General features: G+C 42.8%; 1 protein-coding gene across 1 annotated transcript; it reads left to right on the forward strand.

Annotated features, from left to right (window-relative positions):
• The first annotated feature begins 22,805 nt into the window (after positions 1 to 22,805).
• On the forward strand, positions 22,806 to 49,267 carry LOC132823269 (15-hydroxyprostaglandin dehydrogenase [NAD(+)]-like). The gene is made up of 9 exons (XM_060836918.1): positions 22,806 to 22,863; positions 25,290 to 25,399; positions 26,882 to 27,013; positions 37,624 to 37,747; positions 38,990 to 39,096; positions 41,402 to 41,498; positions 44,858 to 44,934; positions 48,521 to 48,669; positions 49,075 to 49,267. Exons 3-9 carry the CDS (start codon positions 26,921 to 26,923, stop codon positions 49,214 to 49,216), a joined length of 789 nt encoding a protein of 262 aa, XP_060692901.1. The 5' UTR covers positions 22,806 to 22,863; positions 25,290 to 25,399; positions 26,882 to 26,920; the 3' UTR covers positions 49,217 to 49,267.
• The last annotated feature ends 12,089 nt before the right edge of the window (positions 49,268 to 61,356 follow it).

Consider the following 61,356-nt stretch of genomic DNA (forward strand, 5'->3'; position numbering starts at 1 on the left):
TGAAACTTGTCGTATGCACCAACATGTATTTATCTGCTAACACTGCTGCCCTTCTCACTTCCTGAACTTTCTATTCCTCCACCTGAATTCTTACCATCTCTGGACGTGAGTTTTTAAACTCCTCCAGTAGAATAATCACTCTTGGAACCTCGTAGGTCTTATCTATTTTAAGGCCCACATCCATTTATCAAAATTATTATGATTAATTCTTTCGAACCCAACATAAGGCTAACCTTGTTCATTCTTTATGCTTCTGAACCTTCAGCCCTTCAGCCCAACAAGTCCACACTGACAAGCAACTCACCCAACCCCATTCCGCTAACTAATGCACCAAACACTACTGGCAATTTAGCATGGCCAATTCATCTAATCTGCACATCCTTGGACTGTGGGAGGAAACCCAAGGGGAGAATGTGCAAACTCCACACAGATAGTTGCCCAAGGAGGGAATTGAACCCGGATCCCTGGTGCTGTGAGGCAGCAGTGCTAACCACTGAGCCACCGTACTGCCTGATTTATAGCCCTCCATTCCCTAGCTGTCCTTAACTGTCTAAATCACTCTAAAACATTGCTGTCTTTTTCAAACACTTCCCCTCGCAGCGCATTCCAGGCATTGATCACCTTCTGCATAAAATATTTGCCTCGCACACCTCCTTTAAACATTCCCCTTCGGGGGAATTCAAGATTGTGGCAAGCCAGTGGGTCTGCCCTGCTAAGATCTGCACATGAACTCAAACAAAGTGGGGCACTCACCCTCCTTTTATTAAGCAATGTGGTAGAAATAATTATTTTTTGACCAATACAATTGGCCAATGTCAGTTTAAAATTATTAGGAAAATGATCAAAAAGAAGGGAACACGAGGATTGCAGCAAGCAGGGACACCCTGCAACAATGGACATGCCCATGGCCGCAGCATCAGCCTCCAGGATCACACCAGGGACTTACCTATGGAGCAATGGGTCGCGGCCTCCAAAACTGCAACGGAATCCTTGGCGGGTCAGATGCAGGCCTTGCAATGGCGGGTAAGGGCCTTGGAGGAGCACGTCGATGACCTCAAAAATCTGGTGGGGCTTCCGGAACGGGAGGAGGAAGGTCAGCTCGTCAGCTTCTTGGAGCAATGGTTCTTGCAGTATTTGATACTGGAAGTTGAGGTAGGCCGGATGCGGGTGGAGTGGGCCCACCGGATCACAGTGCACAGGCCAGAATCAGACCAGCGCCCATGCCGGGTCCTAGTGCGACTCTAGCAATATAGAGACAAACAAATGATCCTGGAGGCCTCTAGAGCACTGCGGAAGGATAAACAGGCTCTGATATACAAAGGATCATGAATTTTGTTTTTCCAAGGCTTTTCTCCAGTCATGATTTGTAAGAGGGAGGCCTTTGATGAGATATAAAAGTGGCTGAAGGACTTAAATATCCAGTATTCCGTAAAATATCGAGCAATACTATGTTTCAGCCACGGAGGATCCATGTTCAATTTCACTCACTGGAAACAGCAAAGGACTTCTTGGATACTTTAAAATCAACTGACTGGGTTGAATAATATGGACAATTATGTTTTTTTCTCTCTGTAATTTGCCTGGTTTACCTGGCTGTAGGTGGCGGGGGTGGGGGGAGCGGTCTTGTTTTTTTAACATATGTCAGGGTCATAATTGTTTATTTTCTTTTTCTCTCTCCTTTCCCTTCTCTCTCCTTCCCATCATCCTTTGCTTCCCTGTTCTTTTCTTATTATTTCCTTTTGTTCTTTTTTTCAGGTGTGGGATGGGGGATTGCTGTTGGAGGAAGCGGGGAGAGGTTATATGTTTTTGTTCTACCAGGAGTGCCTAGGGTTACAGTATGGAGGGAGCGGGGGCTGAGCGGCCACTTTTAACTTTCTTGTTATAAGCTATGTGTATTTTTTTATTCCTTTGTGTTTCCTGGGGCGGTGTCATGGCTTCAGCTAGGACTCATGGAGGGGCTAATGGGTGGTCTGAGTACCCCCTGTGGGAAAGGGGGAAATTCTTCATTCATTTGTGTTATACGTGGGTATGTAGAAGAAGTAGCTGTGAGAAGTTTTGATTTAGTAGGTTTGGAAATTTTTAAAAAGTTTATAGGAACTGTTTATGGTTTTCACTTGGCGCGCTATGAGTGGGGTTCTTCATCCCGGGGGGTCACGAACTGTTTTGGACGATCATGGTTAGCCATTTGTTTAAATGGTGCACCAAGAATGGTAAGGGGAGTCATTCACCAATTAAAAGAGAAAAGATACTGCCATGCCTTAGAAAACAGAGGGTCAATGTAGTCTTGCTGCAAGAAACACCCTTAACGAATAAGGAGCATTTGAAGTTGCAACTGGGGCAGGTTCGGCCAGGTGTTTTTCTCATTTTTTAACTGGAAAAGTAGAGGTGTTACTATTCTGATTCAAAAGATTTCCCATTTCAAATGTTAGGCCAAATTAAGGATGAGTATGGGCGATTTATAATTCTTAAAGCTTTAATACATGGAGAGGAATATGGAATTTTGAATATATGTAGCATCCCAGCATATCCCCTTAAATTTTTAACAGATGCGCTTTCCACGTTGAATGCCCTTGGGGCACATCATACAATTACAGGGGGAGATGTCAATCATATTATTGACCCTGAAGTGGACAGGATGCCTTGAGGTCTTGGGGGTATGTCCCCACATTCCAGGCAGTTGGTGAACCTGAACTGGCATATGGACCCTTTCCTCTTGATAAATAGCAATGTTTGGGGTTTTTTTTTCACAGGGACTTAACATTTTTTGGGACATTAATCTAGATACGGCCAGTCATCCATTGGTGCTTTGGGTGACTGCCAAGGCTCATGCACGGGGTTTGATTATTTCTCATTCTGTGACCAAAAGCGACAGAGGGGAGAACAGTAATGTTTGCTCGAGGCTCGGCTGAAGGCCGAGCTAACATATATTGACAGACTGCCAAATTGCAGCGGAATACAGCCTTAGGGCTACTTTGAATGCTGCACTCAACCAGACAGCAAAGAGGGAAATCTCTTTGCGGAACAGAGGTCATTTGAGTATGGTGATAAACCGGGTAGGTATCTAGCGTACTTGGACCAGAAAGAAGAATGCCCCCAATCTATAACATCCATCAAAGAGAGTGAAATGCCAAAATGATTAATGCAGCATTTAGGAAGCTTTTTAAAAAATTTATAGGAACTGTTTATTGTTTTCACTTGGCACACTATGAGTGGGGTTCTTCCTCCCGGGGGGGTCACGGACTGTTTTGGACGATCGTGGCTAGCCATTCATTTAAATGGTGCACCTGGAACGTTAAAGGGAGTCATTCATCAATTAAAAGAGAAAAGCTGGACCAATCAGGTGGTCACAGGGAGGTTTCCTGTATTTAGGCATTTTTATCACCTGGGTCTTCGATCAATTATATGCAATTGCTAGAGAAGACAAGGCAGGACCTTCGGTACTGGATGGATCTTCCGATATCTTGGTTGGGTAAAATAGTAAAATGAATGTTCTTCCTCGCTTATTAATCCCATATGAATGCTCCCTTTGATGTTGCCCAGGAAGGTGCTATGGAAGATTTACAGTTGGCTCGGATCTTTCATTGGACGTCATAGGCAGCTTCTTATTAAGCTGGACAAATTGCAGCTTCCATAAGAGAAGGGAGGTTTAAGAAATATCAGTTGAATTCCTTACTATCCTTTGTGGCTGACTGAGCCTGCCAGAACCCGCGATCAATCTGGCTGGACATTGAGGCCTCCCAGGCAAAATGCCCCCTCATCAATTTGTTGTTTATGAACAAGAGGACGACTGTTATGGACCACTGCAGAAACCTGATTGTCCTCAACACAGTTAAAGCTTGAAGAATGGTGTGGCAAGGTGAGGGCAAGTTACAAAAATCTTCCCCTTTCACTCCTATAGCATGAATGTTAGGATTTCAGCTGGGGTCAATGGACTCTGGCTTTAAGTTAGAACATAGAACATAGAAACATACATCACAGAACTGGCCCTTTGGCCCACGATGTTGTGCTGAGATTTAATCTTAATGTAAAATATAGTAACTTAACCTACATACCCCTCAACTCACTGCTATCCATGTGCATGTCCAGCAGTCGCTTAAATATCCCCCATGACTCTGTTTCCACCATCACAGCTGGCAACACATTCCATGCATTCACAACTCTCTGCATAAAGAACCTACCTCTGACGTCTCCTTTATACCTTATTCCTAATATCTTCAAACTATGACATCTTGTACCAGTCAATGCTGCCCTGGGGAAAAGTCTCTGGCTATTGACTCTATCCATTCCTCTCATTATTTTGTACACCTCAATCAGGACTCTTCTCTTCCTCCTTCTCTCCAGAGAGAAAAGTCTGGGCTTATTCAATTTTTCTTCACAAGGCAAGCCGTCCAGTCCAGGCAGCATCCTAGTAAACCTTCTTTGCACCCTCTCCAAAGCCTCTCTGTCTTTCTTATAGTTGGGCAACCAGAACTGGACACAAAATTCCAAGTGTGGTCTCGCCAAGGACTTGTAGAGATGTAGCAAAACCTCGCAGCTCTTAAACTCGATCTCCCTGTTAATGAAAGCCAAAATGCCATATGCTTTCTTAACAACCCTATCTACTTGGGTGGCAACTTTGAGGGATCTATGTACCTGTACACCCAGATCCCTCTGTTCCTCCACACAGCCAAGACTCCTGATTTTAATCCTATATTCAGCATTCGAGTTTGACCTTCCAAAATGCATCACTTCACATTAATCTAGGTTGAACTCCATCTGCCATTTCTCAGCCCAGCTCCGCATCTTGTCTATGTCGCGCTGCAGCCTGCAGTAGCTCTCTATACTATTGACGACACCTCCAACCTTTGTGTCATCTGCAAATTTACTAACCCACCCCTCAACCTCCTCATCCAAGTCATTTATAAAAATTACAAAGAGCAGAGGCTCAAGAACTGAGCCCTGCGGGACCCCATTCAACACTGTCCTCCACCCAGAATACTTTCCATCTACAATCATACTTTGCCTTCTGTCAGCCAGCCAATTCTGAATCCAGATTGCCAAATCTCCCTGTATCCCATACTTCCTGACTTTATGAATGAGCCTACCATGGGGAACCCTATCAAATGTCTTGCTGAAGTCCATATACAACACATCCACTGCTTGAAATTCATCGACCTGTCTTGACACCTCCTCAAAGAACTCAATAAGATTTGTGAGGTATGACCTGCCCCTCACAAAGCCAAGCTGACTGCCTTTAATCACATTATGCTCTGCCAAATAGTCATAAATCCTATCCCTCAGAATTGTTTCCAAAACTTTGCTGACTGCAGACATAAGACTCTCTGGTCTGCAATTTCCAGGGATTTCTCTATTACCCTTCTTGAAAAGTGGAACAACATCCGCCTACTTCCAATCCTCCAGTATGATTCCTGTGGAGAGTGAGGAGGCAAATAACCTCATCAGCGGCTTAGCAACCTCCTTTCTCGCTTCCCAGAGCAGTCTAGGATAAATCTGGTCTGGCCCTGGGGACTTATCAATCTTAATGCTTTCTGAACTTTCTATCACATCAACGTCACTAATCTTGATCTGGACAAGACTGTATCCCAGCTCCTCTAAGTTTTCATTTACAGCAAGTTCCTTTTCCTTGTTGAAAACTGAAGCAAAAAGCTCATTTAGGACTTCCCCTATCTGCTCAGACTCCACGCACAAGTTCCCTACGCTATCCCTGATCATTCTCTTATTCCTCATGTATGAGTTCTCCCTATTCCTTCTTGCCAAGCCTTTTTCGTGCCCCCTCCTGGCTCTCCTCAATCCATTTCTGAGTTCCTTTCTAGCAAGCCTGTAATCCTCTAAAGCTGCGCTAAATCCTTGTTTCCTCCACCTTATGTAAGCTGCCGTCTTCCTTTTGACGAGAAGTTCCTCTGTTCTTGTTATCCAAGGTTCCTTAACCTTACCCCTTCTTACCTGTCTCAGAGGAACAAATTTGTGCATCACTCACAACAACTGCTCCTTAAATAGTCTCCACATGTCCTTTCTGTGGAACAATTGCACCCAGTCTGTACCTCCCAACTCCAGTCTGATAGCGTCATAATTTCCTTTTCCCCAATTAAATATCTTCTCTCCATAGCTGCTCCTTTCACCCTCCAAGGCTATGCTAAATGTGAGGCAGTTGTGATCACTTTCACCAGAGTGCTCTCCCACCACGAGATCTGATACCTGTCCTGGCTCGTTGCCATGCATCAAATCCAAAATGGCCTCTCCCCTCATCGGTCTGTCTATATACTGAGTAAGGAAACCCTCCTGAACACACCTGACAAAAACGGCTCCATCCAAACCATCTGCACTTTGGAGGTTCCAGTCAATATTGGGAAAGTTGAAATCATCCATAACAACAACTCTGCTACTTCTGCATTTTTCCAGAATCTGCCCACCTATGAGATCTTCAATCTCTCTACTGCTATTAGGTGGTCTGTAGAAAAAACCCAATGCAGTGGCTGTTCCAATGCTGTTATTAACATCCACCTATAGTTCTGAGAGAGTAGGGGAATCCCCTGTTTGGGAGATTTATTTGACAGGGAGGTCATGATGTATTTCAAGCAGCTGAGTCAGAAATATGAGCTATCTAGAAGTGACCTCTTTCATTACTTTCAAGTTAGGAACTTTATACAAAAAAAGACTACATTAATGCCTGTAAGTTGGATATGGAGAGGAGAGTGCTCCGGTCCACAGGCGCTCTCTCAGTCAGCACCCTCTGTCATTCTTAGGATGGACATTAAGCGGGTTACGCAGAATCTGGACTCGAATTGGGGGTGGAAATCTCATCAGTGATGTGTGAGGATATTTGAGAGAATGTAAGGAAGGTTTTGATTTGTAACAGGATGCAGGCTATGCAACTGAAGATACTCCTAAGGGCTCATTTGGCACCAGAACAGCTTGTGAAATTTAATACAGGAGTGTCTCCAATATGCCACAAATGTAAAATGAATGTTGGCACTCTTACTCATTGCCAGTGGTCATGCCACAAGCTTCACAGGTATTGGAATTCCCATGCGGGTGTTTTAGAAGAGGCTTTGAGAACTGAGGTTAAGTTGGATCCTGTGTCCCTCCTCTTGGGTCTTCCAAACCTCCCCTCTTTGGACATGCATGGGAAGAAATTGTTCAATATTCTTTCATTCTGTGCGAGGAAGAACATTCTAACAGCTGGGTGTCAGAAAATCCCCTGGGACTTCGGGGCTGGTGTAGATCAGTTATGGAGCACATCCCCCTGGACTTCTTTATGAGTACTTTGCACCATAAAACAGAACTGTTTTACAGAACATGGCAGCCCTTTCTGAATGATATGGATGCAGACTTGTCGGCAAGATTGGTCAGGGCCTTTGTGTAGTCATGAGGGCTGGTGAGGGGAAGAATCCTGAATAAATATGGGTTTGCTTACTAATACTCACAGTGGTGGGAAGTTTTTGTGGGATTGCACTGAATGTAGTAATTTAATCAAATATAATTTAAGTTATCTTAGTATAATTCGTTTACTTGTATTTATTTATGTTTCCTTTTTCTTTCCTTAGTTCTTTATTGAATTGTAGTTTTTTTCTCTCTCTTTTCAGTGGTTTGTGGAATAGAGTAGTAGTTTGTTTCCTGTTATTAGATTAGATTACTTACAGTGCGGAAACAGGCCCTTCGGCCCAGCAAGTCCACACCGACCCACCAAAGCGCAACCCACCCATACCCCTACATTTACCCCTTATCTAACACTATGGGCAATTTAGCATGGCCAATTCACCTGACCCGCACATCTTTGGACTGTGGGAGGAAACCGGAGCACCCGGAGGAAACCCCCGCAAACATGGGGAGAACGTGCAAACTCCACACAGTAAATGATTACTTAAGAGATTCAATTGGCCTCCAAAAGGAAAAACTACCGAACACCCTCCTCACCAATGCTTTGGTTGATAGGACTTTGGAAGGCAACAGGTTCCTACCCCTCAACTCTTCTACCTAATCAAATGGCTTCCTAATTTTTGACTTTTATTTGGTTGTGGGGGAGAGGGTGGTCATTACATTTTGCACAGTATTTGAAAGTGAGGATAGCAGATGCTGGAGACTTGATTAGGAGGAAACCCATGCAGACACGGGGAGAACGTGCAAACTCCACACAGTCAGTTGCCTGAGGCGGGAATTGAACCCGGGTCTCTGGCGCTGTGAGGCAGCAGTGCTAACCAATGTGCCACCATGTCGCCCACAATATTGTTATTGTATTATATAGTTGTCACACTATTTTGTACAGGTTTAGTGATTTTGTAAAAAACTTAAAATCTTTTTTCTTAATAAAAATATTTACAAAAACAAACATTCCTCTTCTCCTCTTAAATCTATGTCCCCTAATATTTTATATTTCCATCCTGGTAAAGAGATGCCAACCATCCACCCTATCCATGCCTCGCTAAATTTTACATATTACCAAGTTGCCTCAGTCTCCCATATTCTTGCAAAAATGATCTATGTACGTCCAACCCTTTCTTTGAACCAATAAACTACAATTCTGGCAATGTCCTGGCCAGCATTTTTTGCATCCACTCCAAAGTGTCCAGATCTTTTCTATAGAGAACTGCCCACCATACTTCAAATGTGGTCGAATGAAAGTTTCACACAGCTGCAACGTGACTTGCCAATTGTTATACACAAAGCTCCAATCAATGAAGGCCAGCATGCTGTATGCCTTCTTTACCACATTATCCACTGGTGTTGCCCCTCCAGGGAGCTGACCTCGCATAATACCTCAGCTCACACTTTTCCAGATCAAATTCAATTTGCCATTTCTGTGCCCAACTTTCCAACTGATCTGATCCTGCTGTGTCCTTTGACAACTTTCCACAACTTCACTAATTTACTAATTTACTAATCAGACTATCTGCACTTTCATTCAAATCATTAATACAAATTACAAATAACAGAGGACCCAGCACTAATCCTTGCAGAAAACCCCTTGTCACAGACCTCAGTCAGTAAAACATCCCTCAACAAGGTTTCTCATGGCAGACTGGTTAGCAAGGTTAGATCTCACGGAATACAGGATGAATTTACCATTTGGACACAGAATTGACTCGAAGGTAAAAAGACAGGTGGTAGAGGGTTGCTCTTGAGACTGGAGGCCTGTAACCAGTGGTGTGCCACAGGGATCAGTGCTGGATTCACTACTTTTCATCATTTACATAAATGATTTGGATGTGAACATAGGAAGCATAGTTAGTAAGTTTGCAGATGACACTAAAATTGGAGGTGTAGTGAACAGCAAAGAAGGTGATCTCAGATTACAATGAGATTTTGATCAGATGGGCCAATGGGCTAAGAACTGGCAGATGGAGTATATTTTAGATAAATGCGACGTGCAGCAGTTTGGAAAAGCAAATCAGAGCAAGACTTATGCACTTAATGGTAAGGTCATGGGGAGTGATGCTGAACAAAAAGACCTTGGAGTGCAGGTTCACAGTTCCTTGAAAATAGAGTCACATGTAAATAGGATAGTGAAGAAGGTGTTTGGTATACTTTCCTTTATTGGTCACAGTATTGAGTACAGGAGTTTGGAGGTCATGTTGTGGCTGTGCAGTTCTTTGGTTAGACCACTTTTAAAATATTTCATGCAATTCTGGTCTCCTTCCTACTGGAAGGATGTTGTGAAACCTGAAAGGGTTCAAAAATGATTTACAAGGATGTTGCCAGGGTTGGAAGGTTTGAGCTATCGGCACAGGCTGAATAGTCTGGGGCTGTTTTCCCTGGAGCTTCGGAGGCTGAGGGGGTGGCCTTCTCAAGGTTTATAAAATCATGAAGGGCATGGATCGGATAAATAGCCAAAGTCTTTTCCCTGGAACTAAACGGCATAGGTTTAGGGTGAGAGGGGAAAGATATAAAAGGGACTCAGGGGCAACCTTTTCACACAGAGCGTGGTATGTATATGAAGTGAGCTGTCAGAGGACTTGGTGGAGGCTGGTACAATTACAGCATTTAAAAGGCACCCGGATGAGTATATGAATAAGAAGTGTTTAGAGGGATGTGGGCCAAGTGCTGGCCAATGAGACTAGATTGGGTTAGGATATGTGGTCAGCATGGACGGGTTGGACCAAAGGGTCTGTTTCCATGCTGTACATATTGATGATTCTATAGCTCTAATATCCAAAGAGCAAGCCAGTTTTGTATCTAAAGTACCTGGGATCCCATGTGACTTAATATTCCGGATCATCCTCCCAAGAGGGAGTTTGTCAAATTTTTCAGTCAGGTCAATTCAGACAACATCTATTACCTGACTGTGATCAATCATCTTTATCACTTTGTCAAAAATTCAATGAAAGTTGTGAGACTAGACCTCACCTGCACAAAGGGTGAAAGTAAGGATTGCAGATACTGAGATCACAGTCAAGATTAGAGTGGTGCTGGCAAAGCACAGGGCAGCATCCGAGGAGCAGGAAAATCGATGTTACGGACAAAAGCTCTTCATCAGAAATGCTGCCTGACCTGCTGTGCATTTTCAGCACCAATCTAATCTTGACTCTCGCGTGCACAAAGTCATGCTGACTGTCCCTCATCAGCATTCTCTTCCAAATGTGAGTAAATAACAAAATGACATAGTGTTTACACATTAGTGCGCACAGCATATATATGAACATACAAATTAGAAACAAGAATAGTCACTTGGCTATTTAAGTTCAGTGAGGTTCAATGTGAACATCAGGAAAGCAGCACCAACTATCTCCAACACAGCGTAAATGTGTAAAGTGCATTGTCACAATACAATTTGAATGCTATAACTAAGTTTCCCCAGGGCTCCCTTCATACCAGAAGAGGCAGTGAGTATTAAATATGATTTTTTCTTGCTTATGTCATCTCAGCATTGCAACATTTCTTATCTCATGCTTATGTACTATCCTTCTGATAATTTCTAAGCTGTTTTGCAGAAACAAATTGTTACAAAATGGAAGGACGTCATTTGGCCAATTGTGTTTGTGCCATTTCTCAATGTAAGTACCTCACTTAGTGCCATTCTCATGCCTTCTTCATATAGCCTTTGGACATTATCCAATTCCGTCTGAATACCTCAATTGAACCTATCTCCATCACACTGTCAGGCAGAGCATACCAGATCTGGACCACTCAGCATAGGAAAGGCTTTCCCAAGATCACTTTTGCTTCTTTTATTAATAACTTCAAAAACACTTTCTCACAATGTGAAGGCAGAGTCCACGGATATTTTGAAGATGGTAATGGTTAAATCCTTGTTAACCAAGGTAGTGAAAGATTGTTTAGCGTAGGTGGAAGTGTGGATTTGAGGTTACAAGCAGATCAGCCTGATCTTGTTGAATAGTGAAGCAAGGTCTAGGGGTTGATAGACTTCATTCCTGCTCTGAAGTCATATGCTCATATACAATCCTGGAACCCCAACCTAATAGCTCAGTGGGCACTCCTGTATCCAACTCAGTGCAACAGTTCAAGAAGGCAACTCATCACCACCTTCTCCAGGGCAATTATAAATGGGCAATAAATAGTGGGCTTGCCAGTGATGACAATATTCTGTGAATGAATAAAAAAAATGTAAACAATGACACTATTTTTCCTACCAAACCACCTTTATAGCTGTTTACAAAAAAAGCTCACGTATTTTTAATTGTCCAGTCCGCAGGTTTTCTAATGACTGCTTGTGTGAACATTGTACTGTTTCTCGCCGTAAAACAAAATCTGCAGTTTGGCATCCTTTGCAACTTTTGACATGAAGTAACCAATTCCTAAAATTAACTCACTGTCGTAAGCAATGAACAACAATGGTGACTGTGCAGTTCCTTCTGTAACATCAATTTCTGTCTTCCTTCAACCTGGAAAGCTACTCTTCAGGCTTTCTGTTACTTCCATTTTAGCCAATTTGTTACCCACCCAGCTATCTCTGCCTTGAATCTACGTGTCCTTAACCTGCTTGGGAGATTATGTTATCAAAAGCCTTTTGAAATATGTAAGAATATGATCAGGTGTACCCTGGAACTCTGTGGGAAGCTAGGGAAGCGTTTGCTGGGCCCTTGCCGAGATACTTGTATCATCGATTGTCACAGGAGAGGTGTCGGAAGACAGGAGGTTGGCTAACATGTTGGCACTATTTAAGAAGGGTGGTAAGGAAAAGCCAGAGAACTATTATAAACCTGACATCAGTGGTGGGCAAGTTGTTGGAGGGAATCCTGGGGGACAGGATTTACATGTATTTGGAAAGGCAAGGACTGATTGGAGATAGTCAGCATTATTAATGCTTTAGAAATCATGTCTCATCAACTTGATTGAACTTTTTGAAGAAGTAACAAAGAGGATTGATGAGGGCAGAGTGGTGGTGATCTATATGGATTTCAGTAAGGCGTTCGACAAGGTTCCACATGGGACACTGGTTAACAAAGTTAGACCTCATGGAATACAAGAAGAAATAACCATTTGGATACAGAACTGGCTCGAAGGGAAAAGTCAGAGAGTGATGGTGGAACGTTGCTTTTTAGAATGGAGGCCTGTGACCAGTGGAGTGCCACGAGAATCCGAGTTGAGTCCATTACTTTTTGTCATTTAACTAAGTGATTTGGATGCAAGCATAAGAGGTATAGTTAGTAAATTTGCAGATGACACCAAAATTGGAGGTGTAGTGAACAGTGAAGAAGTTTTCCTCAGATTACAACGGGATCTTGGCCAGATGGGCCAATGGGCTGAGGAGTGGCAGATGGAGTTTAATTTAGTTAAATGCAAGGTGCTGCCTTTTGGAAAAACAAATCTTATCAGGACTTATACATTTAATGGTAAGGTCCTAGGGAGTGTTGCTGAACAGAAATGGACAGTTTCGTCATCTCTGGGTTGTTGCTGGTGCCACGTGACAGTGAGGCAAGGAATAGGGAGAGAGTGCAATTGAACACGAGGCTGCAAGGATGTGTAGGTGGGAGGGTTTCAGGTATTTGGACAATTGGACTGCATTCTGGGGAAAGTGGGACCTGTACAAGCAGAACGGGTTGCACCTGAACCAGAAGGGCACCAATATCCTGGGAGGTAGGTTTGCTAGCACTCTTCGGGGGGGTTAAACTAATTTGGCAGGGGGATGGGATCCAGATTTGTAGTCCAGCAAGTAGGTTAGCTGTTTTTCAGGATGTCCAAGAATGTCGGGAGGCTGTGGAGAAGGTAACACTGACAGGGAATACTTGCGGACACAGAGATGGGCTCAAGTGTGTATACTTCAACGCAAGGAGTATCAGAAATAAGGTGGGTAAACTGAAGGCGTGGATCGGTACTTGGGACTACGATGTTGTGGCCATCACGGGAACGTGGATAGAAGAGGGACAGGAATGCTTGTTGGAGGTTCCTGGTTACAGATGTTTCAGTAAGATTAGGGAGGGTGGTAAAAAAAGGAGGGAGGGTGGCGTTACTAATTAGAAATGGTATAACAGCCGCAGAAAGGCAGATCGAGGGTGATCTGCCTTTGGAGGTAGTATGGGCTGAAGTCAGAAATAGGAAAGGAGCAGTCACCTTGTTGGGTGTTTACTATAGGCCCCCCAATAGCAGCAGAGATGTGGAGAAACAGATTGGGAAACAGATTTTGGAAAGGTGCAGAAGCCACAGGGTAGTATCATGGGGGATTTCAACTTCCCAAATATTGATTGAAAGCTCTTTAGATCAAGTAGATTGGACGGGGCGGTGTTTGTGCAGTGTGTCCACGAAGCATTTCTAACTCAGTATGTAGATTGTCCAACCAGAGGGGCGGCCATATTGGATTTGGCACTCGGTAACGAACCGGAACAAGTGATGGGCTTGATAGTGGGTGAGCATTTTGGTGATGGTAACCACAATTCTGTGACTTTCACCTGGTAGTGGGAGACTGTGTATTGAGTCAGAAGAGATAGGCGAGGTCTTGAATGAGTACTTTTCTTCAGTATTTACAAATGAGAGGGACTGTACTGTGGAAGAGGAGAGTATGAAACCGATCAGTAAGCTTGAGGAGATACTTGTTAAGAAGGAAGATGTGTTGGGCATTTTGAAAAGCTTCAGGATAAACAAGTCCCCCGGGCCTGACGGGATATATGTGGGAAGCAAGAGAGGAAATTGCAGAACTGTTGGTAATGATCTTTTTGTCTTCACGGTCAATGGGGTGATGCCAGGGGACTGAAGAGTGGCGAATGTTGTGCGCCTGTTCAAAAAAGGGAATAGGGATAACCCTGGGAATTACAGGCCAGTTAGTCTTTCTTCGGTGGTTGGCAAAGTAATGGAAAGGATACTGAGGGATAGGATTTATGAGTATCTGGAAAGACACTGCTTGATTCGGGACGGCCAGTATGGATTTGTGAGGGGTAGGTCTTGCCTTACAAGTCTTATTGCATTCTTTGAGGAGGTGACCAAGCATGTAGATGAGGGTCGAGCAGTGGATGTAGTGTACATGGATTTTAGTATGGTATTTGATAAGGTTCCCTATGGTAGGCTTATGCAGAAAGTCAGGAGGCCTGGGATAGTGGGAAGTTTGGCCAGTTGGATAGAGAACTGGCTAACTGGTCAAAGTCAGAGAGTGGTGGTAGATGGTAAATATTCAGCCTGGAGCCCAGTTACAAGTGGAGTTCCGCAGGGATCAGTTCTGGGTCCTCTGCTGTTTGTAATTATTATTAATGACTTGGAAGAGGGAGTCGAAGGGTGGTCAGTAAATTTGCAGACGATACGAAGATTGGTGGAGTTGTGGATAGTGAGGAGGGCTGTTGTCGGCTGCAAAGGGACTTAGATATGATGCAGAGCTGGGCTGAGGAGTGACAGATGGAGTTCAACCCTGTCAAGTGTGAGGTTGTCCATTTTGGAAGGACAAATAAGAATGCGGAGTACAGGGTTAATGGTAGGGTTCTTAGTAAGGTGGAGAAGCAGAGGGATCTTGGGGTCTATGTACATAGATCTTTGAAAGTTGCCACTCAGGTGGATAGAGCTTGTAAGAAGGCCTATGGTATATTAGCATTCATTAGCAGAGGGATTGAGTTCAAGAGTCGTGAGATGATGTTGCAGCTGTATAGGACCTTGGTAAGGCCACATTTGGAGTACTGTGTGCAGTTCTGGTTGCCTCATTTTAGGAAAGATGTGTAAGCTTTGGAGAGGGTGCAGAGGAGATTTACCACGATGTTGCCTGAAATGGAGAATAGGTTGTACGAGGATAGGTTGAGAGTGCTAGGCCTTTTTTCATTGGAACGGCGAAGGATGAGGGGTGACTTGATAGAGATGATCAGGGGAATTGATAGAGTAGACAGTCAGAGACTTTTTTTCCCGGGTATAACAGAGTGTTACAAGGGGACATAAATTTAAGGTGAAGGGTGGAACGTATAGGGGGGATGTCAGGGGTAGGTTCTTTACCCAGACAGTGGTGGGGGCATGGAATGTGCTGCCTGTGGGAGTGGCAGTCAGAATCATTGGTGACCTTTAAGCGGCAATTGGATAGGTACATGGATAGGTGCTTAAGCTAGGACAAATGTTCGGCTCAACATCGTGGGCCGTATTGTTCTGTGCTGTATTGTGCTCTGCCAGGTTTGAGTTATAGGGACGGGCTGAATAGGCTGAGCTGTTTTCCCTGGAACATCGGAGTCTAAGGGTTGACTTCATAGAGGTTTATAAAATCATGAGGGGCATGGATAGGATAAATAGACAAGTCTTTTCCCTGGGGTGGGGGAGTCCAGAACCAGAAGATATAGGTTTAGGGTGAGAGGGGAAAGATATAAAGGAACCTAAAGGGCAACTTTTTCACACAGAGGGTGATGTGAGTATGGAATGAGCTGCCAGAGGAAGTAATTGAGGTTGGTACAATTACAGAATTTAAAAGGCATCTGGATGGGTATAGGAATAGGAAAGATTTAGAGGGATATGGGCCAAGTGCTGGCAAATGGGACTAGATTAGGTTAGGATAACTGATCGGCAAGGACGTGTTGGACCGAAGGGTCTGTTACCCTGCTGTCCATTTCTATGACTGTCTGACCACGTTACTCCTTGCTTTTTTTTCCTGGTATTTCGTCAAAGAATACCCTCACAAAGGAGATAGCTGAAGAGATAGTGGATGTTCTGGTAGTGATTCGTTAGGTATCACTGGAGTCAGGGCGGGTCCCAGAGGACTGGAAAATTGCACATGTCACCGCACCACCCCCCTCCCCCCACCCCCCTTTTAGAAGAGTGCAAGACAAAAGATGGGAAATTATTGGCCAATTAGCCTGACCTCAGTCATTGGTAAGATTTTAGAGTCCATTGTGAAGGATGAGATTTCTGAATACTTGGAAGTGAATGGTAAAATAGGACAAAGTGAGCGTGATTTTGCCAAAGGGAGGTCTTGCCTGACAAATCAGCTAGAATTCTTTGAGCAGGTAATGAGCAAGTTAGACCAAGGAGAGCCCATGGATGTTATCTATCTAGACTTCCAGAAGGCCTTTGACAAGATGCCATACAGTAGGCTGCAGAATAAGATATGGCCCATGATGTTAGAGGCCCGGTACAAGCATGGACGGAAGATTGGCTGTCTAGCAGAAGGCAGAGAGTGGGGATGAAAGGGTCCTTCCCTGGATGGAAGCCAGTGACTAGTTGGGTTCTAGAAATATCAGTGTTGGGACCACATTTTTTCACTTTATGCATTAATGATCTGGATGAAAGAACTAAGGGCATTCTGGCTAAGTTTGCAGATGTTACAAAGATAGATGGAGGGGCAGGTAGTATTGAAGAGGCCAAGAAGCTGCAGAAAGACTTAAACAGGTTAGGAGAGTGGGCAAAGAAGTAGCAGATGAAATATCTGAAATACAACTTGGGAGTCCTAGTCTACAGTTCTCTTGAGGTAATCTTGCAGCTTGAGTTGGTAGTTAGGAAATAAAATCCAATTGTTGTCATTTATCTTGAGAGCATTAGAACATAAAAGCAGGGAGGTACTTCTGAGGCTTTTTAAGGCTCTGGTCAGACCACAATTAGAATATTTTGAGCAATTTCGGGCCCCATACCTCAGGAAAGATGTATTGGCCATGGAGCAGATCCAGAGGTGATTTCCAAGAATGATCCCATGACTGAAAGGCTGAACATATGAGGAACATTTGAGAATTCTGGAACTATGGAGTTTAGAAGGTTGACGGGGGATCCAACTGAAACTTACAGAATACTGAATGACCTGGACAGAGTGGACATTGGGAAGATTTTTCCATTGACAGGAGAGAAGAGGACTGGAGGGAACAGCCTTAGAGTAAAGGGAAGACCTTTTAGAACAGAGATAAGGACAAATGACTTTAGCCAGAAAGTGGTGAATCTGTAGAATTCATTGCCACAGAGGGCTGTAGAGGCCTCATCATTGAGTATATTTAAAGCAGAGGTGAACAAGTTCTTAATTGCCAAGAGGATCAAAGGTGACAGGAGGAAATCAGGTAAATGGGGTTGAAAAACCTATCAGCCATGTTTGAATGGCGGAGTACACACAATGGGCCAAATGGCCTAATTTCTGCCTATGTCTTAGTGTCTCATAGTCTAAATCATCATGATGTGGAATGGTATCTCTGTTCTTTCAATGTCACAGTCAGAATCATTTGCAATAGCAATAAGTTTGATGAAATGGGGGCAAATAGAGTTAAATTACAGGGAATATAGAAACTGACAGTAAAAGTTTCTATTAATATGAGAAGTGAAAAAGTTTAGTAAAGACAAATATAGATCCTTTACAGTCAGAAGCCTGGAAAATTACAATGGCTGAAAAATTGAACAAATATGTTGATTCTGTCTTCACCAAAGTGGATTCAGAAAACCTCCTGGACTTGTTCAGGAACTAAGAACCTCATGAGAGGACAGAATCAAAGAAAATAATTATTAGTCAGATAACAGTGTTGGGGAAATTAATAGTAGCCAAAGGCTGACCACTAGGGCCTGATAATCTACATTCCAGGAAAATAAAGAAAATCCGCTGTGGAAATATTGGATGCAGTGGTGGTTAATCTTCAAAATTCTACAGACTTCAGAGATGTTCCAACAGAGTGGAGGCAAGACTAACCATAATCTTTAAAAAGGGAGGGAGAGAAAATACAGAGACCTACAGATCAGATAGTTTAGTATCAGTAATGGGGAAAGCCATAGAATCCCTACAAATCAGAAACAGACCCTTCGGCCCAACTAGTCAATACCAACTCTCCGAAGAGTAACCCACCCAGACCCACTCCCCTACTTTTACCCAGGACTAATACACCTAACTTGCACATCTCTGAACACTATGGACAATTTAGTATGGCCAATCCACCCAAAATGCACATCTTTGGACTGTAGGGGAAAATCAGAGCACCTGGAGGAAACTCACGTAGACACAGGGAGAATATGCAAACTCCACATAGACAGTCATCCTCCAGAATCAAACCTGGGTCTGTGATGTTGTGAGGCACCAGTGCTAACCATTGCCCCACCATGCCACCCTGCTAAAGTCCTTTATAAAAAATGTGAAAGCATAACATTTGGAAAGCATTAATGTGATTGGACAAAGCCAGAATGTGATTATGAATGGCAAATCATGCTTAACTGGAGTCATTTGGGTTTATAACTAGAACAGATAAAGGAGAACCAGAGGATGGAGTACATTTGTATTTTCAGAAGATTTCGATAAAGTTCCTCAAAAGTGGTTAGTGGTCAGTGTGAAAGGACATGGATAGGGGATAATGTTATGAGTTGAGAAAAGTTGTCAGACAGAAAACAGAAAGTATCAATAAATGGCCATTTTCTAAGTAGCTGTGACTAGTGGGGCGGAACCAAATGTAATATTTCCTAGTTTGCTGAAGACTCGCTGGATTGTGAAGTTTTAGAAGGATGCAAGGAGTCATCATGGTGATTTGGACAGGTTGAGTTGGAAAAATGCATAGGAGTTGGAAAACAACAGGGCTAAATTTGAAATTAATCATTTTTGAAACAACTTATTCAGAGTTTTTAGTACACACTCTGGAGCAGATGGGAACTGAACCCTAGTTCCTGGCTCAAATGGAAGAAATACACTTTGATGTGGAACACTGTACATCTTAAATGGTGATAGATTAGGAAATGTAGATATGCAAAAGAATCTGGGTGTTCTTCTACACCAATGAAGGAAAGTAGACAGGCAGGTTCAACAAGCAATTAGGAAGGCAAATGATACATTTGTCTTCATTGCCAGAGGACTTCAGTTCAGAGGCAGTTGTACAGGGCCTTGGTGAGACCACACCCAGAGTTTGCGTGCAGTTTTGGTCTCCCTCACTAAGAGAAGATAAACTTTCCATAAAGGGAGGTACACTCGGCTGATACCAGTGTTGGGGGGCTGACCTATTAGGAGATTGGACCTGTATTCACGAGAGTTTAGAAGGGTGAGAGAGGATCTGACTGAATTATAACTGTGCTGGACAGACTATCTCCTCTAGTTGTACAATCTAGAACCAAGGGACACAATCTCAGGATATCAAATGGACCAAAATTTGGGAGAAGATTTGTAGCTCGGGTGCTCGTTGTTGTGGTTCTGTTCGCTGAGCTGGGAATTTGTGTTGCAGATGTTTCGTCCCCTGTCTAGGTGACATCCTCAGTGCTTGGGAGCCTCCTGTGAAGCGCTTCTGTGATCTTTCCTCCGGTATTTATAGTGGTTTGAATCTGCCGCTTCCAGTTGTCAGTTCCAGCAGTCCGTTGCAGTGGTCGGTATATTGGGTCCAGGTCGATGTGCTTATTGATTGAATCTGTGGATGAGTGCCATACCTCTAGGAATTCCCTGGCTGTTCTCTGTTTGGGTTGTCCTATAATAGTAGTGTTGTCCCAGTTGAATTCATGTTGCTTGTCACCTGCGTGTGCCCTTCGTTCTGGTGAGTTGTTGTGGCTGTTGGTTTGTGTGCTGTTATGAGTCCTAGTGGTCGTAGTATTCTGGCTGTCAGTTCGGAAGTGCTCTTGATGTATGGTAGTGTGGCTAGTCCTTTGGGTTGCAGCATGTCCTCGTTCCGTTGTCTTTTCCTTAGGTATCTGTTGATGAAATTGCGTGGGTATCCGTTTTTGGCGAATACATTGTATAGGTGTTCTTCTTCCTCTTTTTGCAGTTCTGGTGTACTGCAGTGTGTTGTGGCCCTTTTGAATAGTGTCTTGATGCAACTTCTTTTGTGTGTGTTGGGGTGGTTGCTTTCGTAGTTCAGGACTTGGTCTGTGTGTATGGCTTTCCTGGATACCTTTGTGCTGAATTTTCCATTAGGTGTTCTCTGTACCATCACGTCTAGGAATGGGAGTTGGTTGTCCTTTTCTTCCTCTCTCATGAATCGGATTCCTGTGAGTGTGGTGTTGATGATCCGGTGTGTGTTCTCGATTTCTGTGTTTTTAATGATTACAAAGTGTCATCCACATATCTGACCCAGAGTTTGGGTTGAATTTGCAGTAAGACTGTTTGTTCTAATCTTTGCATTATTGCTTCTGCTATGAGTCCAGAGATGGGTGAGCCCATGGGTGTGCCGTTGATTTGTTCATATATTTGGTTGTTGAATGTGCAGTGTGTTGTGAGGCACAGATCCAGTAGTTTGAGTATACCGTCTTTGTTGATAGGTTCAACGTCCTGTTGTCTGTTCTGTATGTCCAGCAGGTTGGCTATTGTTTCTTTGGCTAGGGTTTTGTCAATAGAGTGAACAGTGCCATTAGATGGAATGAGACCATGGTTTCTTCCTTTAAGTAAAAAATGAGGTCTGCAGATGCTGGAGATCACAGCTGCAAATGTGTTGCTGGTCAAAGCACAGCAGGCCAGACAGCATCTCAGGAATAGAGAATTCGACGTTTCGAGCATAAGCCCTTCATCAGGAATAAGAGAGAGAGCCAAGCAGGCTAAGATAAAAGGTAGGGAGGAGGGACTAGGTGGAGGGGCGATGGAGGTGAGATAGGTGGAAGGAGGTAAGAGTTTCTGTGCAGAGGAGATGACCTGGGGGGTGCAGAGAGAGAGGGACTCACTGAAATCCTTGTAAAGGGAGGAAGAGAGCTTCTTCAAGGAAGGCATCCTTGTAAGAGGATTCGCAGTAGGTTAAAATCTTCGAGTAAAAAATGAGGTCTGCAGATGCTGGAGATCACAGCTGCAAATGTGTTGCTGGTCAAAGCACAACAGGCCAGGCAGCATCTCAGGAATAGAGAATTCGACGTTTCGAGCATAAGCCCTTCATCAGGAATAAGAGAGAGAGCCAAGCAGGCTAAGATAAAAGGTAGGGAGGAGGGACTAGGGGGAGGGGCGATGGAGGTGAGATAGGTGGAAGGAGGTAAGAGTTTCTGTGCAGAGGAGATGACCTGGGGGGTGCAGAGAGAGAGGGACTCACTGAAATCCTTGTAGAGGGAGGAAGAGAGCTTCTTCAAGGAAGGCATCCTTGTAAGAGGATTCGCAGTAGGTTAAAATCTTCGAGTAAAAAATGAGGTCTGCAGATGCTGGAGATCACAGCTGCAAATGTGTTGCTGGTCAAAGCACAGCAGGCCAGGCAGCATCTCAGGAATAGAGAATTCGACGTTTCGAGCATAAGCCCTTCATCAGGAATAAGAGAGAGAGCCAAGCAGGCTAAGATAAAAGGTAGGGAGGAGGGACTAGGGGGAGGGGCGATGCTTCCTTGTCTATGTATATATTTCTGATGATGTCCAAGAATTCCTGTGTTGATTGTATAGAGTGTCCGGATCCGCTGATCAGGTGTTTCAGTTTCTGCTGTAGTTCTTTAGCCAGTTTGTATGATAGTGTCCCTGGTAGTGATACTATGAGTCTGAGTGGGATGTCTGGTTTGTGCACTTTAGGTAGTCCATAGAATCTGGGAATGTTGTTGCTTTCAGGTTTCATTCTCTGTCGGTCAAACCTGGTTATCTGTCTGTTTTTTTGTAGATTCCTCGGTGTGTTGTTTATCCTATTGGTGAGCTGTGGGGTGGGGTCAAACTCCCTCTTTTGGTAGGTGTTGGTATCTGCAAGTAGTTGTTGGGCTTTTTGGATGTAGTCTGCTTTGTCCAGGATGACCGTCATTCTGCCTTTGTCTGCTGGTAGTATGATTATGTTCTTATTGTTTCTTAGTGATTTTAGTGCTTCCCTCTCCTTGGTGTTGAGGTTATGTGTTTGTCTTTTCCTTGTTATCAGAGGTACGATATTTTGTCTCAATGTTTGTTGTGTCTCTTCTGTCTGTCTATTGTTTCTGAGTGTGCATTCTAGTGCTGCTAGGAAGTCTGCGGTCTTGGCATCCCTGTGGTTATAATTCAGTCCCTTGGCCAGTATTGTTCTTTCCGTGTCTGTGAGCTGTCTGTGGGAGAGGTTTCTAACCCAGGTGTGTGTTGTGGTGTCCTCGCTGTTGTGTGTTAGTTTTGCCATTTTTTTCTTTTAGTGCCGTTTTTTTGCGGTGTGTGATCCTGTTCTGTCCTATGGTGGCGGCCTGTTCTATGGTCCATGTCAATTCCTGATTGATGGTTTTTGAAATTAACGATTTTTGGCGCACAATTTCTTGTCTGTATTTGTGGAGTCTGTTGTGAGCATCTGTAATCATTACCACACGCAGATGACAAGCAACATGAATTTCACTGGGACAACACTACTATTATAGGACAAGCCAACCAGAGAACAGCCAGGGAATTCCTAGAGGCATGACACTCATCCACAGATTCAATCAATAAGCACATCGACCAGGACCCAATATACCGACCACTGCAATGGACAGCTAGAACTGACAACCGGAAGCAGCAGATTCAAACCACTATAACTGCCGCAGGAAAGATCACAGAAGCGCTTCACAGGAGGATCCCAAGCACTGAGGATGTCACCTAGACAGGGGACGAAACATCTGCAACACAAATTCCCAGCTCGGCGAACAGAACCACAACATCAAATAGTCCATTTAGGACGAAGCTGAGGAAAAATTTCTTCACTCAAAGGTAGTGTACCTGAATATATATTCAAGAAAGGGATAGTTTCTTCAGATTATTTAGGTATCAAGAGTTATGAGGAGAAAGTGGAAACATAGCATTTGATAGAGGATCAACCATGATCATATGGAATGGTCGAGCAGGCTGAAAGGGTTGAATGGCCACCTCCTGCTTCTGGTTTCTATGTTTCAGCACCAGCCATGACTCCTCAGGTATTGAACTAGCCCATGTCCATATGCAGCAAGACCTGGATTGTATCCAAGCTTGGGCTGATAAGTGACAACTAATATTCATGCCAGGTAATGAACATCTGAAAGATTAAACTATCTCAGAGTGGCATTAACTGAGTGGTATTATCACTAGACGACCCAGGTAATGTCCCAGAAACTGGGTTTGAAATCTGCCATGGTAGATGATGGAATTTGAATTCAATAAAAATCTGGAATAAAGAGTTTAATCAAGAAACTGCTGCTGAATTTTGGAAAATCCCATCTGGTTTACAAATCTCCTTTAGGGAAGGAAATCTGCTGGCCTACAGGTGACCCACAGCAATGTGGTTGAGTCTTAAGCTTCCTCTGGGTGATTGGGAATGGATAATAAATACAGGCCTTGCCAGCAATACCCACAACCAACAAATGGAAAAAATCCAGTCATCACCCCTTAACATTCATTGGCATTATGCCTTGAATCCTCTACAATCAGTATCCTGAAGTTTATAGTTGACAAGAAACTGAATTGCATGAGCCATATAATGAATGTCACAACAAGAACAAGTTAGAGGCTGAAATTCTATAGTGAGTGTCTCCCCAGTGCCAGTCCACCACCTACAAGTCGTGAGCAAGAGAGTAATCTTCACTTGCCTAGGTGGGTGCAGATCCAACAACAATCAAGAAGCTCAACACCATCCAGAACAAAACCGCTGAGCTTCTTAACATGCATCCACCACTTTTAATATTCACTCCTATCCCCAATGATGCTCAACAGCAGAGTGCACCATCAACAAGATGCACTGCAGAAATTCATCAAGCCTCCTTAATCATCACTTCCATACTCATAAGATCTACAAGGGCAAGGGCAGTAGATAAGTGGAATCACCACCTCTGCAAGTTCCCCTCAATACACACCATCCTAATGTGAAAATAGATTGCTGTTCCTTCACTGTTATTGGGTCAAAATCCTAAAACCCCTTCCCTGTGGATGTCCTGACTGTCAAAGATAACAGGGATTAAATAAGGCATCTCACCAACATTTTCTCTGGAGCTGGTAGGGATGGGCAATAAATGCTGGTCTATCTAGACACCCACATCCCATGAACAAAATTTTAATAAGCCCTTAAAATGATAGTGGGCTTTTGAAAAGCATTACTGACAGGATATGTTTCAGCTGAATTAGTGGGGAGAATAATTCTGATAATCTCAAGAACTGAGCAATTAGCGTCATTAAAAGACATAGGATAGAAACAGACTTTGGTCCAACTCATCCATGCCAATCAGACAACCTAAATAATACTTGTTGCTTTTGACTCATATCTGTTTATACCCTTCCTATTCATGTAACCATCCAGATGCCTTTTAAATGTTGTAACTGTACCAGCCTTCACTACTCCTTCTAACAGCTCATTCCATACCCACACCAACCTCTGCATGAAAGCATTGCCCCTTAGATCCCTTTTCAATCTTTCCCTTGTCACCTTGAGCCTATGCCCTCCAGTTTTGGACCAAAAAGACCTTGTCTATTCAGCCTATTCATGCCACTCATGATTTTATAAACCTTTGTAAGGTCACCCTTCAGCCATCCACACTCCAGGGAAATCAACTGACATGAAACAATGTTGGCTGTTGTAATAAATCATAAACAAATTCGGGGGAACTGATACAAAAATCTTTAACAAAAGGGAAATTTTGGAGAAACTCAGCCTCTGTGGAGAGAAAACAGAGTTAATGTTTCACAATGCAGACTTTGGACAGGGCACAAAGATATTGTCTGGATTGGAATGTGTTAGCTATAAGGGAAGGTTGGATGAATTTGGATTATGGTACATCCACTCCATAGATGATGCCAGATATGCTGACTTTCTCCACCACTTTCCAGTTTTATCATTGTAAGCTGATCAGGCTCCATATAATGGCATAAGTTGTTCTTCAGTTAGCAGCTGAAGTCTCATAACTGCCCAACATAGATCAAACAACTGCGATATGAATCCAAAATAGATCATTCAGGAGAAACTCAGCAGATCTGGCAGCATCAGTGGAGAAAAGTTAAAATTTTGATTCTAGCAATGTTTCATCAGAACTGAAGAAAACAGAATGGGCACTGGACTCAAAACATTAACTCTGTGCTTTCTTGCTGCAGAAACTGCCAGACCTGCTGAGATTCTCCAGCAGTTTCTGTTTTTGTTTCTCATGACTCCCTGCTTTGTCAACCTCTGCCTCTAGGTGGAGTCCACTACGTCAGTGCGTATTCTGAAGAGGAAGCCAGGCACTAAGACCCAGAATAGGAACAGCGGCTAATGTGGTGGTGGTAATAGACATTGGAGACTTTAAAGGTGAGAATACAGGGTGGAAGCAAGAGGAACAACAGGACTGAGAGTCGGAATGTAAGACGTCAGACGTGCATGTAGACACACTGCAAGAGTTTTAAATATTCAATTCATGTTTAAATATCAATAACTCAATATTAAATTAGCACATTTATATTATTAATAATATTGAAGTAAAACAACATTGATTAGATTAGATTACTTACAGTGTGGAAACAGGCCCTTCGGCCCAACAAGTCCACACCAACCCGCCGAAGCGCAACCCACCCATACCCCCACATTTACCCCTTACCTAACACTACGGGCAATTTAGCATGGCCAATTCACCTGACCCGCACATCTTTGGATTGTGGGAGGAAACCGGAGCACCCGGAGGAAACCCACACAGACACGGGGAGAACGTGCAAACTCCACACAGTCAGTCGCCTGAGTCGGGAATTGAACCCGGGTCTCAGGCTCTGTGAGGCAGCAGTGCTAACTACTGTGCCACCGTGCCGCGCACAAAAAAAAACATTAATGAGTCATTGTCAAGTGGAGAGTTACCGTATTCAGGTTGTTTGATTCTTATGGAATAAAATTATTTTTATTTACACTTAATGTGACTTTTTTCCTTTGGTGGGCGGGATGAATGCAGAAACTGTAGTTACTGAGTGCGGATGAATACGAGGATTGGGTGTTTAAAGATCGGTGGCACTAGAAGGCCATTTAGCCCATTGCAGGCCGGTGAAGAAATATCATCTATGCCCCCTTTTCAATTCTTGGAATGCGGCCTCCTGTGGTTATGTCTCAGTCAATGCACATCCCTGTGCGGGGACTGGTTCTGTATCTCTCACCCTCAGTCACCTCCAACAACCTCAGAGAAAAACCTCAAGCCTGCTCTGACCCTTAGAATCATACAGTGCAGAAAAGGTCCTTTGCCCCATCCAGTCGGCACCTATAAACTATTCTAAGTCTACATCAGTCCCATTGTCCAGCACTGAGCCCACAGCCTTGAAAGTTACGATGTTGCAAGTGCTCATTCCAAGTACTTTTTAAAGGTTGTGAGGTTTCCTGCCTCAACTAACGTTCCAGAAGTGCATTCCAGAGCCCCACCATCCTCCCAAATCCACGCTCCTTAGTTCTTCAAAGTGAAGTGAATGGACCTTGTTATGACAGCTCACCGCCTGGGTACTGGGCAGAGGGCAAAGGCAGAGTGAACTCAGATAACGATAACCCTTTCCCCGATCAAACGCTGCTGGGTTTAAAGGCTGAGGAACTGTTCCAATTCATAGCATGGATGCTGGCCATGAACGAGAAATGTGAGGGCGGGGAACAGTGGGAGGGTGATGGATTTTCAGATTGGTGCAAAAACCACAAAGGAATGGGGAGGGGATTGATCAGCTCAGGAGGATGGGGGTGGTCTTGGTGTCTTCCTCTGTGTTTAGATAGATATCAGCAGCTCGAGCAAATATTTACTCGTGATAAGTTAACTGCACACACTTCATAAAGCCTAGGAGCAAATCGCTAAAGTCCACCGTCAGTGCTACGATGGAGCTCCAGGGGAAAGTTGCGCTGGTCACAGGCGCTGCCCAAGGCATCGGGAAAGCAATTGCTGAAATCCTCCTGAAGAACGGCGCTAAGGTAACATTTCTGCTGGAATCAGTTCCTGTCAATTTCCCCGTGCAAAGAAAGGCGACCATTGCCCAGGCAGTGTGTTCAGAAGTGCAGCAGTTTGTGTTAACTTGATGACTGACCTGGAACAAGCGGTACGTAAAAGCTAGGTTGAATAATGAGTTTCAAATTGGAACTTAACTGCAGGGAAAACCATATTCCAGCAGTTTGCAGGAATAGCCAGGCTGTAAATATGCAATGGCAGAAGGTGTAACACCTATCTATCTACCGCCCTCCTCCTCACTATCCAAGGCTGCAGACACCCCTTGCAGTTGAAGCAACCTCGTCTACTGTATTCGCCGCTCACAATGTGGTCTCTTGGTGGGGAGGTGAAGCATAGGCTGGGTGAGGGCCTTGCAGAATACCTGCGTTCTGTCAGCAAAAAAGACAATCAGTTTCCTGTTATAAAGTCATCGAGTCGTACAGCACAGAAACTGACCCTTCAGTCCAATCCCTCCCTGCCAAACAGACGTCCCAATCTGACCTAGTCATATTTGCCAGCATTTTGCCCATATTCTTCTAAACACTTCCTATTCGTGTACCAGTCTAAATGTCTTTTAAATTTTACTTGCCTCTGCAACTTCCTCTGGCAACACATTGCCTACGTGCATCACCCTCTGTGTGATAAAGGTGTGGCTTCGGTCCTCTTTACATCTTTGCCCTCTCACCTTAAAACTACACAGTCTAGTTTTGGACTCTCACACCCTAGGAAGAAGACCATGGCTATTTACCCTATCCATATCCTTCATGATTTTATAAACCTCCATAAATTCAACCCTCAGCATCCCACACACCAAGGAAAAAAGCCCCACCCTTTTCAGCCTCTCCCTATATCTAAAACCCTCCCGTCCCAGCAACATCCTTGTAAAGCTTTTCTGCATCTTCTTCAGTTTAACAACATCTTTCCTGTAGCAGGAAGACCAGAATTGAACACAATATTCCAAAAGTGGCCAAACCAATATCGTTTATAGCTACAACAGGATAGCCCAATCCTATACTCAATGTTCTGACCAGTGAAGGCAAATATGCCAAATGCCTGCTTCATGACATTGTTTATCTGCGACTCGACTTTCAATGAAATATGCACCTGCACCTCGAAATCTTTTCATTCAGTATTGTTCCCTGGCACCCACCATGTTAACTGTGTAAGTCCTGCCCTCTTGTCACTTTAACACATCACTGGTTCCCTGATCAACATCTCTGCCTTGGGTTTGCTGCAGTAGTGTAGGGAGAAAGCAAGGACTGCAGATGCTGGAGATCAGAGTCTGAAAGTGTTGGCCTGGAAAAGCACAGGAGGTCAGGCAGTATCTGAGAAGCAGGAGAATCGAATTTTTCGGGCATAAGCCCTTCATCAGGAATGTAGGTGGGTGGAGGGGGTGGAAGGGATAAATAGGAGGGTGGAGATGGGGGCAAGTTAGCTCAGAAGGCAATAAGCAGATGTAGGTGGGGAGTGATAGTGATTGGTCGGAGGGAAAGGTGGAGCGGATAGGTGGGAAGGCAGGTAGACTGGTAGGACAATTCGAGAGGACACTGCTGAGCTGGAGGATTGGATCTAAGATATGCTACAGGCCCTGTCATCATATGGGCCTTGTCGTCATATGGACAGCTTTCAGCACAGCTAACCCATTTTCACTTATCATCTCCATTAACAGCTCTTCTTTCTGTCTGGCCCCTTTGTTTGACTCACTGTTTTACTTTCCTATCAAGGTGGCATCTCCGCCTATCGCTTACTCCTTTACTACAACCATCCTCTGTCTTCAGCATATGTACCATGCCTTTTTAGCTACTATCAGTTCTGAAAATCAGTCACTGTACTCAAATTGTTCACTCTGCTTTCTGTCCACAGGTGCTGCATGATCTGCAGAGTTTCTCCACCAATATCTGTTTTTGTTTAGGTATATGGGTAACCTAATTTGATTTTTGTTCGTCTGTCATCATAATAGCAAAAGTTCTTCAGAGTGGAGTCTTTACCTGTTTCAATGACCTTGCTTTTATTCACATTTAAGATGTGGGCATTGCCAGCTGCAGCAGAATTTATTGCCCATTTCTAGTGCCCTAGAAAAGGTGGTGGTTAGCTGCCACCTTGAATCACTGCAGTCCATACGCTATAGCTAGAAGTACTGTTGGGAAGGGAGTTGCAGGATTTTGACCCAGTGACAGTGAACAAACAGCGATGTATTTTCAAGTCAAGATGGTGAGTGGCTTGGAGGAAAATTGCAGGTGATGGCATTCCCAGGTGTCTGCTGCCCCTGTCCTTCAAGATGGAAGTGGTCGCAAGTTTGAAAGGTACTGTCTGAGGAGCTTTGCTAAATTCCTGCTCTCTTGTAGATATATTATGCAGCAAATCCTTGTTTTCTGCGGGTTGACCATAAGACATAGAAATAGAAATAGGCCATTCAGCCCATCGTGTCGGCCATTACATTAAAACATGTCTGACTGGGGGGAGTTGAGGTCAAGTATGATTTTCCTTCTTATTGGCTCCTTCACAATTGTTGCAGACCTGTAGCTGCTAAATACCTTCGGACTTGAGCAACTCGGGCAGTAGTTATGCTGCCAAGTCACTTTTGGTGGTTGATGTTGAAGGTCCCCATCCAGATTACATTCTGTGCCCACATGCAGCAAGACATGAATTTCAAGAAATATTTGTGCAACATAAATGTAAGGCAGTTACCATCATCAATAAGACTGTTATTGATCATAACTCCTTGACATTCAATGGGGGTATCATTACTGAAACCAATCCCTTCACCGCTCCTCCCTCCCCAACCCTCCCCATTATCAACATCCTGAGGTCATGTGGGGGAGGTTATCAGTAACCAAAAACTCAACTGGACTAGCCATATAATTAATGTGGCTACAAGTACAGGTCACAGTACCCTTTGGCAAGTGAATCACCTCTCCTCTTCACACAACCTGACCACTATCTAGAGAACTCAAGTCGAGAGTATGATGAAATACTTGCCTAAATGAGTATAGCTCCAGCAATAAGCAAGAAACGTGACACCATCCAGGACAAAGCAGTCTGCTTGATTGTCAACATATGCACAAATATTCACTCTTTCACTATTGATGCACAGTGGCAGCAGTGTGTACCACCTGTATGTCCCATGAAAAAAATCATTTGAAAAGAAGATGAAGATTTAAGAATTTGTCATATGGTTAGTGTTCAATTAATTGATCAGTCCTAGGGGATCTAGTTAAAATTAATGAACAACACTAAAGGTTTCTGAATTCTTTAGTTAATATTGAGATACATAAATAATAATTGTAAAGTAGATTATTTAAATTACACTTTATATTAGGGAATTCTTATGTGATCACAAATAATACAGAATATGTCAATAAATAGAGAAATACAGCTTTCTCATTTTCTCTTTGAAGAAATGGACTATCCTTGGTTGCCATCTCCAAACCAGTCGTTAAACTCACTCTCTCCAAATACTCTTCAATTCTAGCTCACCCTGTTGATAAACTATCAGGCTGCTAATCTGGCATTCAGGAATGATGAATTGAAATTTTCTCCAACTAAATGTTTGGAAGATTAAAACCATAATTTCTGTTTTCCTGTCCAACCCCCATTCCCTAACTACTGACTTCATTCCTCCTCATGACAATGACCTGTGATTCAGCAAATCTGTTCATAACCTTGGTGTTGCATTTGATTCTGAGATGACCTTTGGTCCTCAAAATTGCACCATCTCTAATTATCTTTTAATATTTCTGTAATATCACACTGCTGTGCCTCTCTCCAATGATCTGCTGTTGAAACCCTCACCCATACTTTCATTTACCTCCACACATGACTATTCCAATGTACTCCTGGCTGCTTTCCCATATTCTATATGCCTTAAACTTGAATTCACCCAGAACCCAGCTACCTAACTACACAACAATTCCCATTGTCTTTCTTCCTCTGTACTCATTAGTGCAAAGAGGTGAGATAGCTGATGATCTGCAACTATCCTGATACTAGTAAAAAGTGAGGTCTGCAGATGCTGGAGATCAGAGCTGAAAATGTGTTGCTGGTTAAAGCACAGCAGGTCAGGCAGCCTCCTAGGAACAAGAAATTCGACGTTTCGGGCCAGAGCCCTTCATCAGGAATGAGGAGAGTGTGCCAGGCAGGCTAAGATAAAAGGTAGGGAGAAGGGACTTGGGGGCGGGGCGATGGAGATGTGATAGGTGGAAGGAGGTCAAGGTGAGGGTGATAGGCTGGAGTGGGGTGAGGGGGAGAGGTCAGGAAGAAGATTGCAGGTTAGGAGGGCGGTGCTGAGTTGAGGGAACCGACTGAGACAAGGTGGGGGGAGGGGAAATGAGGAAACTGGAGAAATCTAAGTTCATCCCTTGTGGTTGGAGGGTTCCCAGGCGGAAGATGAGGCGCTCCTCCTCCAGCCGCCGTGTTGTCATGTTCTGCCGATGGAGGAGTCCAAGGACCTGCATGTCCTTGGTGGAGTGGGAGGGAGAGTTAAAGTGTTGAGCTACGGGGTGGTTGGGTTGGTTGGTCCGAGCGTCCCAGAGGTGTTCTCTGAAGCGTTCCGCAAGTAGACGGCCCGTCTCCCCAATATAGAGGAGGCCACATCGGGTGCAGCGGATGCAATAGATGATGTGTATGGAGGTGCAGGTGAATTTGTGGCGGATATGGAAGGAGCCCTTGGGGCCTTGGAGAGAAGTAAGGGAGGAGGTGTGGGCGCAAGTTTTACATTTCCTGTGGTTGCAGGGGAAGGTGTCGGGAGTGGAGGTTGGGTTGGTGGGGGGTGTGGACCTGACGAGGGAGTCACGAAGGGAGTGGTCTTTGCGGAACGCTGATAGGGGAGGGGAGGGAAATATCCTAGCATCCTAGGGAAATCCTAGGATGCTGCCTGACCTGCTGTGCTTTAACCAGCAACACATTTTCAGCTCTGATCTCCAGCATCTGCAGACCTCACTTTTTACTCGAAGCGAATCCTCTTGCAAGGATGCCTTCCTTGAAGAAGCTCTCTTCCTCCCTCTACAAGATCCAACCCCAACCTCACCCCTCCACTCCCTCCGCTCCAACCCCAACCTCACCATCAAACCGGCAGACAAGGGAGGCGCGGTAGTAGTTTGGTGCACCGACCTTTATACCGCTGAGGCCAAATGCCAGCTCGCGGACGCCTCCTCTTATCGCCCCCTTGACCATGACCCCACCTCCCACCACCAAACCATCATCTCCCAGACCATCAATAACCTCATCACCTCAGGGGATCTCCCATTCACCGCCTCCAACCTCATAGTCCCACAACCCCGCACCGCCCGTTTCTACCTCCTGCCCAAAATCCACAAACCTGACTGCCCCGGCCGACCCATTGTCTCAGCCTGCTCCTGCCCCACTGAACTCATCTCCGCGCACCTCGACACGGTTCTGTCCCCTTTAGTCCAAGAACTCCCCACCTACGTTTGGGACACCACCCATACCCTTCACCTCCCCCATGATTTTCCCTTCCCCGGTCCCCAACGCCTTATTTTCACGATGGACATCCAGTCCCTGTACACCTCCGTCCCCCATCACGAAGGACTCAAAGCCCTCCGCTTCTTCCTTTCCCACAGCACCAACCCGTACCCTTCCACTGACACCCTCCTCCGACTGACTGAATTGGTCCTCACCCTGAATAACTTCTCTTTGCAATCCTCCCACTTCCTCCAAACTAAAGGAGTTGCCATGGGCACCCACATGGGCCCCAGTTATGCCTGTCTCTTCATAGGATATGTGGAACAGTCCATCTTCCGCAACTACACTGGCACCATCCCCCACCTTTTCCTCCGCTACATCGATGACTGTATCGGCGCTGCCTCGTGCTCCCACGAGGAGGTTGAACAGTTCATCAACTTTACCAACACCTTCCATCCCGACCTCAAATTCACCTGGACTGTCTCAGACTCCTCTCTCCCCTTCCTAGACCTTTCTATTTCTATCTCGGGCGACCGACTCAACACAGACATCTACTATAAACTGACTGACTCCCACAGCTACCTGGACTACACCTCCTCCCACCCTGCCCCCTGTAAAAACACCATCCCATATTCCCAATTCCTTCATCTCCATCGCATCTGCTCCCAGGAGGACCAGTTCCAATACCGTACAGCCCAGATGGCCTCCTTCCTCAAGGACTGCAGATTCCCCCCAGACGTGATCGACGATGCCCTCCACCGCATCTCCTCCACTTCCCACTCCTCCGCCCTTGAGCCCCACTACTCCAACCGCCACCAAGACAGAACCCCACTGGTTCTCACCTACCACCCCACCAACCTCCGTATACAGCGTATCATCCGCCGTCATTTCCGCCACCTCCAAACGGACCCCACCACCAGGGATATATTTCCCTCCCCTCCCCTATCAGCGTTCCGCAAAGACCACTCCCTTCGTGACTCCCTCGTCAGGTCCACACCCCCCACCAACCCAACCTCCACTCCCGGCACCTTCCCCTGCAACCGCAGGAAATTAAAACTTGCGCCTACACCTCCTCCCTTACTTCTCTCCAAGGCCCCAAGGGATCCTTCCATATCTGCCACAAATTCACCTGCAACTTCACACACATCATCTATTGCATCCGCTGCACCCGATGTGGCCTCCTCTATATTGGGGAGACGGGCCGCCTACTTGCGGAACGCTCCAGGGAACACCTCTGGGACGCTCGGACCAACCAACCCAACCACCCCGTGGCTCAACACTTTAACTCTCCCTCCCACTCCACCGAGGACATGCAGGTCCTTGGACTCCTCCATCAGCAGAACGTAACAACACGATGGCTGGAGGAAGAGCGCCTCATCTTCCACCTGGGAATCCTCCAACCACAAGGAATGAACTCAGATTTCTCCAGTTTCCTCATTTCCCCTCCCCCCACGTTGTCTCAGTCGGTTCCCTCAACTCAGCACCGCCCTCCTAACCTGCAATCTTCTTCCTGACCTCTCTCCCCCCACCCCACTCCAGCCTATCACCCTCACCTTGACCTCCTTCCACCTATCACATCTCCATCGCCCCTCCCCCAAGTCCCTCCTCCCTACCTTTTATCTTAGCCTGCCTGGCACACTCTCCTCATTCCTGATGAAGGGCTCTGGCCCGAAACGTCGAATTTCCTGTTCCTAGGAGGCTGCCTGACCTGCTGTGCTTTAACCAGCAACACATTTTCAGCAACTATCCTGATACTTACAATAACACCCATAACATAGGTATGAGATATGGGTCACATAGCGTTGAAGACTTCAGTTAAGTTTTGTACATTCAACCAACAGACATTTGTATGTCTGGCACTAAGCTAATTCCTTCAGATGTATTACTATCTCATGCTTCTGTCAGCATGTTATGATGTAAGAGGATGGAGATCAGCAGGATGGAGCCAGAGATCTTTATGAAAATAGGTCACAGCAGATACAGTGCTGACACCATAAGCATGTCCTTAAAAGGTATATTCCATGTGTGCTGTGAGAAATAAGACATCTCCCATTTTCCAAAGAAAAACAGGATGTAAATTTGCTTGCTACCAGGAAGGTTTGTTTTTAGATGTTTTGTCACCATATGGTACTGGTGTAATGGCCCACTTTTGATTTATGTGTTTTGGTCTCTTAAGGTGGATGATATCATTTCCAGTTTTTTTTTCTCAAATGTTGGTAAAAGGGGTCCATATCACGATGTTTATTGATGGAATTCCGATTTGAATGCCAAACCTCTAGAAATTCCTGTGCTTGTCTCTGTTTAGCCTGTCCTAAGACGGATGTATTGTCCCATTTGAAATGGTGTCCTTCTCCGTATGTATGTATGGATAGTTAATTTATTTAAATGGGCCACAACACACTGCAGCACCTAGGAAATATGAGCAGCAGAAGAAAAATACCTATACAATGTAGTCAAGAAGAACAGGTACCCAATAAATACAGTCCACTGATTCCTAAACAATAAACCCAAACAAACAGACACAATGCTCCCAGAATCTTTAGCCACACTAACATACATCAAAGATATCTCTGATATGACTACCAGACTGCTCTGACCAATTGGCATCATGGAAGCCTACAAACAACACACTTAAACAGCAGCTGAGGAACCTAAAGAACCCTACATGAACAACCACCAAAACAAATGTCATTTTCAAAGTATCATGCAAGGACAATAACAAACACGACATCGGACAGACAGGCAGAAAGCTAGCTACCAGGATACACGAACACCAACTAGCCACCAAAAGATATGACCCGCTATCATTAGTATCCTTACACACAGATGAAGAAGGACACCACTTCGACTGTGACAACATATCCATCCTGGGTCAGGCTAAACATAAACGTGTGCGGGAACTCCTAGACGCCTGGCATTCAAACTGGAAATCCATCAGTAAACACATTGATTTGTACTCTATTTACCAACCTCTGAGAAAAAGAACCAGAAATAATATCACCCACCTTAAGAGATCAAGACACATAAATAAAAAGCTGGATATAACACCAGCATTTCACTGGTGGCTTACTGATGATGTTACCTAAAATGGTGACGAAACATCTGAAAACAAACAATCTGAACCTCAACCTGAGCTATAAAACTTCTCCAAAATCACAAAAGGAAACCAATCCCAAACAGATAATTGTACAGAGGCTCAGAGTCAATTCCGTAATATTATAGACAGTTAAAATCAGTGTTAACAAAACTCATAATTCAGTTTTGATATAATGTTTTGGATCTTTGACGACTTGTCCCAAGCTGATAATCATATGATCATATATCGTAGAGTCATCATAGGATCCCTACAGTGTGGAAACAGACCATTTGGCCCAATTAGTCCCCATCAACCCTCCAGATAGGAACTCTCACAGACCTATTACCCAATCATATTACTTTACTTTAACCCCTGACTAAATGCACCTCTCTATGCACCCTTGAACACTATGGGCACCACCTGCAACTGCTTCATTAACAACCTCCCCTCTGTCATAAGGTCAAAAATGGGGATGTTCAAAGATGAGCTGGCTCAGGACTGATAGATAACTTTGATACATAACTTTTTAAATTTTTCTTATTCTTAAAACTGTTAAAAATGGCACAAGATCAAGGTGACAGTGAAAAGGCTTTTCATTGTATTTTATTGTCTTTCTCACTGTAAAATACATGTGACAATAAAATCATTCATAATGTTCAGCACCATTCGTGACTCCTCAAAAAAGAAAGCACTCCATATTCAGATGCAACAATAGCTAGACAATATCCAGGCTTGGGCTAACAAGTGGCAAGAAATATTTATGCCATATTAATGCTAAGTGATGACCATCGCCAATAAGAAACAAACAAACTAATGCTCTTTGACTCTCTGTGGTGTCACCATCTCTGAAACTCAATACCTTTGGGATTAACATTGACCAAAAACTCAACTGAACCTGCTACATAAACACACAAGAGCAGGTCAGAGGTTATAAATTCTGTTGCGAATAACTCACCTCCTGACTCTCCAAATCCTGTTCATTATCGACAACTCACAAGTCAGGAGTGTGATGGAACACTCCCCACTTGCTTGGGTGAGTGCAACTCTAACAGCACTCAAGAAGCTTGACACCATCCAGGACAAACAAGCCCACTTGATTGGCACCACATCCATTCCTTCCACCACCAATCTTCAAAATCAGCAGTGTATCCTATGTATAAGATGAACTGCAGACATTCACCAACGATCCTTAGACAGCACTTCCCAAACCGACAATCACTTCCAACTGACAGTCTATCCACCTGACCCACCCTGCCCATGACCTATCCCAAACCCACTTTCCAACTCATTCTATCCCACCAAACATCTTTACTCCTGGCCCAACTCCACCCCCATCCTCCCAAAGCTGACTCAACACCATCTGGTTTCCCCTGATAAAACTATTCTAAATCTACACTCATTTCACTTTCCAGCATTTGGTCCATTGCCTTCAATGTTGTGTCACTTCAAGTACTGACGCAAGTACTTTTTAAAGGTTGTGAGGTTTATTGCCTCAACTACCCTTCCAGGCAATGCATTCCAAACCCCCGCCACCCTCTGGATGAAAAGAAACCTTCCTCTAAACCTTCTGCTTTCACCTTAAAATTATGTCCTGTTATTATTGAACTGAGGGAGAACAACTTTTTCACATCTGCCTTGTCTAAGCCCCTCAGAATCATTTATACCTCCATCAAGTCCCCTCTCAGTCTTAAAACACCTCCAGCTTGGTACCATTTGAACTCCTATCCCCCTTATTAATACAATAATGTTACTACTGCACACTTTCTTCATCTGCTGTTGCTTTTGAAAGAAGCTTTGGTTTGAATGAATTCTTTTTACTCATGTTAAAGCAACAGCCCATGCCCTAGGAATGAGAAATCTCTACATTATGTCCTCCAAGGAGCACTGCACCAAATCAGAGCTGAAGCATCCTCCAACAGAAGTGCATTCAGAAAAAATCAGAAGACATTCAGTGTACAGTTTTCATTTGTCTGGTCAGGTTTAGAAGTAGGAATTAAAATGGACCATTGACTGACCCAAGCTCTCCTCAGACACTTTGACTGACCCATTTGTTTGCTTTAAGATCCTTTAGGACTGAACCATGTGTTTTGCTTCTTTTAGGTGAGTCTGTTGGATATCAATGTACCCACAGGGGAGGCTACCAAAGCGGCCTTTGAACAAATCTATGGAGCTGAGAGTATTTTGTTCCTTCCATGTGATGTAAGATCTGAGAATCAGCTGAAAGGTACCAGTTCAAACACTAATTTTATCAACATGCCACTGACTTCTTCTTTCTGAATGACTAGTTTTGAAACAGATGCTTTGCTGTAACCATTGGGAGTAACAATCAGCTGGAGTGAGTGTGAATGGGAGTTACATTGTTGGCAGTAGTAAGTTTATACACTGCAATATGATTGATTAAATATAATCAATGCAGCATTGAGGATCAACTTTCATTTGCTGAGAAAGGATGAGTATATATTCACCCTTAGAAATTGGGCCCTCAGAGCAGGGGGTAAATATCCACCCAGAAATGGGACACTTCATTGGGAGCACAGATTCCAGAATTCAATCCTCAATCTGCTCAGGCACCAACTGGTACTTTCCTGTGAGCCTCAGTTTCAGGGTCTCAGTGTTCCTGATGGAGGATCACAGTCGAAGTGTTCCTTGTTTAGACACTGGTGGTGTTCAGTACCTGCTCCTTGTGTCGGTTGTGGTTTAGATGGTCCTGGTTTAGTGTCCCAGGAGTGAGTGCATGTTCTAGTTTAGTGTCTCAGGTCTCCTGATAATGGTTCTCAGAGTCTGTCCAGTTCTGGCCATAAGACTTAATTTGTTGCCTCTTGCTAGGAAACAGGTATATTCCTCAATGGTTTGTTGTCACACACTCTTCCTATCTTTCAAGTGTGTGTGTGGAGGAGGGGAGATGCTTTGTGCAAATGTACAGTTGGCTTTTATTTTAGGATTTTGATGGTTGCAGATTGTGGAAAACAGACTGAAGGGTAATCTAATTGAAATATGCGAAACTATGGGAGGCAAAGACTTGGGGAATCAAGAAAATCTATTCCCTATGGCAGATGTATCTCAGGCCAGACGGTACAAGTTTAAAGTGAACAGTAAATGGTTTACAGGAGACCTGAGGAAAAAATGTTTCCACCCAGAGCATGGTGGAAGTATGGAATGCACCGCCTGAAAAGGTGATGGAGATAGGTGCTCTTGCAATGTTTAAGAAGCATCTGAACAAGCACTTAAAATGCCAGAGCATAGTAGGCTATGGACCAAGTGCAGTTAATTGGGACTAGCGTAGTTTGGTGTTTGTTGGTTTGCATAGACATGGTTGGCTGAAGGGCCTGTTTCTCTGCTATATCTCTCTATGACCCTATGACTCAGTAACTTAATGAATAATTCTGAGGAATGTATTTAGTGTTGTTTTGTTTGTTCAAAGATGTTGTAAATTTTGCTTATCAACTGCATTCATTGTCTTTTCCAGATTGTTTCAGCAAAACTCTTGAAAAATTTCAGAAATTGGATATAGTATGTAACAATGCAGGGATCTTTGATGAGGAAAACTGGGAGAACTGCCTCAATATAAACCTGGTATGTGTCGATTGTATATTGTTTATTTTAATTGGGTTTCATGTAAGCTCAAATAACAATTATTGAAACTGGAACGTGGTTGAATTTGGAGGTAAATGTTTTGAAGGTTTAATTCTGTAAATCAATGTAAGGCTCGTCAAAGAATGGTTCTAATAATATCCTTGACCCAATAGGAGTATGTACTCCTATGGTAGGTTGCTGAGGCTGAGGATAGTTAGGTTAAATCATTGATCCCTCACTACCAGAGGTACCTTCATGTGACATCTATTCCCTTTAGAACCTGGCCAGCTCAGACAATGATGGTGGCAGTCTTGTCACAGCTCATGTTTCTAAGCACCACTAACCAATGATAGACATGGAAGTCCCGATCCAGAATAAATTCTGAAGCCTTCTTTTCCTCAGATCAAGTGATCTTTATCACAGATGTGCTGTGATCTGAGATTGTCGGGAGAATGGGATGGAGGGTCTTGAGATATGTAAGAAAGAAGGATGGGAGCTGATGACCAGCAATAATTTCCCAAATTTTATTGACATCACACCATGGCAATTTTTAAATTTGCTCATGGGATATGGGTATAGTTGCCTCGGGACATTTGAGAAGGTGGTGATGAGCTCCTTCTTAAACTGCAACAGTCAATGTGCTATAGATCCACCCAAAATGCCATTAGAGAGGCAATTAAAGGAATAAGACCCAGCGACACTGAAAGAATGGTGATATATTTCCGAGTCAGGATAGTGGGTGGCTTGGAGTAGAATTTGCTGATAATGATATTTCCATTGACTTAGAAGATTTTAACTGTTCTTATTGAGCAGCAGAAGATATTTGTACAGCTGAAGGCATATGTCATTCGTATGTTCTTAAGACATTTCACACAACAGGAACAAATATTGAAGTACAAGTTCAGATTCTGTGAAGGCATCTGTTGTGCCAAGGGAGCAGGAGATGCCCATAAAGGTGGGAGAAGACTACGGTCTGTTAACTGATCATGATAATTCAGTCATTACAAATTCTTGGCACCTTCCTGGTCAAAGTGTGGACTGCAGATGCTGGAGATCAGAGCTGAAAATGTGTTGCTGGAAAAGCACAGCAAGTCAGGTAGCATCCAAGGAACAGGAGAATCGACATTTCGGGCATAAGCCCTTCTTCAGGAAGGCTTATTTCTGAAGAAGGGCTTATGCCCGAAATGTCGATTCTCCTGTTCCTTGGATGCTGCCTGACCTACTGTGCTTTTCCAGCAACACATTTTCAGCACTTTCCTGGTTAATCTACTTTTGATAATTATGATCCAGTTCCTGTGCTAGAACGTCAAAACTGTACCTAAGAAAATTTAGTAGGCAATTCCATCCCTTTTAGTTTATTATATAGGAATGTTCCATATCCATATACAGTAAGGTTTGTATAACATCCACATAAATATAGGAAATATTACCTCTATCACTTTCTCAAAGGAAATGAGAATGAACATTCAAAGTTGGCCTGGGTGATCACCACTCCAGACAGGAATGAAAACAATGTAATTCATCATTAAGTGCGGTAAAAAGCATAAGCTGAGGACCGGTTGCTGGGAAACATCATCACCAGTCACATTCCATCACCACGGCCAGTCTGCTAATCGATTTCCTGCGGATATCAGTGGGTTACTATTTATTAACTATTCCCTGATACAACTTATCGATAGCATTTTGCTGTTGCCCTTTTGGACAGTATATTGAATTGTTGTTAACCTTTGTTAAACTTTTAAACTTTTTATCTGCATATGATGTCAAGCACTCCCTTCCTTATCTTTCTATTCAAAGTAAACACCTGGTCTTTATATTTATTCAGAAACATGTTGCTCAAATCTCACCACATTGATTTGAATCTGGATCCCAAATCCATCCCATTAACCAGGTCACTGATTGATTTAATCCATTATACCAACCTGTTGATCCACCCACTGACCAATCTTCACAGCACCGTAACCAGTTTACTCATTCCACTGAATATCCTCTTCATTCAACGGATCAGTTTTTTTTTCCAGTAACCAGTTTGCCAACCCTGAGTTTGTCCACCCTGTTTAACAGACTGCCTATTCCACAAATCATTTTGCATCTTTCCACAGTGTTTTACTGCTTGTCGTTCTACTATTACCTAATTTTTATGTGTTCTGCTAATGCTTGAATGTACTTTTGCTGGGTGAATTTGAATGTAGCTTGCTGTCCATATATATCTCTCTGTACTTTGCAACTGCTTGTACATGTCATTTTTTTAACATTGTCTGAATGGGCCTGCTCCCTATTGATTCCTATGATATTTGTATTGCAGGTTAGTGTAATTAAAGGAACTTATCTGGGAATACAGCACATGAGTAAAAAGACTGGAGGGAAAGGAGGAGTGGTTGTTAATATTGCCTCCATAGCAGGTAACTAACCAAAGTAACAATAGTTTATCAATGAATATCCTAACTGTTTCCTGAGAATTCTGAAGAACATCCACAGTGGACAAATGACATTTTCAGGGGAAGTCATTTTACACGTAATATACAGCAAAGGAAAATACATTTAACCTCCACACAAGCTGCTGGTCATCTGATTCAACTCACAACATCACTCAACTTCTGTAACTTCCCTTCAAGTGTCATTCACCTCAAGCCATTCTCTCTCAATCACAAGATGATTACATTCGAATCACTTCTGGTTTTTCCTGAGTTCTTTACTGCGTTATGGAGATGTGGGTGTATTGTAACTTTAAGAGAGTAAAGCTGATAGAACTACCTGACAGCACCAAATATTCTCAATCAGGTAACAATGTAACACTTGTCAAAAGCTAGATTAGCCATTGCCTGGAAGCAACAAAACAGATTCGAATTAGGCCAATCAGTTTAAATTATACCTCGAAAAATACCAATTTTCAAAGAAGGTTGAATTTAGTATATTGACAATCATAAAAGCCAATGGCACAATCTGATACTTTGGGGGTATAAGACCAGGGAAAATTGAACAGTTGGGAGGAGAACAGTCATGCCACTAGCATGTAGAGATTGCCCAAAAAAAGCTCTCTTAAAGGTGCCTTTATCAATCAGTTACCTGTGAAACAGAATCCCAGAGAAGAAGAAAGGAAGACAGAAATATAGAGAAGAACCGAAAGCTGCCTGGTTTTGAGATAAAATATTTTGTTTTGTGAATCTTAATTAGGATTTTTATTGGGCCAGTATTGTAGAGGGGAAAGTAAAAGATAGATTAGCGGAAGGGGTTGTAAATAGTTATTAGTTAATTATTCTCTGTTTTACTTTAAGAAATAAAGTTGTTAATTTTTACTTTAAATAGTTCTTGGCCTCTCAAATTTTCACAGATTATTGCATGGGATAAATCTTTTCTGGGTTGCTGATTTAAATTAAGCAGAAGGGTTTGCAACGTGTTGTAATTGTTTGCAATGCAGGGTAAACACTCCTGCTTAATTTAAAGTAGAAACACAGAAAAGATTTATCCCATGCAATAATCTGTTAATTCTTCAAATAAAACAGAGAATAATTAACTTACAACTATTTACAACTCCTTCGTCTAACCCATCTTTTATTTTCCCCTCTACAATACTGGTCCGATAAAAATCTTGATTAAGATTTACAAAACAAAACATTTCATCTCAAAACTAGGCAGCTTTCGGTTCTTCTTTGTATTTCTGTTTTCTTTTCTTTTTCTTAGGGATTTCTGCTTCACAGGTTACTGATTGATAAAGGTACCTTTTAAGAAGCTATTTTTTGGGGATTCTCTACATGCTGGTGGTGTCGCAGTTCTCCTCCTAACTGTTCAATTTTCCCATTCATATGCCCCCAAAGCTTCAGATTGTACCATTGGTCTTTAAAATTGTCAATATATTAAATTCAAATTTGATTGGAAATTGGTATTTTTTGAGGTATAATTTAAACTGATTGGCCTAATTTAAATCTGTTTTGTCATTTCCAGGCAACCAGCTAATCTAGCTTTCGACCAAGTGTTACATTGTTACCTGATTGAGAACATTTGGTACTGTCAGGTAGTTCTACCAGCTTTTAACTCTCTTAAAGGTACAGTGCACCCATATCTTCATAACAACTGGATTTGTTAGTGTGGTGGAAATTAAATCGATTTGACTCAACTGTTAACATGAGCAAAGAAAAGAAATTGACCCAGTACATTCAGCTAGATGCCTCAATGTAAGGTGTACCTGAGAATTGTTCAGATACTCGGCTTATACTGTTTCTTATGATTGTCTCAAGGGCAAAGACTGGTAAAACTCAAGTTGCTATTCTCTCATCCCCTTGTCTTGGACATAGCAGTTCTTCAGCTTTCACTGAATTTGACTGTCTCAAGGTCAAGTTGAATGTTGACAAAGTTCAAACAGAGACAAGCTGACTGCAAACCTCATCAAAGTATTGTTTACAAAGCTCAACACAGCATTAAACTTTAGAAAAGCATTCTCTTTCAAATTTCACAGTAAATGGATAATTTTCCATTACAGTTAGTGACTGTTTAATAGTCCATAGAAGCACACAAACATGAGAAGCTCTTTGGCCCATCAAATCTGTACTGCCAAAAATATACTGAATCTACACTTTCCAGCGCAAGGCCCATCAGAGACCCACTACAGTGTTGCCTAACTCTGAGAGACAACAGTCCATATGTAGACAAAGATATAATGTAGACAGTTAGAGCTCTATAAAATGCAATTAATTTACTAAGGATTTAAACAAATAAGATACATTGTCTGAGATGGAACTCCTGTCACTGTCTTCACCACACCTCCTGACCTCTGGTACCTCTTGCAGAACTATTCTTTGAAGTCTTGCTGAAAATTAAGGATTTCCTAGGCTGCTGTCTACACAGATCTGTGCCAAATGTGTGCTTTGTTTTGAATTATCTGTGTACATGACCAATCCTGAAAGTTTTGACTTATTTGGTAGAGACAGTAGTTACTGATTTCCTACAATGTTAGCTCTTAGCAGACCTGAATTTCTCAGCATAATTACATTCACATAACATTCACATAACAGCCAATTGTAAAGTCTCCTATCAGTTCCTGTTAGCTGCAGCCTAATCAAACACAGTTGACCTTGAGTTTTGGATTACAACACAAGTCAAAACATTTTTTTAAGTCTCTTCTATTATAACCCCATCATCTATTCCTCAGCCTTCTCTTTCCTAAAACTATGAGCCAAGCCTAATCCTTCATCCCAGTAATTTACACTGACACTTCAGCTTAGCAATAAGGGAATGTTGCTCTGCTATCAGAAGCTGAGATGTTAAAATGAAACTATGCCTGCCCCTCAGGGGACTTGCAAGTTATCATTGCTACTGTTTTAAAGAAAATCAGGGGATATATCCAGTGTCCTGATTAGCATTTATCTAAATAGTCCTTTAGTAGTACATAAATGTAGAATGTAGCTAAACAAAATCCATATTGCTTTACATTTATCACAGCAATTCTCAAGAAAAAACAAAGTAAACAGAAAACTACATTTATACTGCATGTGAGGAATATATAGATTGGTTGACAAGTGGATTTTCTTGGTAGAAGCATTGCCTGGAGAAGGTATTTATGACTGACTGTTTATTGCTTAACTTTTGTTTAAATTTTAGATTTAGTAAATGCAGGTAAATGTGATCAGGGCTATTTGTGTATGTGAAGGGGAAGTAGTGAATGGACTGAATTACCTAATTCTATGTATACACATTCCCATATATTCACATGTTTCAGTTTGATGGAGTGTTTGATGCTAACTCTCGGCTGTTTTGTGGTGAACAGGTCTGTGTCCTTTCTTGCGTGCACAAGTTTATGCAGCCTCCAAGTTCGGCGTGGTAGGATTCACATCATCGCTGGCTGTGAGTGTTATGTCATACTGCAAAGAATAACTGTTTTCTGTATAAATAATGCACTAATCCTGTGTAAGAAACTAAGAACAAGGACCAGCCATAGAGCAAGTAGCAGGCCACATTGTTCCTGAAGCTTGCTCTGCTACTCAATAAGATGAGAGCTCAGTTAGGACCTTAACTTAATTTTCTCACCCTAACTCCAGAACCCCTGATTCCCTTAGTGCCCAAAAGTTTGTCAACGATGACCTTGAATATAGTCATGAACTGGGTATCCACAGTCTCACATAGTGGGATGGCTATCCAGGGTGGATAAATACCAAACATTGGCGTGGAAGATACAAAAGCCATTAGGCTCCTTGTGCAAACCTGTGTTTAGATTAGAGTGCTGCTGGAAAAGTACAGCAGGTCATGCAGCATCCGAGGAGCAAGCAGATAGACGTTTCAGGCAAAAGCCCGTCATCAGGATTCCTGATTTACCTGCTCCTCTGATGCTGCCTGACCTGCTGTGCTTTTCCAGCACCACTCTAATCTAAACTCTGGTTTCCAGCATCTGCAGTCCTCACTTCTGCCTTGTGCAAACCTGTGTCCACTTGGACCCAACTACACCATACTTGGATCTCCAAGAGTGGCATCTGCTGGTCCATGAACTTTGGTTTTTTTTCAGACTCCATGGCTCCTTTTCTTCTATGTAATCCCAGTGCTCCTAGATGGTGATAGGTGGTAGATGAAAGGTGCCAACTGTTTAATTGGCACGCACCTCTTACTTATGAAATAGAAGCTTCAGTCAACTATGTGTGTGCTTAAACCAATATGATCATGACTGGTTTTGGACTCCAACACCACTTTCCTGCTTTATCCCTCATATCCCTGAGGGACCAAAGATCCATCTCAGCCTGAAATGTATTCAACAGCTAAATTGTAATTTTCTGGAATGGAGAACTCCAAAGCTTCACTATCCTTTGAGTGAACTTCCTCATTTCTCCTCATCTCATGCCAAAATGATTGAACCCATTCTCTAGATTTCTGAGCCATGGGAAACAATCTCTACACACTGACAGAATTTTACAAAGTTCAATTAGACCAACTTCCATTCTTCTACTGACAGGAGAACGTCACATAGGGGCCTCACCAATCACTAGGACAACTGTTGGAAGCCTGGCATTGCTTCTCTCCTGGAGGCACAACACAATTTCATGGCAATCAGGTGCTCCTCTGAACAGCTTCAGACCTTCCAATCAATTAAGTGAATGGTAGCCATTGTCAGTATTACATTGGAGTGTAGAGGAGGATGGATCCCTAGATAGAGTGTGTGTGGATGATATGCAGCTTGTGGAGTTGGGGTTGACATAAGGTTGGAAGAAAGCACATGTGCAGTGGCTTTTAGCACACCAGCCCATATTTTTCGATGCAGGGTCCTTCGGTCAAATACAATGTGCATGTCGATGCTCCCATCTCTGCCCTGTCTCTTGCTCCTGTCCCCAGCCCTGCCATGCTGTTGCTGAAAAATGCTAGGATTCGCTGAGTAGCCATGTCAAGCTTCCATTTTCCAGTTACAGTGAATGGTATCATTAAATGATTACTTAAGAGATTCAATTGGCCTCCAAAAGGAAAAGCTACCGAACACCCTCCTCACCAATACTTTGGTTGATGGGACTTTGGAAGGCAACAGGTTCCTACCCCTCAACTCTTCTACCTAATCAAATGGCTTCCTCATTTTTGACTTTCTTTGGTTGTGGGGGAAAGGCTGGTCATTATATTTTGCACAGTATTTGAAAGTGAGGATAGCAGATGCTGGAGATTAGATTAGATTACTTAGTGTGGAAACAGGCCCTTCAGCCAACAAGTCCACACCGACCCGCCGCAGCGCAGCCCATCCATACCCCTACATTTACCCCTTATCTAACACTACGGGCAATTTCCCATGGCCAATTCACCTGGCCTGCACATCTTTGGACTGTGGGAGGAAACCGGAGCACCCGGAGGAAACCCACGCAGACACGGGGAGAACGTGCAAACTCCACACAGTCTGTCGCCTGAGGCGGGAATTGAACCCGGGTCTCTGGCGCTGTGAGGCAGCAATGCTAACCACTGTGCCACCGTGCCGCCCACATTGCAAGCATTGCACATTCAATTCCTGATGAATAGCTTATGCTTGAAACATCGACTCTCCTGCTCCTTGGATGCTGCCTGACCAGCTGTGCTTTTCCAGCGCCACACTTTTGACTCTGATCTCCAGCATCTGCTATCCTCACTTTCAAATACTGCGCAAAATATAATGACCACCCTCTCTCCTACAACCAAAGAAAAGTCAAAAATGAGGAATCATTTTTGACTCATCAATTGTGGCAAGACTTCTTCATTCCTGTATTCTAACCTCCTTGCAAGCAAAGGCGACACGCATTTTGCCTTCCTAATTTTTACTGGACCAAGATGCTAACTTTGTTTTCCTTCTTTGAGTAAACACCAATCTCTCTGAGCATCAAGCTTTGCAAATTTCATGTCTTTTAAAATATTCTGCTTGCCTACAATAATGAAGAAAGTGCATAACTGCGTATTTATAAATTTATAATTCATCCATCACACTGTTACTATTATTTAATTTACTTAAGCATTATTACAACCACTTTGTGACCTCCTCACAGCTGACATTTTTGTCTAGCTTTGAATGGTTAGCAAATGTCAATATCTTACTTTGGCTCTTTGCCAAATTCATTAACATAGATTGCAAATAGCTGAGGCCCCAATACTGATCATTGTGGATCTCCAATTGTCACAGCTTGCCTACTGGAGAATGAATCATTTGCTTCCTGTTCATCAACTGATTGTTTATGCGTGCTAACATATTATACACAATCCCATGAACCATTTCAGTGAAATCCAACAGTACGACATTGGCTGCTTCTGCTTTATTGACATTGTTAGTTAGATCCTCATAGATGAAGCAGGAGACACTCCTCAAACTGATTAATGGCTAGAAGGCTGTGTGGCAAGTGAGTCTTGAAAAGGGGAAGCTTGCTCCAAACATTTTACACCTGCAATGAAAGATGAGCCGAAGGTATAGGGATTGACAGGCAAGTCTAATCAGATTGAATATATTAATGCCCCTGACAGTTACATGTGTTTGAATTGTGCTGCCTCTCAAGTGAACCTCATACAAAGCACAAACACTTTCCAGGGAACTTGGGCTGGATGGGGAGGTATTATCACTTAACTGTTAATCCAGAGACCCAGGAAATGCTTTGGAATCAGATGTTCAAATCCTACCACTGCAGGTGATTGGAAAAAAACCATCTGGTTCACTAATGTTCTTTAAGGAAGGAAATTACCATCCTTTGTCTGTCTCCAGAACCACTGCAAAGAGATTGACTCTCAATTGCCCTCTGGAATTGGCAACAAATGCTGGACTAGCCAGCAATGCCCTCATCCAATGAGTACATTAAAACATTAACTGCTGATCCCCCCCGTCTGCTGCAGTCAGGATGGACCATCATCACAAAACTCCACACAAACCGGGACCTGAGAGCTTCCTGTCAGAAAGTTGTAAAGTTCTATAAGACTCAGAGAGTATGAGATCTCACAGAGTTTCTGCTTTCAGCTGACCTGCCTTGAGGAGCATGGGGTTCAATTACAAGCACTGTGTCCTGGAGTCGTCGAAACTCCACTTGTGACAAAAATGGAATCAGACTTTGCTCCGGACATGAAGGAATGGCTTGGGAAGATGGTCACCAGATATGGAATGCTGAAGTGAGTATGAGCATAATCAGGAACTGGGGTTAAAATCGATAGGATGAAAACATCCTATCTTCAAGTGTTGAAAAGGAGTATTTGTAGAGTGATGACCTGTGGTATCCATGAAGTGACACAGATTGATTTCTGAATCTTCAGCATTAACCTGAGAATTTGCATGTTTGACTTGATGAATCTGCAGAATGATGTGTGAGCAGATATGCAAACTACCGTGGAGTGTCAACTGGAAATCAATGATGTTGGCTGTTTCTCCTTTATCAACCCTGCTAGTCAGATCCTCCCAGATTGGGTAGAAAGCACAGTGGTGTGCTGCCTTAACACACTGAAAGATTTTGAGTTCTGATCGTGGGATATTTTAAACTAATTAGATGAATGTTCAGGATTACCTTCTGCTTTTTTCAGGACCTCACAGGTTGCAGAGGGATTCTTGCAGCTTGTCATGGATCAGACCAGGAATGGGGCATTGCTGAAGGCATTGGAAATTGGTAAATTTGAGTATGAAGCCCTCCCTGCGATTTTTCCAGAAAATCCAAAATCTACTTAGGGACCTAATGGATTCAAGCAACAAGTCACTGAGAACAGTGGAAAATTTAAACCTGGTCAAAAATAAAATGATTACCAGTTTAATTGGTGGTACTCCTTTTGGTGTTTTCATATTAAATTGTTGATTTAAATCAGAACTGATCGAGGCTGTGTTATGTTCTCATAAGAAGCATCCTGATGATACCATTGCTACAGCATAGCATGAAACCTGAGGGTATAAGGATCTCGCACTGCATCTTACCTCCAATCACTTGAAGCATCACACTCTACAACAGAGTAGCATGCTTCCAGTAACTAATGGCTTAACATTGACCCAGCTACCAAGTGGCTGAGAAAAGTGACGGTTGTTCATAATAGTAAGTTGCATAAATGTCTGTTGGATTCATCAATACTGATATCCATGCCCAGTTTCTTATGTTACTGGAGATGTATAGGTTTCAGAATAGTCACAGCTTTCAACTGCTGAAAGCAAGCTAAATCATTTTTATTCATGTTTTAATTTGGCTTTTGCAACAGAGAACAGAGAGATCTCCTGATCTGCTGAATGTCTGATGTCTTCTCCCTCTGCTGATCACAGTCACAAGCTGTTCACATGGCTGAGAACGAGTTGCGTAATTGTTAGCAGCAGAAGACTTTGTTATCATAGGTTTGTGAACTAGTAACATTTAATCAGCTACATGTTGGAGCTGTAATGGACCAGACCAAACCCTCTTCAAACATAACAAGAAGGTAGCATGGACCCTAACTTCACTCTGATTTAAAGGCATGTGTAAGACACTATGTTCCAGATGTAATTCAATTGGTTACGTTAGTCGGCTTTAAGCAAAATACATGTTATTCTTACCCTGTAGTTAAAATACAAACAAATGAAAGAAGAATTGGAATAAATTAACTGTCTTGGAAAACTTAGTAGAATAACAGATTATTTAGTTAACAAACTGCAACGCAACTGTTCCAATATAGTAACATCCCATAACATACCTTTGGCAAAGACAAATTCAGTAAAATAGTTTGTCTCACATGCAATTCATGTAGCAGAGCAAACTTCAGATTTTAGCTGTATCAGAGAAAGGAATGATAGTTTCCACATACAGTTTCAAGAGCCTAGCATTAATGAAAGCTAAACTAAAACCCTGGCTGTCCGGGAGCCTGACTCCACCCATTCGTGCTGCTTCTATTATTCCAATTTTTTTTTTAAATCCCATGGCTTTACAAGCTTTTGCTTTATTGGTTTGAAGTTGGCTGCTTGGTGTCTTTGTTTCAACATCAGTTCACTTACAAAAATGACAATATACTCCTCTTGAAGCCATAGATTTATCACAGAGGCTGAGTCTCCATTTGGAGCCATACAGCTCCAGCTTCTCTGCAAACTGCACTTCCAACTATTGCTTGAGCCAGCAATTGTGCAAAGAGAACTGACAATGAGTGTTGGGTTAATTGCTTTCAAAATATGCGGTAAATCTTCAGCAATTCTTTGTTTTAAAACAGGTCTTTCTTAGATTTCAGTCCACAATCAAAAATACTTAGAATATTACGACATAGGAGCAGGTCCTTTGGCCCACTGTTTGTGGTGATCATGTTGCCATTCTGAACTAATCCCATTTGCATATATATGGTACATATCTCTCTTATACCCTGCATGTTCATGTGTCTATCTAAATGCTCTTAAACCTTGCTATTGTAAATACCATCTCCCCTCACAGTGCATTCTAGGCATCAACCATCCTCTGCATAAAAGAAATTGCCTCATACCCCTCCTTTGAACTTTCCCATTCTCACCTTAAACCTATGCCTTTCCCCTCCAATATTTGACATTTCCACCATAGGAAAGAGACTCTGACTAGCCCCTCTATCCATGCTCCTCATAATTTTACAAATTTCTAATGGATCACCTCTCAGTTTCTAACACTCCAGCAAATTCAATCCAAGTTTGTCTAACATCTGCTTTGGATTAATAAACTTCAATCCAGGCAACATCCTGGTAAACATATTTTGCATCTTCTCCAAAACCTTCATATCCTTCCTACCGTGTGGTGAACAGAACTGCACACAATACTTCACAGGTGGCTGAACTAAAGTTTCATATACCTGCAACATGACTTGTCAAATTTTTGTACCAATGAAGTCAAGCATGACATATGCCTTCTTTACTACCTTATCCAATTATGTTGCCACTTTCAGGGAGCTATGGATTTACACCCCAAGATCCCCCCCACATCAATTCTTTGAAGGATCCTGCCTTTAATGGATGCTCACTTCTTACACTAAACCTCCCAAAATGCATCACCTCACACTAGTCAGTATTAAAGGCCATCTCCCATTTCTCTGCTCAACTCTCCAACTGATCTATATCCTGCTCTGTCCTTTGACAACCTTCCACATTATCCACAACTCCACTAATTTTCATGTCATCTGCCAACTTGCTAATTAGATCAGCTATACTTTCATTCAAACCATTTATATAAATCACAAATAACAGAATTCCCACTGCTGATCCTTGTAAAAAACCACTGGTAATGAACATCAGTCAGTAAAACTATCCTCTATCTTCAATGACCAAACTAATTTTGTATCTAATTTACCATGGATATCACGTGACTTAATCTCCTGGATCAGCCTATCATAAAACACCTTATCGAATGTTTTATTGAAGTTGCCTTACCCTCATCAATCATCTTCATCACTTCCTCAAAAACTCAATCAAATTTGTGAGACAACACCATCCTGCACAAAGCCATGCTGACGGTCCCAAATAAGACCATTCTTTTCCAAGTGTGAGTAAAATATAAAATGACAGTGTGTACATATTGCAGTTCAGAAATTAAAATATGAACATACAAACTAGAAGAAGGAGTAGCCACTTGGCTATTTTGAGTCGAAGAATGTGGCGCTGGAAAAACACAGCCAGTCAGGCAGCTTCCGAAGAGCAGGCGAATCAAGGTTTTGGGCACAAGCCCTTCGCCAGGCCTTGGCTATATGAGTTCAGTGGGGTTCATTCTAAAAATCTAGGAGGTAGCATTGTTTTCAAAACAGCGCAAGTGCCTAAAGTGCATTGACAGATCACAATTTGATTGTAATTACTCGGCCTCCCCCTCAGCCTGCTTTACACAGGGAAAGGCAGTGAACATTACACATGAATTCTTCTTGCTTCTGTCATCTCACCCTTTCAACACTTTTTTAATCTCATGCTGACGTAATTTCCTTTTGAAAATGTCCAAGCTATTTTACAGAATCACAGAATTATTCCAGTAGGGAAGGAGACCATTTGGCCCATTGTGTTTGCCAGCTTCCAAAATAAGTACCCCACTGACTGCCATTCTCCTGCCTTCTCCATGTAGCCTTGTTCATTGTTCAATTCTTTATGAATACCTCGATGGAACCAATTTCCATCACACTGTCAGGCAGTGGATTTCAGATCTGGATCACTCAACATTGAAAAATATTTTCCTCAGATCAATTTTGTTTCTTTTATTAATAATTTTTTTAAAAATCTGCCTCAATCTTATGTGGTCATCAGTTCCACGTTTTAACAGTGCTCATTACCTCTATTTCTCTATTAGACATATTTTTTAAGTATATCTCATATTTATGGATTGTTTACCCAGTCCAATCCTAATAGAATTCAAATGGTCTCCATGAACTGGGTATCACTGTTTAAAAATCAGAGCTTGCTCATTTAAAATGGTCATGACTCCGTGAAACGCTTCCTGATAATGTGATGATGGAATCCATGGATATCTTGAAGATGGAAGTGGTTAGATTCTTGGGAAGCAAAGTCATGAAAGATTGTCAGGCGGAAATGGAAAAGTGTAGACTTGAGGTTACAAGCAGATCAGCCTGATCTTATTGAATAGTGATGCGGGTTCTTGGAGTTGATTGACCTAATTCCTGCTCTGAAATCATATGCTCATATAAAATCTGGAACTCCGGACCGAACAGCTCAGTGCGTGTCCCTGTATCCCACAGAGTGCAACAGTTTAGGAAGGCAACTCATCACCAACTTCCCCATGGCAATTACAAATGGTCAATAAGTAAGGGGCTTGCAAGTGATGACCACATCCTGTGAATGAATAAAAATATGGTAGACAATGAAACTATTCAACTTGCCAAACTACATTTATAGTTGTTTAAAAAAAGTTCATGTGTTGTTTAATTGTCCAGTCTGCTTCTGTGAATATTGTACTGTTTCTCACTGTAAACAAAAATCCATAGCTTGGCATCCTTCGCAACCTTTGACATGAAATAACCAATTCTGAAGATTGACTCACTAATATAAGCTCTAAATAACTATGTGCAGTATAGGGATCCTTCTGTAACATCACTTTCTCCCTTTCTTCAACCTGATAACCTACTCTTCAGACTTTGAGTTCGATCCATTTTAGCCAAATGGTTACCCATCCAGCTAGCTGTCTCTTGACTCCACACATCCTTATATTCGTTATTAGGCTATGTTATTAAAGTCTTTTGAAATGTTGACGAGTATATCATTGACCACATTACCTTTATTTACTTTTTTCCATCATCTCCTCAAAGAATACCCTCACACATCATCATGATGTGGAATTGCATCTCTGTTCCTTCAGTTTCACTCAATTAAAATCTTTTGCAGCATGTTAAGACATGGGGTAAACCCTCCTGTTTAATTTAAAACAACAACACGGAAAAAATTTATCCCGTGCAGTAATCTGTGAAAATTCGAGAGGCCAAGAACTGGTTTAAGTAAAAAGTAACAATTGTATTTCTTAAAGTATAATAAAGAAGAATTAACTAACAACTATTGACAACTCCTATCTTTACTTTCCCTTCAATAATGCTAGTCCAATAAAACCCCCAATTAGGATTTAACAAAATTCAAATTTCAAAACCAGCCAGCGGTTGAATCTTCTCTTGGCATCTTTCTCTGTAGATTTTCCTCTTAGGGATTTCTGTTGCACAGGTTGAGGGGTGGGTTAGTAAATTTGCAGATGACACAAAGATTGGAGGTGCCGTTGATAGTATCGAGGACTATTGCAGGCTGCAGCATGACATAGACAGGATGCAGAGTTGAGCTGAGAAATGGCAGATGGAGTTCAACCTGGACAAATGTGAGGAGATGCATTTTGGAAGGTTGAACTCGAATACTGAATGTAGGATTAAATATAGGATTCCTGGAAGTGTTGAGGAACAAAGGGATCTGGATGTGCAAGTATATAGATCCCTCAAAGTTGCCATCCAAGTGGATAGGGTTGTTATTGAATTCAGATTTCTCCAGCTTCCTCATTTCCCCTCCCCCCACCTTGTCTCAGTCGGTTCCCTCAACTCAGCACCGCCCTCCTAACCTGCAATCCTCTTCCTGACCTCTCCGCCCCCACCCCACTCCGGCCTATCACCCTCACCTTGACCTCCTTCCACCTATCCCACCTCCATCGCCCCTCCCCCTAGTCCCTCCTCCCTACCTTTTATCTCAGCCTGCTTGGCTCTCTCTCTCTTATTCCTGATGAAGGGCTTATGCTCGAAACGTCGAATTCTCTATTCCTGAGATGCTGCCTAACCTGCTGTGCTTTGACCAGCAACACATTTGCAGCTGCGGATAGGGTTGTTAAGAAAACATATGGTGTTTTCGCTTTCAGTAACAGGGGAATCGAGTTTAAGAGCCGTGAGGTTTTGCTCCAGCTCTACAAGTCCCTGGTGAGACCTCACTTGGAATATTGTGTTCAGTTCTGGTCACCTACTATAGGAAAGATACAGAGGCTTTGGAGAGGGTGCAGAGAAGGTTTACCAGGATGCTGCCTGGACTGGAGGGCTTGCCTTATGAAGAAAGTTGAATAAGCTCAGACTTTTCTCCCTGAAGAGAAGGAGGAAGAGAGGAGACCTGATTGAGGTATATAAGGTAATGTCAACAGCCAGAGACTTTTCCCCAGGGCAGAATTGACTGGTACGATATGTCATAGTTCTAAGATATTAGGAGGAAGACATAGAGGAGACATCAGAGGTAGGTTCTTTATGCAGAGAGTTGTGAATGCATGGAATGCATTGCCAGCGGTGGTGATGGAAGCAGAGTCATTGTGGATATTTAAGCGACTACTAGACATGCACGTGGATATCAGTGAGTTGAGGGGTGCGTAGGTTAAGTTATTATATTTTACATTAGGATTAACCCTCGGCACAACATCATGGGCCTAAGGGCCTGTTCTGTGCTGTACTGTTCTCTGTTCTATATTCAATGTCACTGATCGATAAAGTTACCTTTAAGAAAGCTAATTTTCCGGGCAGTCCGCAGATGTTGGAGGCTTGGCCGTTCTCTCTCCACTGTTCACATTTTCACGATCGTTTACCCCCAAAGCATCAGATTGTGTCATTGGTTTTTAATATTGTTAATATTATAAATTCAAAATTAATTGAGTTTGGTATTTTCGGGAGTACAAGTTAAACTGATGGGCCAAATTCAAATTTGTTTTTGTCTCCAGGCAATCAGCTACACTGTCTGCTGGACCAAATTATATCTTGTTCAGAATACTTGCTGCTGTCAGGTAGTTCTGTTAGCTCTTAACTTTCTTGAAGGTACATACACTAATCTTCATAACACCTACCCCCTTCAGAAAAAATGATCCATCATAATAAAAACATGGCTTCTCTTTTTTCTATTCTTTAAACATTGCCCTAATATACCGATAACTTTAATCGAAATTCACCTTAATTTCTTCCCATATACCTATATATAAAACATTAAATAAATACAAGTTTCATCAAACTTTATCAGTTAAATCCGTGATAATGCATCTGCGATTATATTCTTACAAACCGAAACGTACGACTTTTAAATTAAACATCTGCAGCATAAGATTCCAACAAAATAGTCTCATATTCTTGTCTTTAAAGCGTTCTAAGAATGTACGCAGATTGTGATCTGTGTGCACCACTGTCTCCGATACAGTGTTCATGACATATACATTAAACTGTTGTACGGCCAGTACCAAACTCAATATTTCTTTTTCAATGATGGAGCTTTCCTCTGATGGAGTTGATCTTCTTTGAAAAGTAACTAACTGGCAGTTCAATCCCATCCTCATTTTCCTGTAAGAGTACAGCTCCAACTCCTATTTCATGAGCATTGATGGGGACTTTGGAAGGTTTTGAAAAGTTTGGTGTAGTTAAAACTGGTGCAGTGGTTAGTACTGCTTTTAAATGGTCAAATGCCTCCTGGCATTGTTTTGTCCACTGAAATTGTGTGTTCCTTATCAGCAAATCAGTTAATGGTGCCACTACACTGCTGAAGTTTTGAACAAACTTCTGATAGAATCCGCTGAGTCTGAAGAATCGAAGCACCTCTTTCTTTGAGGTTGGTCGTGGAAATTCCTCGATGGCCTTCGTCTTTGCATTCGGTGGAGTCAACCTTCCATGACCGATGTTATGTCCCAAGAACATCACCTCTGCTTTAGCGAATTCAGTTTTGTTGAAGTTTATTACTAGTTTTGCTTCTCATAGTCAGTCAAAGAGCTCAACCAACTGCACCATGAGATCTTTCCAGGACTTATTAAAGATCACTACATCATCCAAATAGACTGTATAGTTTGTTAACCCAGCCACAACTTTCTTCATCAGTGTTTAGAATGTGGCGGGTGTGTTCTTCATTCCAAAGAGCATTATTTTAAACTGATATAGACCATTTGGGTTTACAAACACAGAAATTATTTTTGCCGAGTCTGATAAAGATACCTGCGAGTAACCACGCAGTAAGTCCAACCTGATGATGTAACTATTTTTTTTCGACTTTCTTGATACAGTCCTCCAATCTAGGAATTGGATATGAGTCTGATTTTGTAATGGCGTTGACCTTCCGATAATCCACACAGAATTGTTGAGGCCCGTCTGGTTTGAGAACTAAGACAGTCGGCGAATTCCACTCACTCTGGCTGGGTTCGATAATGTCCTCATCGAGCATGGTCTCCACCTCCTTCTGATCCTGTCTGGCTTTAAAAGGATTAAGCTAATCCGGGTGGCACGGTGGCACAGTGGTTAGCACTGCTGCCTCACAGTGCCAGAGACCCGGGTTCAATTCCCACCTCAGACGACTGACTGTGTGGAGTTTGCACGTTCTCCCTGTGTCTGCGTGGGTTTCCTCCGGATGCTCCGGTTTCCTCCCACAGTCCAAAGATGTTCAGGTGAATTGGCCATGCTAAATTGCCCGTAGTGATATGTAAGGGGTAAATATAGGGGTATGGGTGGGTTGCGGGTCGGTGTGGACTTGTTGGGCCGAAGGGCCTGTTTCCACACTGTAATCTAATCTAATACAGATGTTGTTTTATTGGAGCAGGAGTCCTTACGTCTACTTCATATACAATAGCATTAGCCCTCCCTATCTGATTCTTACATATGTCCTTATACTACATTTACAAATCTTTCAACTCCATTCTATGCTCCTGATACAGATAGTTTACTAACCTATCCCACTCCTCAAGGACTTCTTCATTTTTTAACCTATTTTGAGGCAGATCAAAATCCACATCATCAGGATTTGATTTCTCATTCTGCCGGGCAGTAACCAACACCTGTTTCTCCAGTTTTTTTCTCTTCAGTATAACACAGTTTCAACAGGTTCACATGACATACCCAATAGCTCTTTCTTCTATCTGGCAACTTTACCAGATAGTTCTCCTGACTCAACTTTTTCTCAACTTGATAAGGACTGGAGGCCTGTGACCAGTGGAGTGCCACAAGGATCGGTGCTGGGCCCTCTACTTTTTGTCATTTACATAAATGATTTGGATGCGAGCATAAGAGATACAGTTAGTAAGTTTGCAGCTGACACTAAAATTGAAGGTGTAGTGGACGGCAAAGAGGGTTATCTCAGATTACAACAGGATTTGGACCAGATGGGCCATTGGGCTGAGAAGTGGCAGATGGAGTTCAATTCAGATAAATGTGAGGTGCTGCATTTTGGGAAAGCAAATCTTAGCAGGAATTATACACGTAATGTAAGATCCTAGGGAGTGTTGCGGAACAAAGAGACCTTGGGATGCAGGTTCATAGTTCCTTGAAAGTGGAGTCGCAGGTAGATAGGATAGTGAAGAAGGCATTTGGTATGCTTTCCTTTATCGTTAGAGTATTGAGTACAGGAGTTGGGAGGTCATGTGGCAGCTGTACAGGACATTGGTTAGGCCACTGTTGGAATATTGCCTGCAATTCTGATCTCCTTCCTATCGGAAAGATGTTGTGAAACGTGAAAGAGTTTAGAAAAGATTTACAAGGATGTTGCCAGGGTTGGAGGATCTGAGCTACAGGGGGAGGCTGAACAGGCTGGGGCTGTTTTCCGTGGAGCATCAGAGGCTAAGGGGTGACCTTATAGAAGTTTACAAAATTATGAGGGGTATGGATAGGATAAATAGACAAAGTCTTTTCCCTGGGGTTGGGGAGTCCAGAGCTATAGGGCATAGGTTTAGGGTGAGGGGGAAATATATAAAAGAGACCCAAGAGGCAAGGTTTTCATGCAGAGGGTGGTACATGTATGGAATGAGCTGCCAGAGGATGTAATGGAGGCTAGTACAATTGCAACATTTAAGAGGCATTTGGATGGGTATTTGAATAGGAAGGGTTTGGAGGGATATGGTCCGGGTGCTGGCAGGTCGGACTAGATTGGGTTGGGATATCTGGTCGGCATGGATGGTTTGGACCAAAGGGTCTGTTTCCATGCTGTACATCTCTATGACTCTATGACCAATAAACCTGGTTTTGAAGAGATCTCCTATCACTGGTAACAGTACTAACACATCATCACCTTGGGAAAATATCCGGGTCTCAGAGCTTTTATCTGCCACCTGCTACATCTATACTGTGCCCTCTTTAGATGCTGTTTAGCTAACTTACCTACTCGATTTTATTTTCTCCTTCACCTCTGATACATAATGTAAGTCTTCAATTAATTTTAAAGGGCCTCTCACTTCATGTCTGAATATTAACTTGAAGGGAGTGAACTGAGTAGATTCATTTGGGGCATCTCTAATGACAAACAATACAAATGGAATACCTTTATCCCAATCATTCAGGTAATCCTGACAGTATGCTTGCAACATGGTCTTCAAGGTCTGATGCCACCTTTCAAAAGCTCCCTTGGATTCAGGATGATGTGCACTGGATTTAAAGTGCTGTATACCAAGCTATCCATACCTCTTTAAACAGCCTTGCAGTAAAAGTTGATATATGGTCCGACTGAATCTTTCTGAATCTAAACCATGTGAAGAAAGCTACAAACTCCTCTACTACCTTGATATTCCATAATGGACGTGCCTCCGGAAATCTAGTAAACACATCCATTATGGTTAACAAGTACTGGTTCCCACTTTTAGTTCTCAGGAGGGGACCTAGATAATCAATTGTAACCCATGTGAAAGGTTCTTCAAATGTGGGAATTGGCAACAAAGGTGCTGGTTTTATTACCCGCCTGTGGTTGCCTACCATTTGGCATGTATGACACGTATGGCAAAAGTTAACCACATCCTTGTGTATTCCAGGGCAATAAAAATATTTTTGTACCTTAGCCTGAGTCTTTCGTTCCCCTGGGTGACTTCCTACAGGTAGTTTATGTGCTAACCGTAAGACTTCCTGCCTGTATGCTACTGGCAACACAATCTGGTGCACTTCGGCCCATTTCTTCTCTCACCAACCTCCATTTCCATCTGAAAATTCTATCTTTCAGATAATAAACATCCAGAATATCCTCTGCCTCTTTTTTGGAGTATGCATCCACATGTATATCTTTCATCATCTTGTCTTGCTATTGCAAGTCACTTAGTCTTTCAGGACTAAACACTTCTCTCTGACCCTCTGCCTGTTCAGGATTTTCCTGCACCACTACATCAAACAGAGTGTCCACTAACTGAACCTCAACTCCTTCATCTTTCTCTTTACTTTTTGTTTTGTTCTGTGACTAATGATAGCGGAATCAGGTTACCAAATAGTCTGGGAAAATACCAGAATATTTTTTCTTTTAACCCCTCAGTTTCTTGGTCTTCCTTGGGCTTCTCCAGAACAAAATGTGTCTCTCCCACCTTGGATCCTGCCAAATCATTCCCAACGAATTCCCGGAACTGATGCTGTGTCAACCACTCCCACTGTAACTTCCCCAGTCTTACGTTGGCACTCCAACCTGACCTTACATGGGGGAACGCTAAATTTCTGTCCATCTATCCCACAAAGTACCACACTCTCGGGTAACAGATCAGAAAGAGTGCATCTGCTCATCCCTTATTATCAGCAACTGGTTAGATCCTGTATCTCTCAAAAGTATAACTTGTTGCCCTTCTCCCCCTGTTCTTTCTGAGTAATCTTTACCCACAGAGGTGAATTCTTTACAGAGATCAGGCACTAATTCCATACCTAGCCCCTGCCTCAGCTATACACTTTCCTACAGATCCTCGGCTCTTCTTGGGGTCTCCTTTATTACCTTAACTAATGCCACTGGCTTAGCGTCTTTTACCACATCTTGTCCAATAGTGCCTTGCTTTAACAACCATCACTGCGACTTTATATGTCTCCCCTTCTGGCTGTGAAAGCATCTTTTCCCAGTGCCCTTCTGAAATCACTGGCACTGTAATTTTCTGTGTCCCACAGTAAAAATACCTGAGGCCTTTCACCTCCTTTCCACTCTCTTGGGCATCTTTTTAACCTGTAGTAAATTCTTACCAGTGTTCTCTACTCTTGGTTTTGTTTGTAGGATTTCCCCTTCTATTCCTCATAGGGCGAAATTCTGGCTGGAAGCTTGTCTTGTGCACCAACATGAATTCATCTGCTAATTGTGCTGCTCTTCTCACTTCCTGAACTTTCTGTTTTTTCATGTGAATTCTTAACATCTCTGGAAGTGAGTTTTTAAACTACTCCAGCAGAATAATTTCTCATCCATCCTCAAAGGTCTGATTTATCTTAAAAGATCTATCAATCAGAATGACTATGGTTAATTCTTTTGAACTCAACATAAGTCCGACCTGGTTCTTTCTTTGTGTTGATGAACCGCTATCTATATGCTTCTGGTACCAATTCATAAGAACCTAAAACAGCCTGTTTAACCTCTTCATAATCTCATGACCCCTCATCTGACAGTGCAGCAAATACCTCACTAGCTCTGCCTCCCAGTTTAGTCTGAATTAGCATTACCCATAAATCCTCGAA

This window comes from Hemiscyllium ocellatum, chromosome 16 (assembly GCF_020745735.1).
Source record: "Hemiscyllium ocellatum isolate sHemOce1 chromosome 16, sHemOce1.pat.X.cur, whole genome shotgun sequence".
NCBI lineage: Eukaryota > Metazoa > Chordata > Chondrichthyes > Orectolobiformes > Hemiscylliidae > Hemiscyllium > Hemiscyllium ocellatum.

Bases quoted from the DNA above. Each gene is read 5' to 3' on its own strand.
- LOC132823269 (XM_060836918.1), top strand. From the start codon at position 26,921: ATGGAGCTCCAGGGGAAAGTTGCGCTGGTCACAGGCGCTGCCCAAGGC. The intron at 44,935-48,520 runs GTGAGTGTTATG...TTCTGCTTTCAG, and splicing joins GATTCACATCATCGCTGGCT to CTGACCTGCCTTGAGGAGCA. The intron at 48,670-49,074 runs GTGAGTATGAGC...TGCTTTTTTCAG, and splicing joins ACCAGATATGGAATGCTGAA to GACCTCACAGGTTGCAGAGG.